At 41.5% G+C, this 72,089-nt stretch overlaps 2 protein-coding genes and 1 non-coding gene across 3 annotated transcripts; 2 read left to right on the top strand and 1 right to left on the bottom strand.

The window, feature by feature from the left end:
- The first annotated feature begins 12,999 nt into the window (after window positions 1-12,999).
- Window positions 13,000-13,106, top strand: LOC131229958 (small nucleolar RNA R71). The gene has a single exon (XR_009163692.1). It is a non-coding gene; the product is annotated as a small nucleolar RNA R71 (small nucleolar RNA).
- A 14,303-nt stretch (window positions 13,107-27,409) lies between these two features.
- Window positions 27,410-30,610, bottom strand: LOC131229581 (putative pentatricopeptide repeat-containing protein At1g69350, mitochondrial). Its single transcript, XM_058225582.1, has one exon. The coding sequence runs from the start codon at window positions 30,607-30,609 to the stop codon at window positions 27,889-27,891; it is 2,721 nt and encodes a 906-aa protein (XP_058081565.1). The 5' UTR covers window position 30,610; the 3' UTR covers window positions 27,410-27,888.
- Window positions 30,611-31,677: 1,067 nt separating this feature from the next.
- On the top strand, window positions 31,678-37,399 carry LOC131228977 (probable mitochondrial saccharopine dehydrogenase-like oxidoreductase At5g39410). The gene is made up of 2 exons (XM_058224825.1): window positions 31,678-32,502; window positions 36,578-37,399. Exons 1-2 carry the CDS (start codon window positions 31,828-31,830, stop codon window positions 37,268-37,270), a joined length of 1,368 nt encoding a protein of 455 aa, XP_058080808.1. The 5' UTR covers window positions 31,678-31,827; the 3' UTR covers window positions 37,271-37,399.
- The last annotated feature ends 34,690 nt before the right edge of the window (window positions 37,400-72,089 follow it).

The following is a 72,089-nucleotide window of genomic DNA, read 5'->3' as shown; positions in this document are numbered from 1 at the left end:
AGAATGGGGTATTACGGAGTCTATCGACACCGGATTCTGCGATTGAAAATTTTGTGAGCCCGATTTTTGAGTTTGGGGCGTGACAACCTATCCTTCAAAATTTTAGTTAGGAAAATATTTTTGGTTAGGGCGGAACAACTTACTATTCCATTGCGCAAGCCATGTATGCGTCCATTAGTGACATGTCCCTTGAAAATCTTACTTTTACAATTAATTTTAGAGAAGGGACAGTCACGATTGATCGCCATTTGATTTCAGCTTTGACTGAAATAGTTATCAATGATGATGGCATTCCCATTGCCAATCTCACCGACGGATTAACTCATATTAAGCAACGGGAGATCACTCGTAGACTATGTCACTTTGACGCTGAATAAAAATTTGATAATGCTCTCCGTGTTAACTAAATGATTCCCAAATATCGCATCCTTCATCGAATTTTCATGTCCAATGTGTATCTAAGATTCGGGAATAAGTCTGAACTTACTCACTTCATGACGCATGTCATTCACTTTGTTATTACTGGTGTTCCAATATCTCTTCCTTAACGTGTTATCAGATCATTCAATTCCGAATTCATTTTGGTCATGGTTCGATTCTGTTCGCATATCTCACGACTTTCCTTACTCTTCATTGCAATGTCATCATACCTTCAACCAAGGCACCGAAATCACAATTAACTTTTAATAATGCAAATTTGAAGAAAATGAATTTGAAATTTCTTCCAGGCCAGCGAGATGATGATGAGGAAGAAGCGCATGCACTAGAAGACACGTCGATGGCCGATATATTTACCGAGCTAAATGAGACTGATGATTCAGCTGATCTAGATTTTTAACCTTCTCAAGTTGATAAATGACTGAAATCCTTAGAGGAAAAGGTTGTTGAGTTGAAGGTTTCTCAAGACAATCTAGTAGAAAATCAAAAATCTTCAATGAAATACATGCGAAAGTACTTTCATCGCATCGCCAAAGGATTGCACCAGATTGATCCTTCTATACCTCCGCCCTCTTCCTCTAGATCGGACTAGTTTTATTTAAGTTTTTATGATTGGTCTGTAAAACTTAATATTTTGTGTGTTTGCTTGATGACTTTCTCGTATCCTCTACTACTCACTTTTGAATGCTTATTTCCTTAAACTTGACATTTACATATGCTTAGTTCCTAAACAATTCACATCTTGATGTCTTCTTCTATATGGTTATTTTAATGTCTTATTTCTTTGATTGTAATCTATGCTTTCCCTTGTCAAATTTTGACAAAAAGGGGGAGAAGGTTACTTGTAGAATGAAGAATGATGCATGAATGCATACATATATGCTTGATATGAATGATACATTATTATATGGGAATGCTTGGAATGGTAGATTGTATGTCATAATATAGAGGAAGCTCAAATTGAGGGGGAGTAGAAAATTTTTCCCTAGTTCATCAAAGCTGCAACAAACCTTCTACAACAACATATGGTCAAGAATACAAGACTGTATTCTAATTGTTGTAATAAGTGTTTTGTCACGAAATTGACAAAGGGGAAGATTGTAAGTGCTATAGTGAATAAAGCACACCTTGTTTGTCAAATTTCGTTTAGACAAAATAGCTTATGAAGTGGCCTTCTAATGTGGATCAAGAAGGAAAGTTCAAGACTCTACTAAAGTTCAAATCAAGTAGAAGATCAAGATGGAAAGTTCAAGACTCTACTAAAGTTTAAGTCAAGTAGAAGAACAAGTTCCATGAAGTTCAAGCACCCAATTTACTAGAAAAGTTCAGTCATTTTAGGTATAATAAATGCTAAAAAGACCTTAGGATTTTTATACTTATAGTTGGCTAAGGTTCGACTAGTCTAAGTTATGGCTTAACTAGTATAAGAAATTTTCGACTAGTCCAAGTTCCAATTGAAGTAAAAAAGAATTTCTGTTATACCTTTGACCAGTCATGAAAGCTACTCGACCAGTCGAAGGTGGGCCTTCGACCAGTGGAGGGTTGCGCTACTCGAAGTCCAGCAACTGAATCAATTCAGATTTCCTGCACCCTTGACCAGTCGAAGACCTTGCTCGACCAGTCAAACAAGGCCCTCAACCAGTCGAGCAGGGCCTTTGACCAGTCGAAAATCTGTTTTATCTTATCGCGCTCAAAATTTGAAAATTTGTTGAAACGGAATCCAATCCTTAGACTAGTCGAAGACTGTCTTAGACGAATCGAAGCAACAGTTTCTTTGCCTATAAATTGTGGCCTTTTCTTAATCTGAAAATACAATTCAAGTCTATCAAATCCTTCTTCAAGAGAGAGAGAAGTCTCTGTTATGCTCAAGCTATTGCACAGTATTTATTAAATATTTTTAAGAGATTTTTGTTTAATTCCTTGATCTCTTATGCTGTCAATCTTATTTTATAAAGAGAGTAAAAACTCTTCTTTTTGAGATCTTATAGGAATTCAAACAAGTAGCCTTTGGTTTGAATTTATTTAAAATTAATCTAGAACCTTGAACCCTTGTTTATATGACTGAACATTGAACGATCTACATTAAAGAGAAATGGCTCTATGGCTACATCGACAGATACGTCTTCAAAGGTGAAGATAAGTATATTTTTCTTTTATTGAGATAGCTAAAAAATCTCATTTGTTAGTTTTCGTGAGATAACCAGAAAATCTCAGTGAGCATTTTTTCTTGTGATAGCCCTTTAAAATCACAATTGTATCAGGTTTTAAGGTGTTCCTGTGAAAACCTTATTTATAGTGAAAGCCAATATCATGTAGATAGTGATTTTTGGGAGTGGAGTAGGTGTGGCTATTTGAGAACAATTGTTGACACACCGAACCACTATAATTCTTGGTATTATGGTGAATGCCTTTTATGTTTATGTGGTAAATGGTTGTAATATTTTTAAGCTAAAGCGGTGAATGCTTGTAATAAGTTTAGCTTTTATTGACTCTTGCTTGGTTTGGGATTTCGATTCTTACAAGTTTCGTGAAATAAGGTTGTTCAGCCTAAACTTATTTGGGTGAAGGTTATCCTACGAACCAGTTAGAATCAACGTTTCAATAGTAATGCAATTGATATCTCTGATTTATTTATTATTTCTGCACTTTATTTTTTTTATTTGGCATAGTCCTATTCATCCCCCCCCCCCCTCTAAGACTGGTTAAGCTCTCCTTTTTCACCGGGATAGTCCTGGAGGCTCCTGACCAGACATGCATACAATATGCCTTGAGATTTGGATTTCAAGCATTAAACAACACGACAAAATGTGAGGCATTGTTGGCCAGGCTCAGGCTGGGAGCAGCCATGAGAGTCTAATATTTGGAGATTTGCAACGGCTCACAGCTCGTCGTCAACCAGATAGCTAGCGAATACCAAGCCAAAAAGAACGAATGAAAGCCTATCTAAAGATAGCCCGAGAGTTGATCAATAAATTCCTGAAGTACAACATCAGCTTGATCCCTAGGGTAGAGAACTTTAAAGCAGACATGCTGGCGAAACTAGCCTCGGTAGCCGAGGATGACATCCCGAAACCGATCTCGATCGAGTTTTTAACCGAACCGAGCATCCACGAACCCAACGTAAGTGCGGTTCTCACGATAGACTCGGAGCCAACCTAGATGGACCCAATAATTGATTACCTCAAAGAGGGAAAGTTGCCCGAAAGTCGTCCATCGGCACGTAGGCTTCGAGCAAGAGCGACTTGCTATACCATGATCGGAGATACTCTATACAAAAAGGGATTCTTGCTCCCATATCTCATATGCCTCCGATCTAATGAAGCAGAATATGTTCTAAATGAAGTCCATGAAGGTATTTGTGGTAACCACTCCGGCAGGCAAGCCCTCGTCCACAAGGTCATCTAATAGGGATACTTCTGGTCGACCATCCAATCGAACGTGCAGCAGCACGCTCGAAAATGCGATAAATGCCAGCGGTTCGCTACGATACCTCGACAGCCTCCCGAGCAACTGACTCCTATGACCAACCCATGGTTATTCACCTAATGGGGGGATCCACATTATTGGCCCCTTACCAACCGGCAAAGGGCAAACTAAATCGCGATCGTCGCAGTCAACTATTTCACCAAGTGGGCCGAGGCTGAGCCCCTGGCTAAGATCACCGAGCAGAAAATTACAGATTTCATCTAGAAGAACATCATATGCTGATACGGAATCCCTAACATTATCATCTCGAATAACAAAAAATAGTTCGACAGCAAGCAATTCCGAGGTATGTACGAGAATCTCGGGATTTAGAATGTCTACTCATCACCCAAGCACCCTCAGGCCAAGGGACAAGTCAAAACGGTCAACAAGATCATCAAGAATCACCTCCGGATGAAACTCGAGAAGGCCAAAGGAGCCTGGGTAGAAGAGCTTCACAATGTCCTCTAGGCATATCGAACTACTGCCCGAACGGCCACAGGAGAGACCCCTTTTCTCCCTGGCCTTCAACGGAGAGGCCATTATTCACTCCCCAAGTGCAAGGTTGTGATGTAGTAATAAACTCGGTGAGACCGAGGTCGAATCCCAAGAGACTGATACTTGTATGTTACCTGAAACTAGGTAGAAATAGAACTAGCCTAAGATGAAATCTAAATCGAACGGAATTTAGAGAATAATTGTGAAATAATTATGTAAAACTTAAGAGAAATCAGAGATAAGAAACTAGGGATTCAGAGGATCCACTTGTAGAGATCAGGGAGATCTTATGCCTGCTTCAAGAATCATGGAAATTAAACTGAACTTCCTCTGATATAATTTTAAAGAGATGAAAGGTATATGAATTAGAACGGATTCCATCACCAAACCATGCCCAGGAGACAAAGAAAACAACAGAATTAAACAAATTACCAACCAATCAACATGCTATGAAGGTTAGGAAGGGTACCGTCATCCTACCATGCCCAGGAGACGATGGTGAACAACAGGGCTTCCTGACATCATAAACATAAAAGGAAAGGGACATGCTCAAAGCTATCGCAGACCCATTTAATTTCAGTCACAACATACCATTAAAAACTAAAAACATTCTCGATAATCAAACCATTATCAAATTCAGTTCGTAAATTAAAACTAAATTAAAGACATAAAGTAGAGTCTCCCATCTCACTACAAGCTTCACCTCTTAGCCCTAGCTAAGAGGTTTAACCTATAAACATAATTAGGCTAATCTCTTAAACAAAATAAAATAAACAAAAGAAGAAAAAAAACAAAAGAGAACAACTTTACTCTCTGTCTCTCTCTCCTCTGTGCTCCACGTCCAGTCCCCAAGCTCTCCAGATTGAATCCCCCTAAACTCTCTCTTTTCTTCCCTTTTATAACTTGCTGGGGGCGTTGGAGAGGCCTAGCTGGAGTCAGTGATGTTCATATGTGGCTTTTACGTAGCCAGTTATGCAACCAAGAACGCAGGTCGCAGAATCTTTGAAAACTGACTGGCGTCGGCTTGGAAATGTGATGGCTGACGGCTCCAGATTTCTGGTTTGACTTCATGAACAGGATCAGGACCCCCCTCTGCATCTTCCGATCGGATCGGATCATCGATCCGATCATCTCCTTGATCGCACAGTGGCCCACTACGGCCGATTTTTGCAGACGCAGAGCCTGCGCACGGTCCTTGCGCTGCGAAGATCGATGGGCCCATGGTCTGCATCAGCGGTGAGATCCAGTCTGTCCATTGGATGTGGCATGAAAAACCATTCAGATATGGATGGTTTTGGATTGGGTTTAGTGTGGCCCATTTGATTTATCTTTTGGTAAAGCTTCTGCAATCCATTCTGTGTTTTACAACATTCCATGTCTTTACACGTGCATTAGGCTGAAAGACGAGCTTGGAGAGAGTCTTTGCCACTCCACAAAGCAATTGGATGGTTTGGATCAAGCCCTTGACGCACAGTTGTGGCCCACAAAACCCAACCGTAAGGCTCTGTTGTGAAACAGAGTCGATGCACGTCGACTCTGTTACTTGCGTCGGTCCACTTATTGAATCCAAATGGAAAATCCACTTCGTCCATTGGTTTCAGGACGAAAAACCATCCGGGAATGAGTGTTTTTGGAGTGAAATCGGTGTAGCCCACGAGATCTTCTACTCCGCCATTCATTCTGCGTTTAACAGTTGGGAACGTGCGAACGCTTTCATGGGGCCAAAATTCCACCTTGGAGAGTTTCGTGGGCACCTCCCAGGACGAATGAATGGTTAGGATTGATGAAATGTGAGCTGGGTGGGCCCCACTACACAAAACGGACGGACAGCGTCCGTTCGCTGTCTTGGTGCACTTGGTGCAGGAGACTGATTGGGTCAGCCTGGTTTTGACCAGGTTGCCCGATCGGTGCACGTCTAGTGCATGTGTGCTATGCACATGCATCATGTAAAGTGGGGCCCTCCTTGATGTATATGAGAAATCCACACCATCCATCTTGTTCCCCATCTCATTTTAACCGTGGGGACCTAAGTTGAAGCGTATCCGGACAGCAGGTGGGTCTCAAATCCCTGTTTTGTGGGCTGATCTATCCATTGGGTCACTTCCACAGGGATCGAACAATTGAAATTTTACATGTACGGTTAATTTATGGTCCTCGAGCCATGTATAAAGTTTCGAGCCGAATGGATGGTGCGAACCCCGTGATCTTGCATTCTAAATAATTTTTGGGCCACTTGAGCTTCAGTTTCCCGATTTTCTTGGATCTTTGGCATGTAATTTCAACGATCTTGGTCCCATGGAGTCCGTCCCTTGCCTTTGGTGTCATCAGAGCGTTAAATCCATAATTTAAGCACCCTTTTTCAGTCCATGCTCGTAAATACACTCTGCATCATAAACACGATTAAATCGAGCCATTGAACGGTATCATGCTTGTAAATCCAGACAATAATTGGGTCTGATATGCAATATTTGACCCTCAACACAACCCCCAACCAGCATTTTGCTAGTCTCGAGCAAAGTATGCGAAAGATAAGTAAAAAAAATACAGGATAATTTCTATGTACTCGAGTGATATTTTGAAAAGCGATTCAGATACAAGAAATCTAAGATTTATGAATGTTGGGCATTATTTTCTCCTGAACTCAAGCCCACAGTAATTTCACATTCAACTTAAATTAGTAATCCATCAATTTCACATTCAACATTAGGATCCCTGAGTATATAGTCTAGTCTCGACTTATCAACATTAAGATTCAATTCATTATTTCATGATATCATTAGTAACCATAAGAGTATTCAGGATACCCAAAACCTAAACTAAAATGTGCCTCATAGATCATTCTTTTTCTTTCTTTTAGCCTTTAATTTTTCTATTAAAAGGAGCACCAAGGAGGGGAATCAAATCCTCACCTATAGGGAGCAAACCTATAGTGAAGACTGTACACCCAACTTTTTTCACAAATCATCCATGGGGGATTGAATCTACACCTATAGGGAGCAAACCTATGGTGTAGACCATTCGCCCAATCCTTTCAATTTCTCAGGTTGGTTCCTTTCAAGCTTAGTGATCACCAAGTTAATCCTTTAATATCGAACTGAACCCTTAATGTGCAAGCAAGATGTGTTTTGTGGAATTATGACTCAATCAATGTTTACAACTACTAATTCTGGATTAACAATTCAAACTTGACTGTGAAATCAATAGATAACTGAATTTAAGAGTCATAAATTACCAACATCACATATCTTGTAATTCTAAGTCAAAGATGATCATCAAAATCACTTCGAATTCACAAAAAACTCTAGAAAAATTAAAAAAATTTCACAAATTTTTGCTCAAGACCAAGAAAACACTGATTAGGTTATCTAATCTCCCACCCCCAACCTAAAATCAACATTGTCCTAAATGTAAAAGAAATGAGCATGCAATGCACATGGGGCAACAAAAGTAAAGTGATGGGAAGATAGTACCTGGATAATGAATCAAGAGAAATACTTTCCAAAGATATCTAGGTAAGAGCGGGTCAACACAAGAGAAAAACCAATAAGAATAAAATCCTACCTATACCACTTTCACAGGTGCTCTCGATTGCATTTAGCATATGCAACAAGCCTTTAAACCCCTAGGTTGCCCCTAGTGGATGAGTTGTAGTCTCGTGAGGGTTTGTAGTAATGTTACCCACAAACATTAGAACTAACTACCTAAAATAAAATAAAATAAAAGGCTGGGTTGCCTCCTAGGAGCGCTAAGTTTACTGTCTTCAGCCAGACAAATAAAGCAAACTAGCCTAGTCCTATGAAAGCGATAAACCTACCTATACCTCCATCAGACTAGAGATCAATCCTGGTAAATAGGAACAGTCAGAGGCATGGACATGTCCTCTGAATCAAATTTCTCGACAAATGGTTTTAATCAATGTCCATTTACTTTAAACTCTTTGCCATTGTCGGGATCTCTTATCTCAACAGCCCCATGTGGATAAGCAGTAACAACAATGTAAGGGCCGGTCCAACGAGATTGAAGCTTACCCGGAAAGAGATGAAGTCGAGAGTCATACAAAAGGACTTTTTGACCTGGCGTGAATGATTTCCGTAGAATATGTTGATCATGAAATGCCTTCATCCTATCCTTGTAAATTCTCGAGTTCTCGTACGCATCGTTCCGGATTTCTTCAAGTTCATTTAATTGAAGTTTACGTAGCGAGCCAGCGTTGTCCAGATTGAAATTTAGATTTTTAATCGCCCAGTACGCTTTATGTTCCAACTCTACAGGCAAGTGACAAGCTTTCCCATAGACAAGTCTAAAGGGAGACGTTTCAATTGGGGTTTTAAAAGCAGTACGGTATGCCCATAAGGCATCGGTCAATCGGATTGACCAATCCTTACGATCAGGGTTAACCGTTTTCTCTAGGATATGTTTGATCTCCCTATTGAAAATCTCAGCTTGTCCACTTGTCTATGGATGGTATAGGGTGCTCACCTTATGAGAGATACCGTATTTCTTCATTAAGCTCTCGAATGGTCTATTACAAAAGTGTGAGCCCCCATCACTAATGATGGCTCGAGGTGTCCCGAACCGCGAAAGGATGTTCTCTTTTAAGAATTTAATGACCGTGCGATGGTCATTATTTCGGCACAAAATTGCTTCAACCCATTTAGTGACATAATCTACGGCGAGCAAAATATACAAATTTCCAAATGATTGGGGGAATGGTCCCATGAAATCGATGCCCCATCAGTCAAATGCTTCTATGATAAGGATGGGATTCAAAGGCATCAATTTCGATGGGACAATGCTCTCAATTTTTGACAACGCTCACAAGTCTTGCAAAACTCATGAGTGTCCCTGAACATAGTGGGCCAATAAAAGCCACACTGTAAAATCTTGGCCGTGGTCTTTTTAGCAGAAAAGTGACCACCACAGGCCTGTGAATGACAGAAGGAGATGACACTCTGATACTCGTCATCTGGCACACATCTTCTTAGAATTTAGTCTGGACAATATTTGAATAAATATGGATCGTCCCAGAAAAAGTTGTGCACCTTGGTAAAGAATTTCTTCTTATTTTGTGCAGTCCAATGCGTCGGTATGGAACCTGTGGCAAGATAATTGGCAACATCAGCGAACCAAGGCGAATGGGAGACTCTGAACAGTTGTTCATCAGGGAACATGTCATTGATATGGGTCACCTCAGGGGAATCAGAGGTATTAAGGCGAGACAGATGATCGGCCACTACGTTCTCTACTCCCTTTTTATCTTTAATTTTCAAATCAAATTCTTGGAGTAGAAGGATCCATCGTATCAAACGGGGCTTAGAATCATTCTTAAAAAGAAGATACTTAAGTGTCGCATGATCTGTGTAGATAATGATCTTGGATCCGATCAGGTTGGACCTAAATTTATTCAAAGGAAACACTACGGATAGGAGTTCCTTTTCTGTAGTCGAGTAGTTCACTTGGGCAGAATTTAAAGTTCTACTTACGTAATGAATGACATAGGGCCTCTTATCTTTTCTCTGGCCTAAAATCGCTCCAAGAGCATAATCAGAAGCGTCGCACATAAGCTCAAAAGGAAGGATTCAATCGGGTGGCTACATGATAGGTGCAGTGGTTAACATGCCCTTAAGCTTGGTGAAAGCTTCCTAGCATTGCTCAGTTCACTCGTATGGTGCATCCTTTTGCAGCAGATTACATAAGGGACGAGAGAGGAGACTAAAGTCCTTTATGAATCATCTGTAAAACCCTGCGTGTCCTAAGAAGGATCACACATCTCTAATGTTCTTAGGTGGAGGTAGGTTAGAGATAAGATCGATTTTTGCCTTATCTACCTCGATTCCCTTGGACGAGATGATATGCCCAAGGACAATTTCCTTCTGAACCATGAAATGACACTTCTCCCAATTAAGTACCAAATTCTTTTCTTCACATCTTCTCAGCACACATTTAAGCCTCTCTAAGCATTTGCTGAAAGATGAACCGAAAACAGAGAAATCGTCCATGAAGACCTCTAGATATTTCCCCACCATATCGGAAAAGATACTCATCATACATCGCTGAAAGGTGGCAGGGGCATTACATAATCCGAATGACATCCTTCTGTAGGCAAAGGTGCCATAGAGACATGTAAATGTAGTCTTTTCCTGGTCCTCAAGGGCGATTTCGATCTGATTGTATCCCGAATAGCCGTCAAGGAAGCAATAGTAGGAATGACCAGCTAGCCTTTCCAAGATTTGATCGATGAAGGGCAAAGGAAAGTGGTCCTTCCTTGTGACGGTATTCAGCTTCCTGTAGTCAATGCACATTCTCCACCCAGTAGTAACTCTGGTCGGCACGAGTTCATTGTTGGCATTGGCTACAATGGTGATCCCATACTTCTTAGGAACCACCTGAGTTGGACTCACCCATTGACTATCGGATATGGGGTATATGATACCCACATCCAATAGTTTAAGAACCTCGACCTTAACCACTTCCTTCATGTTTGGATTTAGTCTATGTTGTGATTGCCGAGCGGTTTTCGCATTATCCTCAAGATATATGCGGTGAATACAAATCGATAGGTCGATTCCCTTAAGGTCCGCTATCGTCCATCCAAGAGCTCCCTTATGCTTAAGGAGAGTACTTATGAGCATACTCTCCTGCTCTTTCTCCAGGTGGGCAGAGATCACCACTGGATATGTCTCATCTTGACCTAAATAGACATATTTCAAATCAGAAGGCAAAGGTTTTAGGTCAAGCTTTGGTGGCTTGAGGTTAGACGGTAGAGGCACTACATTGGTTTGGGGCAACTCTTCAAATTGTGGCCTCCACCGGTTAACTTCAAGTACCGGCGCAGTATCAAGCATGACACACGTCTCCCTAATCATGTCATCATCAAAATCATGGGAGTGGGCTAGGCACGTCTCTAGAGGATCAGAGGATAAGGCAAGAGGCGTTCTATCTTCCACAAAAGAATCAATCATGTTAATGTTGTGAAAATCGTCATCATCCTCTGAATTGCTGCCGTTATTGAAAAAGATGTTTGACTCCAATGTCAAATTTTCGAAAGACATAGTCATGACACCATTCCTGCAATTGATAATCGCATTTGAAGTGGCCAGGAATGGGCGACCAAGAATGACGAGAATTTGAGTGCTCATGTTATTGATGGGTTCGGTATCCAGGATGATAAAATCTACAGGGTAGTAAAATCTATCGAGCTGGACTAACATATCCTCGATTATCCCTCTTGGTACATGAATAGTGCGATCAGCAAGTTGTAATGTGGTTAGGGTGGGTTTTAATTCACTCAATCCTAACTGTTTGTATACCGAGTAAGGAATCAAATTAACGCTTGCTCCTAAGTCAAGAGGTGCGTGATCAATTCGATAGTTCCCGATTACACATGATATGGTTAGGCTACCGGGATCTTTGAATTTCGACGGCACGTCTTGCTTCAGGATGGCACTCACTTTCTCAGTCAATAAAATTTTCTATTGAATACTTTGCCATCTTTTGGTTGTGCATAGGTCTTTCAGGATTTTGGCATATGAAGGTATCTATTTTATGACATCAAGTAGAGGAATGTTGACTTTTACTTGTTTCAACACTTCTAGAATATCCTGCGAGTTAGAGAGATGTTTTGGTGCGACCAACCGTTGGGGAAATGGAGCAACTGGCTTTTCTAGAAGTTCCGGTTCTAATTTTTGTGGGTCATCACTAGATCCATCATTGTTGTCCTCTTCTGGTTCTTAAGGCTTTTCGGGCCTAACCGGAAGGGTTTTATCAATGATCTTCCCATTCCTAAGAGTGGTGATGGATTTAGCATGCTCCATTTGATTTGAAGAGCTAGGGTCACTTATTTCATATTGCGGTTTGGGATTGGGGAGAGGTTGAGCAGGAAGCATCCCCTTTTCTCCACTTGTTAATTGTGACTCTATCCTTTGAATAGATGACGCAAGCGTTCCTAATGTCACGTAGATATCATGAAGCACTTATGCCGAATTCTGATTAAGTAGCTCTTGTTCTCGAATATGTTTTTGAACCGAATCCTCTTTAGGTCTCTCTTGTTGTTGTTGTGAAGTTTGATTAAACAAACCTTGAGGGGTAGCAGTTTGTCCATTCCTCTAACTAAAATTTAGATGATTTCTCCAACCAGGATTATACGTATTAGAGGTCGGTCCATTGAAAGGTCTTTGATAGTTATTTACGGCATTGGATTGTTCATTCACCACCTCTCGAAAAGCAGGTATTGTAGGACAATTTTCAGTTGTATGAATGTTGCAATCACAGATGTCACAAACACTTTCATTAACCTTATCCTACTTTTCTTTCATGGCCTCAAATTTTCTTATGAGCGTAGTCACTTTATACTTGAGATCATCCTCTTCTTTCAAAAGATACAATCCACCTTTCTCCTTAGATTGAATCGGCTTAGACGCGGTGTTTGACTTTGGGTAATAGTCCCATGATTGTGTTTTTTCAGCAAGACTATCGAGGTAATCCCATACCTCATCAACATTTTTATTAATGAATTCTCCATTACACATTGTCTCGACCATTTGGCACATGGAAGAAGTCAGTCCATCGTAGAAAAAATTTGTAATGCGCCACATTTCAAAGCCGTGTTGTGGGCACGAACTGACCAAATCCTTGAACCTTTCCCAACATTGGAAGAATGTTTCATCTTCCTTTTGGGCAAAGTTCATGATTGCTTTTCTGAGGGTAATCGTTTTATGATGTGGGAAATTTTTCTTTATGGATTCTCTCTGCATGTCATTCCATGTGCCAATGGATCTAGGACGCAATGAATGTAACCACGTCTTAGCCTTCTCTTTCAAGGAGAATGGGAAGAGTTTCAGCCTAATTGTATCCTCAGATACATTAGGAAAGTATAAGGTGGCTATAATCTCATTGAAATCTTTCAGATGTAGATACAGTTCTTCAGATTCAAGCCCATGGAACTTAAGAAGGAGTTGGATAACCCCTGGCTTGATATCCATATATCCTGTATTCTCAGGAAAAATCATGCATGAGGGCGTACTCACCCCCGCCGGTCGTAAATAATCTCGTAAAGTACGAGGTGGGGGTGCTTGATACACCTCATTCTCATCATGTACTTCCTCAACCCTAGGTTGGGGTAGTGTGTGAGGTTGATTTATAGCCATAACCTCAATTAACTCAGAGGAATTCGAGCGGTGTTTAGTCCTGTGATGGACAGTCAGCCCCTCAACTAATCCTCCTTCAGTCAAGAGACGTCGAGTGTTATCACGGGCCCACTTGGGCATGAAACATTCGCAACCCTTGATTTGAATTTTAAACCTAGTCCAAAGAAAGGAAATAAGAATCTAAAAAGAAAGAGAGGGTTTGAGAGAAGTTACCAAATTGGGTCCCTAAGTTAAAAACCTGCAAAACAAACAAAACAAATTAGTTTCTAAAAATAGAAAGTCTAAGATTATAAAATTCCTAATTAGAGGTAAACTAATTTCTAAAGAAAAAGAAGAAATTCCTAGAAAACAAATTTAGAAAGTCTCAAACTAGAAAGTAAGTTAATAAAAGAGATATGAAAAATAGAAAGTAGAAATTAGAACGATCTTACCAAATTAGAAGTTTCTATCTTAAAAGCCTATAAAACAGCAAGGTTAGTCTCAAAATAGAAAGTCCATAAATAGGAAAATTCTAGAAATAAAATAGGAAACAAGGTTAGGATTCTAAAAGAATTAGAATTAGAAATTTGCTAAAAAGGGAAGCAAATCCTAATCTAGAAATAGAAAGGAAGAATTTAAGAAGGAAATTACCAATTTAGAAACTATCTCAGAAACTTACAAAATATGAAAACAGGTTAGTTTTTAGAAATCAACAGAAAATAATCTAACCTAAAATTAGAGAAATCCTAATCTTAAACTAATCCTAAAACTAGTTAATTTCGAAAAACGCAACCGTCAGTCCCCGACAATGGCGCCAAAAACTTGTTCACTCCCCAAGTGCAGGGTTGTGATGTAGTAATAAACTCGGTGAGACAGAGGTCGAATCCCAAGAGACTGATACTTGTACGTTACCTGAAACTAGGTAGAAATAGAACTAGCCTAAGATGAAATCTAAATCGAATGGAATTTAGGAAATAATTGTGAAATAATTATGTAAAACTTAAGAGAAATCAGAGATAAGAAACTAAGGATTCAGAGGATCCACTTGTAGAGATCAGGGAGATTCTATGCTCGCTTCAAGAATCATGGAAATTAAACTGAACTTCCTCTGATATAATTTTAAAGAGATGAAAGGTATATGAATTAGAACAGATTCCATCACCAAACCATGCCCAGGAGACAAAGCAAACAACAGAATTAAACAAATTACCAACCAATCAACATGCTATGAAGGTTAGGAAAGGTACTGTCATCCTACCATGCCCAGGACACGATGGTGAACAACAAGGCTTCCTGACATCATAAACATAAAAGGAAAGGGACATGCTCAAAGCTATCGCAGACCCATTGTAATTTCAGTCATAACAGACCATTAAAAACTAAAAACATTCCCGATAATCAAACCATTATCAAATTCAGTTCGTAAATTAAAACTAAATTAAAGACATAAAGTAGAGTCTCCCATCTCACTACAAGCTTCACCTCTTAGCCCTAGCTAAGAGGTTTAGCCTATAAACATAATTAGGCTAATCTCTTAAACAAAATAAAATAAACAAAAGAAGAAAAAAATAAAAGAGAACAACTCTACTCTCTGTCTCTCTCTCCTCTATGCTCCACGTCCAGTCCCCAAGCTCTCCAGATTGAATCCCCCTAAACTCTATCTTTTCTTCCCTTTTATAACTTGTTGGGGGCGTTGGAGAGGCCTGGCTAGAGTTGGTGATGTTCATATGTGGCTTTTACGCAGCCAATTACGCAGCTAAGAACGCAGATCGCAGAATCTTTGGAAACTGACTGGCGTCGGCTTGGAAATGTGATGGCTGACGGCTCTAGATTTCTGGTTTGACTTCATGAACAGGATCAGGACCCCCCTCTACATCTTTTGGTCGGATCGGATCATCGATCCGATCATCTCCTTGATCGCACAGTGGCCCACTGCGGCCGATTTTTGCGGACACAGAACCTGCGCATGGTCCTTTCGCTGTGAAGATCGGTGGGCCCATGGTCTGCATCAGCAGTGAGATCCAGTCCGTTCATTGGATGGGCATGAAAAACCATTCAGATATGGATGGTTTTGGATTGGGTTTGGTGTGGCCCATTTGATTTATCTTTTGATAAAGCTCTGCCCTCCATTCTGTGTTTTACAACATTCCACATCTTTACACGTGCATTGGGCTGAAAGACGAGCTTGGAGAGAGTCTTTGCCACTCCACAAAGCAATTGGATGGTTTGGATCAAGCCCTTGATGCACAGTTGTGGCCCACAAAACCCAACCGCAAGGCTCTGTTGCGAAACAGAGTCGACACACGTCGACTCTGTTACTTGCGTTGGTCCACTTATTGAATTCAAATGGAAAATCCACTCCGTCCATTGGTTTCAGGACGAAAAACCATCCGGGAATGAGTGTTTTTGGAGTAAAATCGGTGTAGCCCACGAGATATTCTACTCCGCCGTTCATTCTGCGTTTAACGGCTGGGAACGTGCGAACGCTTTCATGGGGCCAAAATTCCACCTTGGAGAGTTTCGTAGGTACCTCCCAGGATGAATGAACGGTTAAGATTGATGAAATGTGAGCTGGGTGGGCCCCACTACACAAAACGGATGGACAGCGTTCGTTCGCTGTCTTAGTGCAGGAGACGGATCGGGTCAGCCTGGTTTTGACCGGGCTGCCCGATCGGTGCACGTCTAGTGCATGTGTGCTATGCACATGCATCATGTAAAGTGGGGCCCTCCTTGATGTATATGAGAAATCCACACCATCCATCTTGTTCCCCATCTCATTTTAACCGTGGGGACCTAAGTTGAAGCGTATCCGGACAGCAGGTGGGTCCCAAATCGCTGTTTTGTGGGCTGATCTATCCATTGGGTGACTTCCACAAGGATCGAACGATTGAAATTTTACATGTACGGTTAATTTATGGTCCTCAGGCCATGTATAAAGTTTCGAGCCGAATGGATGGTGGGAACCCCGTGATCTTGCATTCTGAATGATTTTCAGGCCACTTGAGCTTCAGTTTCCCGATTTTCTCGGATCTCTGGCGTGTAATTCCAACGATCTTGGTCCCCTGGAGTCCGTCCCTTGCCTTTAGTGTCATCAGAGCGTTAAATCCATGGTTTAAACACCCTTTTTCAGTCCATGCTCGTAAATACACTCTGCATCACAAACACGATTAAATCGGGCCATTGAACGGTATCATGCTTGTAAATCCAGGCAATAATTGGGTCTGATATGCAATATTTGACCCTCAACAGCCATTATCCCAGTCAAGATCGAGCTACCGACTACTCAAACCTGCTCCTACGATGAATAACAGAATAGTGAACAAATGACACTAGATCTCCACCTCATCAAAGAAAGAAGGGAATAAGCTCGGATTAAGGTCACGATCCGGCAACAGCAGGTTACCTGTTTCTACAACTCCATGGTAAAGACAAGAAGGTTCTGAGCTGGAGACCTACTCATCTGCGGAACCTTCCATAATACCAAGGAGCTTGGCTCAGGAACCTTGGGACCAAATTGAGAAGGACCCTACGTAGTAATGAGCACAAGCCGATCAGGATCATATTGAATTTTAGACTTGGAAGGACAATTCTTACCACATCCATAGAATGCCGAGCATCTCAAGATCTACTATGCATAAGGGTCAACCTGGCCCTAGCCCCCAAAATCTACTTATTTGTTATGTTTAGTCTACAATGTTGAAAGTATTGCAATAAAAATCCCAAAGCCGGGACGAGTTTTGCTTTCTACTTCCATGTCCACAAATGGTCCATCTACTAAAAATCTACTAAGGGCTTCCCGCAATATAGGGGAAGAACAATCCCCACTAATGGGCCGACCCTTTAAGGAGGTCAGGCTATGAACTATCATCGCTACTTGAGCCAAACAACTTGCAGTAAAAACGATACTCTGAAAATACAAAAGTAACAGAACTACAGAAAGGCTCGACCAAGAATCATAGATTTCTAAGGTTAAAACAACTAAGGGTTCAACCTCGACACAAGATGCCAACGTGCCCAAGATCTACTAATCTACTCAAAACGACTAACCCAATAAACTAAAAAGTGCCTTTTCATTAAAATAACTTGGTGGAGTACATTACAAAAAATTGAAAACTACAAAAAGGGAGAAAGGAAGAATCTTCAGCTCCCAGCTGGAGCAGAATCTTCAAAAGGGTCGACCTTGAAAGACGACAAGTCGAGCTCGGGATATGCCTCCTTGATCTCTTCCAGGCACTTATCATACCCAACGATGTAAAGAGCATCCCTCTCTTCCTCCCACTCTTTCGAGGCCTTCAACTCCTCCACCCTTGCCTCCTTAGCCCTCAGGAGATCCGCCTCCACTTCCTTCGCCTTCGCCTTAATGGCATACTTCAGTTTGAAGTTCTCATATTTCCACCGAGATGCCTTCTCCCAAGCTTCATGAAGAAGTGCCTTCGCTCCCTCCAGCTCGACTTTCGACTCCTCAGCTCCAACGAGCAAAGCAGCATTCTCAGAACGAAGCTGCTCGAACTCGATGCTCTTCTATAAGAGGGCTGCTTCCATCTCCCTACACTCTGTCTTGAGGTGAAGAATGTCATGATGAGCACTCACGAGGGAAGGGGCAAATTGAAAATAAGCCCACGATTAAAAAATAGAAGCACTGCTTAAAACAATGGAATCAACCACCCTAAAAAGAGGACAACTTACCCTGTAGAAGAGTGCAACCATATGTCCCCTGGCGGTCTTTAGAGACATTTTCATCGCCTAGGCAAACTCGACGTCGGGCACATGCTGAACGATCTAGGGCATGAGGCTCTCCGTCGAAGTGACGACCGACTTCCAGGAGGGCTGAGCTCCACCACCTGGGAGCTCAGCCGAGCTAGTCAATTGAGACGGAGGTGGAGCCTCGCAGCTGGAGGCCGCCTGCACCTTAGGAGGCTGAACCTCGGCTGTGGAAGCTTCCCCCACACTAGCCTCTACCCCTCCACAGACCTCGCCCTACTCTTGAGGAGTGACAACAGTAGCGGAGACAGGCTCATTAGCTGTCTTCTTCTTCGAGGCATGCCTCGACTTCTTCTAGGCTAGCTGGATCACAGATGGAGCCTTTCGCTTGTTCCGACTCTGCTCAAGCATCTCTATAGGATAAAAAACAAAGGTTAGCAAGCATATAAGCAAAGTGAAGACTTATAAATCGGAATCCCTAGAAGAATGTACCTGTTAAGGAGTTAAGACCTTATTTAAGCAACAGTTGAGGCGTTATCAAATTCTTCCAACTCCTCAACTCGCCATCTAACGACCTCGCCCCAGCAATCTGAGCTCGCTCCTCTCCACCCACCCCAGTAGGGTACTTCGGTAGAACTGCCAAAGATGACGACAATTAGAAACAAATAGAAGAAAGCAAACTAAGGAGCAGTAGTTCGGATATACCGACTTGGGGTGGTGAAGGAGGTCGGAACCCAAGAGCTCAGCCTAGACAACCCTAGTGTCTCCCATTCCCCCAACGCCCAAAACCACTTATCCTTCCAGTTCTTGCTCGAGTTTGAGATGCCCGTGACTATAACTTTGCCAGTCTTCTTCTATGCAGCGAAGTAATACCATCCATCATGGAAATGGTTCGACTTCACTTGGCACAAATGAAGGAATTCATTCATTGTCAACTCAGGATGATCAAGCTCAGACCAGAGAATGAATGTCCCCACCGAAGCTCTCCACGTGATGGGGATTAGCTGCCTAGGAGCTAACCCCAAGTACACGAGGACTCGCCTCACTATCCTTTGAAGAGGGAGCCTCAACCCACATTAAAGGGCAATCTGGTAGATGGCCACCTCGCCCTCCGAAGGTATAATTAGAAGCTCGCTTGGTGCGGGGGCTCGAAGTATCACGGAGTCGAGAACGTGATACCTCAACCTGAGCCACATCAGGTCAGCCTCCATCATCAAAGACCTTACGAGCCCTTTCTCCTTTCCCTCTGACGAGGACTCGCTATCCTCTTTGTCCATTGGAGCAGCCCCCTCCACGTCATTCGGTTGTTCAACCGAGGACCCCTCCGCCATTCGCAACTCATGGGATGCGCGAAAGTCCCCATCGCTCATCATCATCAACGACGATGGTGGATTCAACATAAGGCGAATGGTTTCTGCCCCACCATCACAATTGAGGGTCCCCTCCCTCATATTCGAAGTTTTTGGCATAACTGTAGGTCCAAATCGCACCGAAAAACTAAAAGAAGAAAAAAGAAAGAGAAGGGAGGGGAGTAAGGAAGTAGAAGTGAGGCTCACCAAAGGAAGCGGCTCGCCTGAGGCTGAGAGGATGCCTGAAGGTTGCCTGCCAAAAATCACCCGACACTAAGGAAGAAGAAGCATGTGAGAAGAGAAAGGGGCAAATAACCCCGCCCGACATTAGGGCACCCCCTTTTATAGAGGAGCCACCTGTACAAGCATTTATTGTTCGCAATCAATGCGTAACCGAAACGGCTCCTCGGCTCTCTTGTCTCGACACGTGGTGCGCTCCCACTCACCGCATAGTCCCACGATTGAGGACAGGCCACGCGTCATTGTCTCAATCACCAAGTACCGAAAAGGTACCCAGACAGCCCATGTGACCTCGAGTGGTCGCACGCCACCTCGAGGGTGTCATGCTATGATTACGGATATGCCTCGATATTCATCCCTGCTGCCTTACTCAACATTAATAACAGGATGACTCAACACTTCCATTAACAACAATCCGACCTGACAGGGTCTGACTTACTTCTCAAGCCTCTTTCGCAGACTTGGAAGTAGGGGGACTTACTATTATAGGGAAAACATGCCGACCAATGATGAAAGGTCAGGTTGGAACCTTGCAAACTTCCCCAGGTCGGACACAACAGCGGGTTTGATCCCATGCTCAGAACCCGAGGTAGAAGTAAGATCGAGCTTGGCATCTCGTCACCAAATCGGAACACCTACCAACCTGCCCAAACACATGAAGGAGCACTACCTTCGTCGATTCTAAGATCCCCAGAGTTCATCAGTAACATCCCATCCCGCTGCTCCACTAAGGAGAAAGGTCGGCTTAGCCCAGATCGGTATGACGTAGGTCAACACAACCCAAGTTGGTGTGGTTTAGGTCAGCATAGCTCAAAGCGGCATGCCACTCCCAGGCCATGTCGACCAAGTCCACCTTGACCTCCCATTGCATATCTCCACTAGTCTAAGATAATTAGATCTCACTCAAGGGAGATCCGTCTGAGGTGTTCTCCAAGGATCTTGAAGGATATCCACAACAAGCTCAAACCCCCGAGATCTTCGCCAAGGATCTTGGAAGATTCTCCTACTAATCTAGGATCTGAATCCACCTTCAATACGCACCTACTAAATAGGGAGATTCCGTCTACACCATCGTCTCTCTTAAAGCTATAAATAAGGTACCTCTAATAGTGAAAGGTACGCACTATCTTTAGCCCTAAACCTTCAATACTCGACTAGACCCAGATCATGTTCTTGACTTAGGCATCGGAGGGTCCCTTGCTCTAGCCAGGTCCTTCCTTGTCCGTTCCTTGTGCAGATAAATAGGTCCAAAAAGAGGCTAACCAGATTTCTGCATCAACACTATGTAAATAAAGCTTGCCCAAAAGACAACTTCCCCCTCCTAAGGATCGACTAGCTAGTAGATGGCAATGTCGGGCATACACCCTTTAGCTTTATGGATGCATATTCAGGGTACAACCAGATTTCCATGCATAAATATGACAAGCGAAAAACTGATTTCATCACTGATAGATGACAATATTGTTACTGACTGATGTCGTTTGCGTTGGTAAATGTTAGAGCGACGTATTAACACTTGGTGATCAAAATATTCACTAAACATATTGGGAACACGTTGGAAGTTTATGTGGATGATATGCCCGTTAAGAGCTCCATGACAGAAGACCACATAGCAGACCTAAAGGAGATGTTCGGGATTTTAAGGAAATATCGAATGAAACTAAATCTGAACAAATGCACATTTGGTGTCAACTCAGAAAATTTTCTAGGTTTCATGGTCCACCAAAGGATGAAAGACTGCGAACATGCATTCCTATAGCTTAAGACTTAAATGGGGTCTCCCCCATTACTCTCAAAGTCGGAACCCGGGGAAGAGCTGCTACTGTTTCTGGCTGTATCGCTAATGACAGTTAGCTCGGCCTTCATCCGAGAAGAACGTGTCCAACAACCTGTCTACTACATGAGAAAAGCCATAGTTGATGTAGAAATGCGCTATCTAAAAATAGAAAAGTTAGCTTTGGCATTGGTCATATCATCCTGACGTCTCCGACCTTACTTCCAAGCTCATACCATCGCGATCCCGACCAATCAATCACTCCATCAAATATTGTAAAAGCCTGAGGTGTCGGGACGACTCACCTAGTGGGCAATTGAACTTGGCAAATTCGACATTGTGTACCGACCAAGAGTGATGATAAAATAATAGGTCATTCCTGACTTTATTGCAGAATTCACTCACCCTGCACCCCAGCAATAGATAGAAGAAACAAAGCAAGACGTAGTATCGCAGACGTGGACCCTCCATGTGAACTAATTGTCGAATTCTCAAGGGAGTGGAGCAGGGTTGATCCTGACCTCACCCGACTAGGTAAAGGTCAAGTATGCCTTGTGATTTGGCTTCCGCGCCTCTAACAATGAGACTTTGTATGAAGCATTCCTCGCGGGCTTGAGATTAGCCAAGGTGATGAAAGCCAGAATATTAAAAATCTATAACGATTACCAACTAGTGGTAAACCAAGTCACCATAGAGTATTAGACCGGATGAGAGAAAAAGAATGCTTATCATACTAGAGCCCGAGAATTGCTTAAGGGATTCGACAAGTACGGAATCATACAAGTCCTTAGATAAGAGAGCTCTAACGCCGACTCTCTGGCTAAGTTGGCCTTGGCCATTGACGCCGACCTCGCTAGGACTGTCTCGATCGAATTCCTGTTTGAGCGAAGTTTCCATCAACTCGATAAAAAAGCTCTCTCGATTGACCATTCGTCGGGCTGGATGGACCTAATCATGCGCTACCTACAACAGGGTGAGTTACTAGAGGACAAATTGGAGGCTCAAAAGATTATGTATCGATCTACTTAGTACACAATACTAGGAGGTGTCCTGTATAAAAAATGAATTCTCACTGCCATACCTAAGATGTCTATGGCCGGACGAAGCTAAATATGTGTTGAGGGAAATCCACAAAGGTATTGTGGAAATCACTCAGGTGGAAGAGCCCTAGCCCATAAACTAGTCTAATAAGGATATTATTGGCCCACAATGTATGAAGGCATTAAGCAATTCACAAGAAAATGCGATAAGTACTAGTGCTTCGCAGTAATACCATGACAACCACCCAAGCAAATAACCCCGATGAGTAGGCCTTGACCTTTTGCACAGTGGAGGGTTGACATTGAAAGTGCCCTTGTTTGTCAATGTATGTGAATGGTAAGTCTGTCTGTCAAGTGAGCCCCAGAGTGAAGACCACAAGTTTAAGACTTATCAAGATGAAGAAAGACGAATGTACTTAAAAAGGTAAACTAAGCCTCATCTACCCAAACAAACCCTAATCAGGTATATGTCCCCAATATAAAAACCTAAAATCTTACCCACAATTGCTTTTGGATATCCTTTGGTAAGCTTGGTTTTTGCACTTTGAATATTAAAGGAAATATGAACTATACAAGTAAAATCAATGTCTTGATGATTGCATCGATATGCAATCGAGGACAATTTCGATGGCATCAAACATGGTCAATTGCATCAAAACTAAGCCCAAATAGTCCAGCAACAAACTAAACATATGCTAGGTATTGTCGATTACATCGAATGAAGTTCGATTAAATCGACCTTGGGCTTATTCCCTTCATTTTTAAAATACTCCAAGTATTCCTTGATGTAATTGAACCTCTTTCGATAGCATCAAGAGTAAGTTATCAATGGCATCGAAGCTCATTCAATTACATCGATATAAGGACCAGTTTGTCTCGCAAGCTTTCTACAAAAATCTAATATTTTCGATTGCATCGAAGACAGCTCGATAATATCGAAATTCAAATTTTGATGTAATCGAATGTCTGATCAATTGTATCGAAAAGCGAACAAAACTATCCACCAACCAAAGTGTATTTTCAAAGGAATCTCGATGGCATCAAAACATCCCTCGATGACATCAAAGTGCACGTCGATGACATCGAAGGTTGCTTGATGAGATCGGACAGAATTTGTCCTACACCCAACTGAATATCTTCGTGCAGGAGATCGATGTAATCGGAGAAGGTTTGATAACATCGAAATTCAAATTTTGATGGAATTGAAGACCCTTCGATGGCATTGACAATGTTAGATTTCTGCCCATTTTTTACCGTTGGGATTTGTCTTTATATACAGCTTGTGTTGCTTCTTGGACTTTAGAGCTTAGATTGAAGAGAGTTTTGAGAGAGTAAATACCATAGTTAATACCCTCATCCTCATACTCTCTTTCCCATAGGAGTTCATCATTCAATCCATTGCTCAGCATTCAGTGATATATTCAATAGCTTGGATTGAACCATGAACTCTAGCATTCATTGATCTTCCAACATCACTCTTTATTATCAAATCATTGTGTTGGGATCATTGAATGTAAGGCTCATGGGAATCTTCTCTAGGTATTTATTTCATATCATTCAGTAGAGAAGTTCAAACCAAACCCTAAACCTCACAACCTCGCATCGTTGATTGAAACATCTACAAGTGGTTGCGGTTGACGGGAGCTTAAGGCTCCTCACTAACAAAGAAGACCATCTTCAGATTGTGCTAAAACGGGGCTCACTCACTTATTTGTAAGTATACAAAGTCCGCTGAGTTTGAAGCCCTTTTCTTGTGTAGGATTTGGATTCAAAGTTTGAGTTGACAAACTCGTTGAGACCTTTCGTAGGTCTCCGATGGGAGAATAAATTATGTGTCCTCGTGTAGGACTTGATGCCTTGTGTAGGTTCCTAGTTATGTCGTTGTGTAGGACCCATTGCCTTGTGTAGGCTCCTAGTCGTGTCCTTGTGTAGGACCTATTGCCTTGTGTAGGCATAGCATGTTTGCCTTATGTAGGCATTGCTTTGTGTAGGCTCCTAAGGTTGTCTTGTATAGACTCCTTAGTTAACCTTGGGTAGGTTGTAAAAGTTTATGGTTAACCTGATTTAAAACCATTGATAGTGAAATCCGGCACACTCTAGGGTAGAGTGTGTCAGCTAGGAGTGGAGTACGCACGTAGCCAAACCATCATACATGACTGTCTTTGGGATTGCGATTTGTGCATCTATTTAATTGTGCTTGTATGGTGAATGCTTAATCATATGATGCATGATTAAATGAATGTCTAAGCATTGATAGGAATCACATCCCACACACTCACCTGCACTATCTCTATAGGCTAATTGCTTTACATACAAATCACATGTAGCCTATGTGAATGGACCCTTTATTGGCTTGGAAGCCTTAGAGTTACTTTGCCTTACTTAGCTTGATTGATAAATTAATTTAAGGGATTGTATGTTGTAATAAGTAAATATTTTTGAAAAGTCCTATTCACTCCCCTCTAGGATAGTTGGACATATTTCCATACTTCAATAATAGCGGTCATACGACAATTTTAGACATCATTGGGCCCCTGCTAATGGGTAAGGGACATACCAAGTTCACCATCTACATAGTCAACTACTTCACCAAGTAAGTTGAAGCTGAGCCTTTAGCTTGGATCACCGAACAGAAAACAACCAACTTTGTCTAGAAAAACATTGTTTGTAGGTTAGACATGCCCTACATCATTGTTACCGATAATGGTATGAAGTTCGACAATGCTAGGCTCTGAGGATTGTGCGAAAAGCTAAGTATTCGCAACACTTTTGCCTCACATTGATACCCCCAAGCCAACGGCCAAGTAGAGGTAGTTAATAAGATCATAAAAAGTCACCTCAAAACCAAGCTCGAAAGGTTCAAAGGAGCTTGGGTGGAGGAATTGCCACATGTTTTGTACGCATATTAGATCAATGCTCGCTCAACCACCGAGGAAACCCCCTTTTTTCTAGCCTTTAGTGTGAAGGTAGTAGTCCCAAGGAAATTGGAATCCCTTCAGGGAGAACCAAGCTATTCAATACAGGGGAAAACAATGTGCAAATGCTGTTGAATCTCAACTTACTTGAAGAACTCAGGGAGAGAGCACAAGTAATAGTCGTCGCCTATCAGTAGAGAGTTGCTCGATATTACAACTCAAGGGTTAAAGTGCAAAGATTTAATGTAGGAGATCTGGTACTCCGAGAGATCCTTCAGGGTACTAAGGAGCCCCAGGAGCCCTAAGATCGAGCTAGGAAGGGCCCTACAGGGTCACCGGTATAGTCTGGCCAGGAACATATTGGTTGGAGGACATGCTGGGATGAGCCTTGCCCCATTCATGCATGCTGGCACCTAAAACTCTATTATTATTAGGAGTTGATCCGAGGAATTCTACAGGGATACCTTAGTGTATCAAGCCGACAATGCACGACAATGCACCTGAAGTACCTGCTACTTGTAACCCCCCTTTATGAATGAAAGGAAGATGTTTTTTTTTTTTTTTCAACCATTGATCTACTGTCCCTAGTGACTAGCACAACAAATGAAGATATACACTACATATCCCAAACATGGGATAAAAAAAAGAAAGATTTGAGCAAAAATTCTTTATTATTAACAGAGAAAATATTACAAGGCTGTTATCTACAAGGGAAATATTAAAATACAAAAGTCAAGGAAGACTAAGTATGCAGGGCTCCTCGGCCTCAAGAGCAATAGCTTCGGGGACTTCAGTAGTAACCTTAGCTACAGAGGCCGCATCTTCATCCAGATAACCCAAGTCGAGCTCAAGGTTTGGCGTTGAACCTCCTCCCATCAATTTTGGAAGATGCTGAACGTTTCCTCCAACTCTGTCATATGCCCCTTGGAGGCCTTGTAAGCCTCCACAACATTCACTTCTCTCGTGGGCATATCGACTTTGACCCCTGTTGTCCTGGCCTCGGCTTCTCTGGAGCGACTCCGCCTCCTCATCTCAAACTTCCACCTCAGCTAGGCGGGCATCTGCCTCGTTGGCCCGTTCCCCCAACTCAATGATTCTAGCTAATAGTTTGACTTTTTCACACTGTTCAGCGGCCAACCAAGAAGTGCTGGCCCACGATCCTAAAAGGATACCCTCAAGGCCTCCTTAAGGACTTCGGCCTCTGTGCGAAGTGCCACCTAAGCCTCTGCGACCGACGCTAGCTTTGAAACCTTAGCTTGCAGCTCGGCTCTAGCAACTCCAAGCTTATTGTTTGTGTTATCAACTTGGTCCTTCATATCGAGTGAGAATTGGTGAATAGCAAGGGCCTCGAGTGCACCCTGTAAAAATAAAGAGGATAAGTTAGGAAAACATGCATGAAAAATGAGAAGGTCTGGGTCTCGCTACCACAACCAAAGACTCACCTTAATATGCAAGGTTGTCATGGCCGAGAGGAGGAGGTCGGGGCGCAAAGACAACATTGACAGGGCTGTTAGTGATCCTCCCAATGGAGAGATCGACCTCAAGCTGAGCTCCTCCAAAGACAGGGGCTCAGGTGTAAAGAGCCATTCCCCAAGCTGAGTAGGTTGACTGACATCAGGGCGGAGCGAGGATCTCGGAGAATATCCCGCCTCAAATCAAGAGATCAGATCCGACATAGCCAAAGATCATGACGACTGAGATGAGCTCGACGATAAATTTAAAGGATGATCCATATCAAAGATAAGATCTCGGTGTATCCTCATGAAATTCTAAAAGATATGCAGTCCCAACACAATTCTATAAACCCTTTAAATACTCCTACTGCGAATAAAGGGGGTAAGTAACAAAAACCTTAGCTCGAGTCTGGCTTAAATATTTTAGTTTACCTACCTGACTTAGGCATCATAGGTTCTCCAACCATAATGGACACTCTCGCTATCCTCTATACATTTTCAGTGCAGGTATACTCGACAGGTCTAGTTCTACAGGTGACTACACTGGTCCATCCAGTTTCAAGAACAGCCAATGTTATGTTTCTTGATGAATACAACGTAGTCTTCATATAACTGGGATGACTCTAGAAGCCCTTGGAGGATACTTACTAAAGATCAAAGACACTGTTTCTAGGAATGCTACTACAGTAAGTATATTTACACACTCAGATACCATGTTTCCACAGTTAACGTTAGCCTTACTCACAAGCTCCAACTGCAAGTTCAAGACCATGTATTGCTGCTGAACACCTGTTTGGCTACACAACAGCATGCAATGTCCTGTGAATATGCACATCGGGAGATGAATGTAACTCAACTCATCTTTATAAATCATCTGTCAGTGTATTTGTCACCAATAATCTCCACAAGAGCAAATTCCATTCTTGAAATGATGGAAACGATTCAAATCTCGCATGATAATTTCCCTGTTTGTGATCTTGGACACAAATTTTGTGAAAGAATGGCAGTCGCAACAAACACGAAGGTTCTTCGAGATGCGTAGTGTTGTCCCTGGACTGGTGTTGATGATCCCAAATGCAATTGCTAGCCTCTCACTGTGACTTCCAACGTTGTTTTCCTTCATTCCTTCGTCTTTAGAGTTCTTAGGGTCTGAACTGAGCAGCACAGAACCTCTATCTGATATATAACCTTGTCCATGGGCCAACCTTTCAAGATCTTCCAAAATACTATAAATTTCCTTTGTCTGCAGATGGGAAGTATCTCCCACGCAGAACCTGTAAATCCTTCTCTTCATTTCGATTGTGCTGTATCCAGGTACCTTTCTCAAACCCATATCTTTCATTTTCACCTTCACATTTCCATAGGCATCCCACCTCCCTCCTTCAGCATAGATGTTTGACAGCAGTGTGTAATATCCAGAGTTACCTGGTTCCAGAGCTAAAATCTTCCTTCCAACGTCATCAATCATATCCATCTTGCGATGAATACGACATCCACCGAGAAATGCCCCCCAAATGCTAGCATTTGGTGTTACAGGCATTGATTTAATGAAACTGTATGCACTGTCGAGATGACCAGCACGACTTAAAAGGTCGACCATACAGGCGCAATGCTCCAACTCAGGCTCAATACCAAAGTCCTGCGCCATTGAATCAAAGTAGAACTGCCCTGCTTCCACAGCCCCAACATGACTGCATGCAGATAACATGTTCATGAAAGTTACATTGTTTGGTCTTATCCCACAACCGATCATTTGAGAGAAAAGCGAAATGGCAACATCGACGTAGCCATGTATTCCATAGCCAGCGATCATGACACTCCATGAAACCACATTCCTTTTTGTCATGTTATCAAAGACCATCCGAGCCATCTGTAAATCTCCGCACTTTGCGTACATGTCAGTGAGAGCTGTATCAACATAAGTATCCTTCTCCAAACCATAGGTTATGAGCTTGTGATGCACCCATCTTCCCTTTTCTAAATAACCCAAATGGGAACATGCTTGAATTGCACTGACGAAGGTCACTGTATCCATTTCGAGACCTTTAGAGTGCATTTGATCAAAGAGAACAATTGCTTCCACTGAATTTCCATTCTGAGCGAGCCCACCCATCATCGAATTCCATGTTACCACACATTTTCCTTCCATCTTATCAAAGATCCCATAAGCTATATCCACAAACCCACATTTGCAGTACATATCTATGAGAGAGTTTTGAACATATTCATTATGCTGAAAGCCTGTTTTGGCAATATGACCGTGGATTTGACACCCTAGCTGGGAAATTCCAAGGTGTCTGCAGGCTGAGAGTGAACTCGCCAGTGTGAATGAGTCAGGAAACAATCCTTCAATCCGCATTTGAACAAAGAGTTCCAAAGCCTTCTCTGACAACCCATTCCGAGCATAGACTGTAATGAGGGAATTCCATGAGACCACAGTTTTCTGTTTTATGGTCTCAAACACTCCTTCACAATATCCAAGCTTCCTGCAACAGGCATACATGTCTATTAGCGCCACACCCATGAGATTGAAATCGGGGTCTATACCTGTTCGTATCATGAAACCGTGCACCGACCTTCCCTCCCTTAGGCATCCCAACTGACCACATGACAGCAGAACACTTACCATGGTTATTGAATTCCCTTTCACCCCAGACTCCTGCATCTGAAGATAGATGCCTAATGCTTCTTGGAAGAGGGACATCTGATTGTAGCACGAAATAATCGCAGTCCATGAAATGACACTCATCTGAGATGCCTTCTGGAAAATCTTCTCCACACGATCCAATCTGCCAAAGTTACAATAAATAGCTACAAGTGAATTCTTCAGCGACCCATCCATCTCAATATCCCTGCTCACGCTATACCCATGAACCGATTCGGCTAGTCTTAGAAATCCCAAATCAGCACAAGCTTGGGTTACACTCAACAACATCACATAATCGGGTTCGACATTTCTCAAGTTCACCATTTCACGGAATAACTCCAGCCCTTCATAAGCTTGACCATTCCGGACAAAGGTTGAAATCATCGAGCTCCATGAAACGACATCTCTCACTGACATGCAGTCGAACACCTGGCGAGCAAGGTCTAAGCTTCCCATCTCTCCATACATATGAAGCAATGCTGCCTCGACAACAGCATCGGATTGGAAACCGCTCTTAATGATCCTCCCATGCAGTTTCTTCCCACAGATACCCATATCATGAAGACCCGAAGCAGCCTTGAGAAGAGATGGGAAGATAAAGCTACTGCGGTGAAGTTGGTGAGACAGCATTTCATGATAGAGTGAAATGGCTTCTGTGAAGAAGAGATTCCAAACATAACTTTTGATCATCATGGCCCACATGAAGGGATCAGGTGTTGAGAAGGTATCGAAGACGGATCGAGAAGAATCGACAGCGCCCATCTTAGCATAGGATTCTATGAGTTTGGTGGCAGCCAATGGATCATGAGTGCAACGACCAGTGACTAAGAGATAGGCATGGAGCTGGAGGAGGGTTCTTGAAGTGGAAGAGCAGCATCTGAAGAGTGGCATGTACAAAGTCATTGTACCATCTGTCATCTGAAGAGAAGCATTTGAAGAAGTGTTAAGAGTGAGGAAATGCATAAATGTATTTCTCTTTTTAAAAATTTCAAACTTTCAGCTGACGTCATCGTCTATGACGCAGACCAATAATAACACGTATGCCACGTGAATTGCCTGTGCCTTCAACAAGCGCTGCGTGCAAAAGTTTTGGCACCAGTTGATATTTGTTTGTTCCTCGCATCCGGGATGTGTGACCTTATCAGGACATCCGGGGATGCTAGGAAGGTTTTAATGGTAAATATTTAATAACCACTGTTTTGTGTACTGTAATCCACTTATATTTGCATCTGCTTCATTTTTGGAAACGGATTGCATGAAAGACCTCCCTCGTGTGTTGAGGTTATTAAATTATGTTGAAAATCAATGGTTTTTTTAAAATAAAAATTAAAAATTTTAAAATTTTCAAAATTTCGGAATTTTCCCCAGTTCAGCCGGGTGAAACATTTGATTTGTGAATTTTTTTTTTTTTTTTTTTTTTTTTAAAATTTTATATTTTCGGTGTATCCAAAATAATATTTTCAACAAATTATATGGACCCTAACATGATGTATATAATATATCCACACTGTCCGTTCATTTTACGAGATCATTTGAGGACATGGCTCCAAAAAGAGTCAGATCTTAACCTCAGGTAGACCACACTGTAGAAAGAATTGGGGATTGAACGTTTTACATTGAAAGTTTTTTAGGGCCACAAAAGTTTTGGATCAATCCTGTATTTGTTTTATCCATTCATCCACGTTTGTGTAACCTTATGAACAGGTTGGATGACAAATAAACTTTATGGTGGGCCCTAGGAAGGTTTCAATGGTGGAAATCAGTGTCCCTACTGCTTTCTATGGTGTGGTCTACTTGAGTATTGGATATGTCTCATTTTTTGCCTCATGACATACAATAAAATATCCAAATGCATTGACAGTGCGGATATAACAAAAACTTGGTGAGGTCAACACGGTACCAACGGCACACTGCGCAATCCGCTTCCTTCGTTTCTGCCCAACATCCTTAAAATAAGCAGATGGACGTGGATATAGAATGAGTACATCGAGGTGGACACTATGGCCAGGGTCTCACCCACATGGCTCGTTCCCGTAAGCCGCGCTCACCTTCAACACAGATGATCCGCACTCGTTTTTGCCGCCCAACGGTTCAAGCACAAAAATCCTCCAAAACCTATTCCTCTTCCTTTGCCTTCCTCCTCCCTCTCATCCCAACCCATTTCCATTGACACCCAAGAAGATGGAAATACCAGTAGCGGAAGAAAAAGCCTTTGACGTTGTAATCCTGGGCGGCTCTGGCTTCACAGGAAAATACGTAGTCAGAGAAGCCCTGAAATTCCTCAACAACACAACAACATCATCTCCCCTCAAATCCCTCGCTCTTGCTGGCCGCAATCCCTCCAAGCTCTCCCAAACCCTCAAATGGGCCTCTTATCCTGCGCACCCTCCTCCCCTCCCCATCCTCCACGCGGACGTCTCCGACCCTCCCTCCCTCCTCTCCCTCTGCCGCCGCACCAAGCTCCTTCTCAATTGCGTCGGCCCCTTCCGCCTCTACGGCCACCCCGTCGTATCCGCCTGCATCGAGGCAGGCACCGACTACCTCGATGTCTGTGGCGAGCCTGAGTTCATGGAGAAGATGGAGGCGATCTACCATGGGAGGGCTACTGAGGCTGGTTCCTTGGTTGTCTCGGCTTGCGGATTCGACTCCGTCCCTGCCGAGATGGGGTTCATCTTCAATTCGAGGCAGTGGGCCCCGCCCACAGCGCCAAATCGGGTTGAGGCATACTTGAGCTTGGAATCTGAGAGGAGGATTGTTGGGAACTTTGGGACGTTCGAGTCGGCAGTTCTTGGGGTGGCAAATGCGGGGCAGCTGCAGGAGCTGAGGCAGTCCAGACCCAGAAGAGCTAGGCCTGTGGTAAGAGTAGATTTTATTTTAGGGTACGTTTGGTTGCACCAAATGGTGCTGCCAAACGCTCCCTTTGCATATTTTTCTTAATTTTGTTTCCATTTATATTGGAGCTGTTATTTGCATCCATCCTGATTGATTTATGGATGCGCATTTTCCATATCGGGAATTGAAATTGTACACTATCACTACACCAAAATCCCTATTTAGAACCGTCACAAATTTTAGAAAACAGAAAATTAGGAACGGTTCAAAATGGATAATGGGTAATAACAGTTTCTTTTTATTTTGTCATACTATTTTGCTTCTTGTTGTTAATGTATGTATGTATCTGGCGATTTGTGTAAATGTAGTGTTTGTATTGGGTTCCTTTTTTTTTTTTTTAAATTAATTTTTTTTTTTTCACACATGCACACACACTCCACACACTCACGCCATAGTGGGATTTCACCACCTATGGATACTCGAACCCTTAACCAGGTGTTGAAACTCCTGAGAGTCTACCACCGGAGCAAGAGTAAGGATCCGTTTGTATTGGGTTCTTGATTTGGATTCTCTTTTTTGAGGGTTTTACATGGATGACGATGAATTTGACAGATTTTTGTGGTTTACTTATTCTAGGACTCTATTTTTTGTTGCCTTTTTTTTGCTTGGCCTGATTTCTAGTTTTCTTCATATTGATGGCTATTTCGTCACATTGATTTAGTGGGGTTTCTCAAATCCACATTGTGTATAATCCACCCATCTACACACTGGCAGGCGTGCTAAGATGGTACATGTGCATGGGATCCAAGCCTGCTATCTGGTGGGAGTCATACCATTCTAGATTCCTTGGCCCTGAGGCCACTCCACTCGTCAGCTGTGCCACAGTATGCTAACCAACTGGACGGCTGTAACAATATTCTTTTTATCTGTCCATTTGTTTTGTACAGTATGGCCTGTAACTGGCCATTTTTTCGGTCCAAGGGATCTACAGAGTGATGACCGCATTTTGAACAGATGAGACCATGGCATGTCTGCCGGCATATTGATGGGCTGGCTACACATGCATATGGGATTATGGAACTTCTTGATTTAGTCATTTTTGTTCCTGTCATTGGGTTGTTTATTTGCAGAAGAAAGTTCACATTGGAGCTTTTTAGTGATTGGGAGAAAAAAATTTTGCAAAGAAAAATAGATTACAAATGATTTGTTTTTCCATGTTTAGTCATGTGGATGTTGATGAAATTGATTATTTTGTGGAATTTTGTTCTCTAGTATAACAGTTTTATGTTTGAATTTTCTTTTCTACATTAGACTGCTTTTGATTTCTCTTTATTCAATTTACGGGAAATAATATCATGAGGCTCACTTCACATGTAATGTTGTACCCACCATGCATGTAGCAACTGTACATGGTGATTGGGACCATTGATCTGCTGGGCCACGGATGGGCCATAGTCCAAAACTTGCAGCAATTGGACAATTGTGACCATAGATTGTTGTAAGTTTTCCTTCTTGAATGTGCGCCATTGCTCATTTTCTGCTCAATTTTGAATGAACTGCCCTTTTGCGAGTGTTCAGATCGTTACAATTGTTTTCGACACTGGATTTATCTTGGCCCTTAGCTGATCTATTGTTTCTATTGCAAAAATCATGTATGGAGGTTTTTCAATTTCTGGAAATCGATTTTTTGTTTTGGTGGGGAACTGCATGAATTTGTCCTTTGTGAATAAGGAACATTGTAGTAGAAATTTTCCATCTAGAGCCATGGATGTAAAGATTATATCATATTTCTTTCAAGATGGGTGTATGGTGGGTATCTTTTCTGTGGAAGGAGTTTCATGATCATGTTGTTGCTTTTCATTTAAAAAAAATGATATTGTCTTTGTATTGGGCAATCTCTGCTCCTTTATGTCTTCTTTTTTGTTTTTCTAAGTAACATTATTTGCAAAAAAAAAGAAAAAGATATAGTTTATTTTAGTTGTGCCAAAAAATATATATGCTATTTACTTTTTTCTTTGAATTGTTGTTTTTGTTCTCAAGGTTCTCTGTTTATTGTGTAATGCTCTCTTTTCATTTGTCATTAAATTCCCAAGGTAAAGGAAAGTTACTCTCTCAAGTACTGTAGATAATCTATGTTATGGTGCAAAAGGAGATTAAAAGACTAAGCACAAATAAAGAAGGATGAAAGACACAAAAATAGTTATAATTTGGGACATATGAGTCTAGATTCTCTCTCTTGTCCCTAGTCACAGAACTAAGGCATAAGGAATCCTTGGGGTACTTTTAGTCTAGTTTGCGTCAGAGAGTAGTCAGATGTGGGTTAGGTTAGTAGCAAGGTTAACAACAACAACTAAATGATAACAACCGTTATGATGGGAATGGACAGACAATTAATGATGTATTGCGCAGCAAAAAAAGGTTGTTAAATAACAACCATTTTTTAAAAAGAAAAGTTATGGCTTTTATTTGCACAAGCTATTTTCTAAATACAATGGTGTTACTCTATGGATTATAATGCTTAAAAAAGAAAACAGTTTATTTTCCTATGGGCAAGACCTTTTCTAGTTTTCGACTGGCTCTATTAGATTTAACTTCTTTTTTTTTTTTTTCTTTTAAAAGTTAACTCTATTAGATTTCAATATGACTTGATAAAAAGTAGATTGGTCGCAGCTCAGTGAGACTTGACAAAACTTGAGTTGGCTAACCAAGACCGTTCAATATTTGTTTGTTTATTTAGTTGACTTGAACTGACCTGACAAACCTTCTAGTTGAATCTAGTTTTTGAACCTTTTTTTTTTTTTGGGGGGGGGGGGGGTGTTGTTCTGGACCCGCTGTTATGATAGGGTAACAGGTAACACTAACCCGCTGTTATGGGGTGTCATATCACCATTTTTAAACCTTACTCTTGAAATCCTGTTTCGCATTAGTGTTATTGCTAGCCATGGTTGGTAAATCACCCTAGCAAACATAAATTACCACTCCGACCATACTATGATCTTAGTGCACAATTGAAAGAACAAACCCATGTAAAGTCTCAAGGTTTGAGAAACCTTGTCGCGTGGTACAATACGTCACAATGGCCCTCCACATGACTGTACTGAGAGACTTGTTTTTTAATATACATTTTGAAACTAAAAGATGCACAAAGGGATGGAACTGTGGATTGAACCCTGGATAACCATGCACTCTCTAATCAATGATCGCCGCTATCTGTGACGGCAGGCGACAGAGGAAGAGGAAGAAGAAGGTGGTGGTCGCTGTCGGCAGTGGTGGGCTAGCAGTAGCATCCGTTGCAGCAGCACCGACTGGTTCTGTCGGCTCTATGCGCAGCAGCAATGGAAGCGGAGAAGAAGAAGAAGAACAATGAGATGGGTTCAGGCGGTGATAGGTTTTTGGGTGGTGATGGGTCAGCGAGGATGGGTTTAGAAGGTGGGTTTCGGCGGGGATGGGTTCGGGCAGTGGGTGTCAGTGGGGATGAGTAGCGGTGGGGATGATTCAGGGTTGTGGTGGCTGCGGTGAAGATGATTCAGGGCTGAGGGGAAGAGGGGTTTTGAACCTAATTGGAAGAGGAGGCGTGCTGCATACGACAGGCCTAGGGGAAAAAAGAAGAAGGCAATTGCCGGAAAACGGCACATGCTGGAAAATGACAAGAGAGGTGGAGATTGGAGCTAGGCTTCCCTTCTTTGATACCATGTAAACAAACACAATTAGAGACAAAATCAGGATTAGGGCTTTTCCCCTCTCCTTTCTCTATTTATATTAATAAAATAATCTGATACGGTAGTCCGCAGATCCACCTAAAAATATCCGATACGGTAGTCTGCAGGACCACCCAAAAATACAATTCTCAATTCTCTCTCTCTCTCTCAAATGTCATTGAGATGTATTGATTTGAAACTTCAAGTATGGTTGATTTTTCCCTTGGTGCTTTCCATATTTTTAAGTTATTTATTGGTTTTTACAGATATTCGGTAAAGCTAATGCATGGAAGAAGAAATTTATTAGTTTTCTTACAATTTTATTATCTGCTTGTATATTTAGAGCATTGTTTGCAGTATCTTCTCAATGAACTATCAGTAGACATCCCACTTGTTTGCAGATTCCTGGCCCTCCTCCTTCCAAAGGAGCAATGATAGAACACCAGGAGTCAATTGGTCTTTGGGCAGTGAAGCTACCTTCTGCAGATGCCACTGTTGTTCGAAGAACGCTTGCATCTTTAACTGAGAACCCACATGGCCTTCCTGGCTCTAATGAGAGTGACGAACACATCGAGAAGAGGAGGAATTTCTGGGCAACAGTGAAACCAGCCCATTTTGGCGTGAAGATCGGCTCCAAATCTTTGCTGGGTATCTTGGGATGGATTGTTATTGGAATTTCCCTTGGTCTCCTTGGAACAACTGCATTTGGGAGGTCACTTCTCTTAAAATACCCTGAAATTTTCACCCTTGGGGGATTTCAAAAGACAGGCCCAACAGAAGAAGAGGTGAGGAGTGCTACCTTCAAGATGTGGTTCGTAGGACACGGTTACAGTGATGGCAGTCTCACATCGAGGGGAAGTGGAAAACCCAATAGAGAAATAATCACCAGAATCTCAGGGCCTGAAATTGGATATGTAACCACTCCGATAATTCTAGTTCAATGTGCTCTAATTCTGTTGGGCCAACGCCATAACTTACCAAAAGGAGGTGTTTTCCCACCAGGGATTGTTTTTGGTCCGACCGATCTCCAGGAAAAGCTCCAAAAGAATGGAATGTCATTTGAAGTTATCTCAACAAAAACTCTCCCTGCCTGATTGATGGGGGTTGAATTTCGAGTGGTACGTGGCTTTCAATCTTCATGAAATGTTTGAGTTCTTAGATTAAAGCACCTTTAAAATCTGACAGTTTAACACAGCTTAATAATAAATGTAGTTTTTTCCTCCTTTTCTTTTGTGATCCATAACAACCATTGCATAAGGGCAAGTTCACTAACAATTTCCAAGTGGTGTAACTCAAACTGGACCATCCAGGTAATGAGGAAACATTGTGGATGGAGCTATGCCCAAAAATCACACTGATGGAATGATCCTAACCATCAAATCATGGATATCAAATGGACAGTTAAAATAAAATTGCTAGTGGTTGAAATTCAACCACCAGGATCAAATACTTGGATGGTATTGTCAGGGAGATTTTCAAGCTCCATCAATGATGGTGACTAGTTTCTGGACACCTCAGATTTCTGAACATAAGTGCCACCTATATGGTAGATGTGTCACCAAAAATGACACAAACTATCACTATATTGTAGCCCTTCAAATTGAGGTGCTCGCTTTCACAGAATGGTTCAAAATAAAGTTCCAGTGCCTGTTATGGTGGACGTGATAATGGCAATATTCAATCTGTGTCTTTCTGTCTTGATAAAATGCCTGAGTAGTCACTGGTATTAAAATTGGAGGATGATTTTAAATACAATGGCATTACGTGGAGTATAAAATACTTTCTAAGAAATGGCCATTATTTATTAAAAGAACGGCTGCTATTTCATTAGGGGAATTACAAATAAATTAAAGGCGGTTGAAGTGGACTGTGACACATGGAGTCCTATGCCTGTTTCACTTTTGGTTTTTTACTTATCGTGCCATCTTCATTGATACTTTTAGTCGGTATACTTGGTTTTATCCTTTGAAGCATCAATCAGACTTGACTATATATATATATATATTCATTGCATGGTTGAAAATTATCTTATTGTCACATTCAAAATTTTCAATGTACGGTGCTAGTGAGTTTTCTTTTTCTGCATTTCCATCTCATCAATTTGTTCACGGGATTCTTCGTTATATCTCATATACCCATATTCTTCAGTAAAATGGAATCTCCAAGTGCAAATATCCACGTATGACAGGAATGGTTTGACACTTGTTTTTCACAGTAATGTCCCATCTTTCCCACTTTTCTCACTAAGAGCCCGATTGGACAGCACCAAATAAGTTTACCTTTTATACTTACAGCAGTGGATAAGTAACTTATTTCAGGTAAGTTTGGTTTGTGATTAGTTATAAGGAACTTTTTTACTCAAAATTACTTAATCAGTTCATTTAATTTTTTTAGCTTTTCTACTTTTCATCGGTTGCTGAAGAGAGGCATCAGGAGAGACGAAAGAGAGGAGAAGCATATAAGTAGAAAGTAAGATAAGCTACTTGTGGAATAAGTAGCTTATCTTAGGTGACTTATGATCCAAACGCCCCCTAATTGTCTTCTTACACTTTTAATAATGAATGTACCTAAAACTTTTTTTTTTTTTGTCAACGTGCTAATTGTTCCTGTTTTAAGGTCTCTGGATGCCTCTGTATACCCAGTTTCACCTTTGCCAAGAGTCAAAATTAACATAACTATACTCTGTGTTTTTCTCAAGCAAAAGGGTTACTGTAGTTTTCATCAGCAAACTGGGCAAGTATTCTCTCACATCATGTACTCTTTGACGAGTACCGTTTTCCTTATGCTGATGGTCACTCTACTTTTCCATCTTAGGAGCTACAAGTTCAGTTACCTTGTTTTTCTCGGGTCTCTAGCTTGATTATCTCATCTTCCTCTACCTGGGGAAAAATCTCCTTTTGCTTGTCCCTAATCGACAAAGATTCTTCACCTCATCTTACTCTTCTCCAAGCCATCCTCAGGCATATCATCATCTCTGCCCAAGATTAGTCTCTCTTTCCTTTCCGCCCCTTCACTTTCTCATGCTCATCATGTCTTCTTACCTCCCGTCAAGTTGAGTTCGAACATAATTCATACATTGTTGCCTCGAAGTCTTCTTATTGGATAAATCTATGATGGACAAGATATCTGCTTTTTGTGTCAACAGGACCTAAAATCATATCCCCTGAATCCCAACGATCGTTTGGGTTTATAAAATTGAATGTCAAAGTTTGTATTGTGGCCAAAGGCTATAATCAATGTCAAAGCTTGTATTGTGGCCGAAGGCTATAGTCAACAGTATGTTGATTTAAATGGATCTTATACTCTTGTTATAAATTTTGCAACTGTCCAAGCTGTTCTACCGTTTTTGTCTCTCAAGAATGGTCTATTTCATTTATCACAAAGGTTACCAATATTTTCATGCACAAATTGGGCGAGCGTGCATCTCATTTCTTGTTGTATGTCACGAGAATTGCTTTCTTATGTTGATGTTCACTCCACTCTTCCATATCAAGAGAAGCTACGAGTCCATTCTTTTGTTTTTGTCTACTTCTAACTCTAATTCTCTTCTTTCTCCAACTCAGGAAGAATATGCTTTTGCTTCCTCCCTAATCGTTGTAGATTCTTTTTTGCACCATTCATTTTCTCCGTCCTGTCAGCATTAAAACTACACTTCCTCACCTTCCATCTTCAATTTATCCCATGACTCTTACTTGTGTGCTCATCATGAACAATCCTCTTTTCTTTGTGTTTGTACGATACCCCATTACCTAGCTCATTTTGAGGCTTGTGGTTACTTTCAATGTTCCAGTTTACTTTGATTCAAGTTTTATAGTTTGAATGTTGAACAATTCATTGATTTTGGTTTGAATAAAACTTTGGTTTTAGTTTACCGACTCCGGGCACTTTGGAGGCTTATGAAGGCTTAAATTATTTGCCTATCTATTTTGAGGGATTGATATGTATAATTCATGGATTTACTGTAGACTACGAGTATTGATATAGAAATCCAATTAACCCTCACTGGACCTCCGAGTACCTGCACACGAAGAAGACAAAGGGGACCCTGGCTATAGTGGGGGGCCCCTCCGATGCCTAAATCAGAAAGTAATCTGGGTCCAATAGTCTTGAGGGTTTTCTGGTGCGTACTTTTAACTATAGATGGGGCCTTTATTTATAGCCTTAGACGGAAAGCTCCCTTACTTGGCAGGCAGCTGTCATCCGAGATCTTCGGCGCAAGTCTTGGAACAACCTTAGTGATAAGATCAACTTGTCAGAAGGGGGGGGGGGGGGAGGAGACTAGATGCCGCGCTCAACCAGATAATGCCGACCCTAAAGTCGAAGGTTCGAGTCCGTCTCGAGGTGGATATCAATTGGGTCACAATTGAGGTCGACCTCGATACATACTTGATTGATGCAGCCATTCATCGGTTGGTCCGAGCTTGTCAGGAGGTCAGATCTCTTCAGATGATGATCAAAATGTTAGGTCGTCCCTAGGGCTCAAACCTGGATGCTAGAGTTGAACTGCTCCTTTAAGGGCATTGTAGTTTATCTCACGCGGGTGACCCTTGGTTGGTCCCTTTTTACCCATAGCAGTAGCCCCCCTGCTTCCAGACATGTGCCACAAGTTCAGGAAGTATGGCGGTGAAGGACCGACCTGCAGTGCCTCTTACCTGGGAAGTCGAGTCGAATCCTTATCATTGTAGGAAATAAGACGAGACAGCAGACACGGAAGTCGAAGTAAACACGTTATGATCGTAGTGGCGCAGTCGAGGAGGTGTGCGCTAGCATGACGCCGTTTTGGCTTTCAACTAATAATGTGCAAACATGTGGAGCGGCTTCAGAGATCAGGTCGGGAGCGCAAATGAGGAGCCACCACGTGGAAAGTAGCGTGCGCTACGACATCCCTTCGGCTGAGGCCTTAAATGCGAATAATAACTGCCCGCAACCGAGGATCTCTATAAAAGGGATGGAAACCCTAGTAGCCCGTCTATTTGCTTCCTTTCACTGTTGTCACTCATTCAGGCTTCCTGGACTAGGTGATTTCTTGTAAGTCTGAACTTTTCACTCCGACCAGCTTTCGATCTTCCTCTTTCCTTATTTATCTTCTTTTCCTTTGTTCCTTAATTTGATATGTCCGATATTTCGGACGAACGGCCCAAACCTAACACTTTCTAGGGAGATTTCAATCTAGAAAGCATAGATTCCAGACTTGGGGCACGCTCTAATCCTCCAATCTCCAATTTTGCAAAATCGTAGTCGGACAATGTAGTCTGCTTCAGCGGAGAGAGTGGTTGCTCAGACCTCGGCTGAGTAACCAGTTGATGTTGGTCCCGCCGGTTGACGTTGAGGGAGATCGACCTGGTTTGAATCAGATCTGAGTACCGAATCTCGGACTTAGTGGGGCTTCGAGCTCCCGAGCCTGGCAAAGTTCGCGGTGACCCTTATGAGGGCGAGGTGGCCATCTATTTGGTCGCCTTGCAATGCGGTCTGTGCCTCCCCCTTCACTGGATCATGCAAGAGGTCACCTCTCGCTTGAGGCTGGCCTCGGGCCAGATTATTCTTAACGCATGGAGAGCTCTGCTGGGGATCTTCATCCTCTGGTTCCAACTCGGAAACGAAGAGCCGACAGTCGAGGAGTTCATGTATTTATACCAGCCTAAGGGTAACCCGAAGCATCTGAGCTAGTATTATTTTTCGGCGTGGGTAGACAAGGGCCAAGCTCTTATCACTAGTAACTCAACTTCCAACAAAAACTGGAAGAATAAATGATTCTGTGTGTCCGAAGAATGGAGGCACCAGCTGCTGAACTGGCTCGGCTGCGAGCTCAAGTTCCCACCAAATTTGCCACTCCAGGTTGGGTATCGTTAAGCTATCGGACTTTAAAAAATTTCCTTACATTTGTTTTAGCATCATTTTACCTATAATAGTAGCTCCCCTTACTTCCGAGCTCTATACTCTATGAGCTTGAGAAGTAACTTTTGAACTAATGTATGAGAAGGTCAGGTCATTTCATGTATCTTCCTCGATTTTGTTGCCTTTATGTGTGGGCGGTCGAGCATAATGACTTAGTAGATACAATAGTCGAGCACGTATGCTTCTAGTCGCGCATGGTAAAATCAATAGGTCGACCACATAGTAGTAGATGTTTTAGTAGGCCGAGCATTAAGGACTTTCTTCCCTTAAATTGAGAGAAGTCCTTTTGGTCGATTTTACGACTCATATAGTCAAAATTCAAAAGAATTTCTCTTCCCCTGACCTAGGGAAGTTCTTTCATTGTAGAATAGTAGAGGAGAATGGTAACAGTATCATGAGTACCCTTTTCCATTTGAGGAGGGAGGTCGCTCTAATTGATCAGAATGCCCCGAGCACCTTTTTCCCTTTGAGAATGGAGGTCGCTCTTAGTCGGTTGTTGTAGAGCTAGTAAGAGGGACTTTCTTCCCTTCAATTAAGGGAAGTCCCAGTAGTTCGGATAGTCAGTACATTTAAAAGAAATTCCCTTCTCCTAACCGGGAGAAGTTCTTTTATTGTAGAAATTGTCGAATAGTAGAAAGCACGATGGTAGATTAAACAGTAGAAATAAAGGGGGGAACCTTCTTCCCTTTACGTGAGGGAGGTTTCTCATAGTCGAACACGAGTAGCTTCTATCGTGGTGATCAGTCAAGCACAATCATTTCACCCGTCGGTGTTCCTCATGGATAGTAGATCTTTAGATGATCGGCGTTCCATAGGTGAGGTAAGAGTTTACCCTCTATGTCTTTTAGTTGATACGTCCCTCGGTACTTGAGGTCGAGGCCGACCTCTAAGGTTGAGGTCGGCTGATGAGCCTTATTATCGAGCTTGGTTGATTAGTTTAGCTCGGTTATTAGGTTTTCTTACTCAGCCCAGCTTCCTCCTGCTCCAACTTGGTGTTCAAGGAAGTGTACCGATGAAGCGACTTTTCGGATGTCGGTTGGTATGCCGCCTCTGTTTTGGTTGTCATCCTTTTTTCTTTTGGCGTTAGCATCGGTGGGCTCCCCGTTTTCCATTTGCTTCCTATCCTTAGCCGAGTTGTTTCCTCCTCAAGTAGCTCTTCGTGAACTAAAAAACTCTTTGGCATTGAAATATTTTTTAGTTTGGTTAAGTAGGTCGGTGAGGGTATTCGTGAGATTCTTACCAATAGAGAAGAGGAACTTTCCTTGTTTAAGGTCGGCCACCATAGTGGTCAGAGCTATCTGGTCAAAATAATCGTCGACCTGGACAGCTTCAACGTTGAAACGGATGATGTAGTCCCTTAACAGCTCGTCCTCCCTTTAAGTGATCATAAGGAGGTAGGTTGATGGCTTTCTCCTGTCTTTACCACCAATGAACTAAATGATGAAAGTCTTGCAAAGTTGAGTGAAGAAGTTGATGGACTTTGGCTTCAATTGCATGTACCATTTTTGTGCAATCCCTGACAAAGTCAGGGAGAATGCTCGGCACATAACGGAACTGGTTGCACCTTGCAGTTCCATCCACGCCCTGAGGATTCTAGATACTTGGACGTATCAGCGGTTTTAGAGTAGGGAATCATCTGTGACATCCAGAACCTCAGCAGAAGCGGAGATGCTATAATGTCATTGGTGAAAGGTGGCTCTGTCTCTTCCAACATAGCCTCGACCGAGGTCGGGACTCGGGCGCAATAAGCTTGTTGTATGTCTCCAATTTGTCCTTGGATCTCCCAAAGCTCAGCCTCCCAAGAGCCCTCATTCACGGTTATCGCCTCGGGAGCTTTTCCACGCCTCTTCTTCTCCAACCTGTGGCGCAAGTCGGAGTCGGCGAGCATGACAGTTCCTGAGGTGTGGGTGTGAACGCTGGGAAATCGGCGCCCACGCTAGTTTGCTGATTTTTATGGTTGGGGTGATTGGGCTGACTTGGATTGTTGATATGATAGTCTTGGAGTTGCTACTAGCCACTTAATTCAAAATCCCGCAGTCGGTTAGAACCTGCAGAATGTGTAAAGCCAGAGAATCCGAGAACTCTCTTGCTTTAAATTAACTCCTGATCTGTGATTCAGGATTCTGAGTAACGGACCTCAGTTACAAAGAGGGGAGGTATTAAGCATCCTCTTTGTCCATATGAATGTATGGTCTCTACTTCATGTGATAAAATAGCCTTAAGGGATATGATGACAAGATCAAAATGGGACTAGGCAGATTTGGATTTCTGATGTGGTAAGGTCCGGGATTCCGGCAAGCCGCAGATCATACATCCAAAGAATGTCTAGGGGAGTTTTTGAAACAAATATGATGATGTTAAAATATCATTAAAAGGGGACTAGGCTACCATGAGTTTCTGATGTGATAGGATCCGGTGTTTGGCAAGTCACAAAACATACATTCAATGACAACTTAGAGAAGTAGGGGGGTTGAGAAGGGAAATAATGATGTAATTAATGCTAGTGATAATAGTGTGATCTTTGGCTTGCACTTGAAGTAGCTAGATGTGAGATGCACTATGGTAGGAAGTGATTGACCCAAGTAGGAGTATAAGAGCTGAGGGTGGCTTGGCGGAGGCTAGGGGAGGCTAAATATGGGGCTTGAGAACTCAAATGCTTACTCTCACTCACTCTCTTGCTTTCTCTCACTCTTACTCCTCTCTTGATTTTGGTGTGTTATGTTGGTGGTGTTTCTTGGGTGTGTGAAATGAAGAGATGTGAAGGCTATTTATAGCTTTTTGGGATGACATTTTGGTAATATTAGGATTTATGGAGGGTAAATGCTGACTTGACAGCTTGTGATTGGTTAAGAGAAGGGTAATGCCACATGATATGCTTTTATAGGCTCTTAGGTTTGGTACGATGGTAAATAGGGTAAATGTTGGGGGTAAGTTTATAGAAGAGTTGACTTTTAAAGGGGGAACAACCGTGTGCTCAGAGGGCACATTTGTCGAGAGATGGCGGTAATCCGATTACCGCAGGCGGTAGTCAGATTAGCGCCCATGGTAGCCAGACTACCGCTCGGGTACGGTTGTTTCCATGGTTTGGGCCAGTGGGCTTATTTCAGGCCCTGAGAGCGGCCTGAAGCCTATTTTTGGATTTTTGGCTCAAAATGGCTCGAAATTGGCTCGGAAATGGCTGGCGATGGCTCGAGAAATGGGTCGATTTTGGGCACGCTCTGGCATTGGATGATGGCTCGGTTTATGGTAATGTAATGGCTCAGGTTCGGTTAGGGTTTGGATTAGGTTTGGAAAATTGTTGCGGTTGAGGTTTAGGTTTAGTTCCTAAGGGTCATCCATACCTTATCAAGTTGCTAGCCTGAGTGGAATGTCTACAGATGCCCTTCTTTGGCAAAGGTTGTGAGTAACTGAATGCCAAAGCAAGTGGACACCCCACCCCTCTAGTCAGATAGATCTATTGTCTGCGATTGTATCATTGTCATGTTTACTGTCTGGAAAAGAGATAACTTGCACATATCATGAGGGTTTAAGAAAAACATTGTGATTGTCCCTGTGCTTTCTGCGGCATTACGGACCATGAATCACAACCCTTTGTCATCGGATTAGTAATAGCATCGGAGAGTAAGTCTGAAAAGTAGGGCTCCAGTGCTTCGTGGCTTTATGGGGATTCCCATACTGTTTGGATGTGTGATGTTCCTTTGCTACATGATCACTTTAAGAGTACTTGTTCCATTTGATCGTCAAAGTAGTTAGCTACCCTGTGCGTTTTGCGGCCTTACGGGGAACTCACTACGCCAACTTGGACTCGATCATACTTTTCAAGCATCCCGGACTAGGTATATGCGGGTGACCTGTTTTCCATGCAGTCTTCTGATTTTGATACGTTAGTTACAATCGATCTTTTTCATTATTTTGAAATGATCACTCTGACCAGAGTTAGATCGTGCTTATCATCACTTGCATTAAACTTCATCGTTGCACGATCATCTTGACAATGAGATCCAGGCCAACCGTGCTTGTATCGCATACGGATTTGACAACTCCTGAGAAAACCGAAAGTGGTCGAATCTTATTTTGTTGTTTGCACTGGATGCCACTAAGAGGTATAGAAGACCTCCTAGTATCTTGGATACCAAGCGCCATGTTTTTTTTTTTTTTTTTTGAAATTTTTGTTTTGAAAACTATCTCGAATGAGGAGCTGCACTCCTTGGGGATTTTATTGCAAATTTTGAAGATTTTTCCGAGGCCCTTTGAAAAGATCTGTCCGATCTCACGGGAGGGCGTCGTCATTCGGTTTTTATTGTGATCAATTTTTATTTTTTATTTTTAGAATAAGTCCAGATGGTTCAGTTGCCTCCACTAGTGGTTTCGTGGGACTGTTTGACTAATCTGGCTTTTATTGGAAGATCAATTTATCAAAAGACGTGTTTTTGCAATTTTTGAAAAATGATCTGATCCGTCATTTCGCATTCTATCCCTTGCGGTCAAGATTGAATTCACTGGGGATGCTTTTTTTTTTTTTTTTGTAATCCTTTTTTTTTTAAGGGATGAGATTATATAAAAAAAAATGAAAATTTTTATGCCATATATGTCTGTGTGTGCTTGTGTTTGAACTTGTGCCTGGATGGTGGAATTAAAATATTGAACTTGGCCCACGTCGAATCCGGTATTCTGAGTTGTTTACTAGGGATCCTGTTCCCTGAGAGTAATGCATACTAGGATCATGCCCCTTAGATTTAGGTAGAGTCTGACAGAATTCTGATACAGGACTTATCTTTTCCTTGTGCTTTTTCACTTTGCTTGTTGCTTTGGCTTTTTTTGTTCCTGCACTTTTTTGTTTTTGTTTTTCTTTTCTAGTCATTTTTGCCCGTAGCGCCTTTTTAGGTTTTCGCCACAACTGGCTTTCCCGTCTTTTTGCCCGTGGCACCCTTTCGAATTTTCATCACGTCCTGGGTTTTTACTCTTGCCTGCCCCTTGGCAGCTATGCTCTTTTTACCCTTGGTGCCTTTTAAGGTTTTCACTAAGTCCACTACATGCCTGTTGTTTTTACTCGAGGCGCCCTTTCGGGTTTTCACCTTGCCTGTTTCACTTAGACATGATATTTTTCTTTTGATTTATCTTTTTCTTCTACAGAGGCGGGAGGCTAGATTCCATTCATTGTCGGTCGACTGGTGAGCTGCCTGACTTTATCTTCAATTACGATCGTGAAGCTTCTGACATTGAGGTAAACTATCCTGAGGGGAAACGAGCTGGTGACTTGTGTTCTCACTCATTGAGTTCGACTCTTTTTTTTTGTTTTTCTTCTTCTTCTTTTTTTTGGACCGCGCGCTTTTATTCGTCCATTTTTTTTAACCCTTTATTTTTTGAACACTTTATTGAAGGGAATGAATGATGATAGAATGTACCTCAGGATGTTATCCTCTTGACTTTATCTTTATGATTGTAGTATTGACATAATCAGGTAGGATTACTCGTGATGGATCTTCACATTACGGCGTTGATGGGCTCTGGAAGATCTTTGCCCCTAACAATGGTGAGATGAAGGACACCTCCCAGAAGAACTTCGCGAACGATCAACAGATCATTGAAGAATGGCTTGAACTTCCCCTTGGATCGAGTAGCCGCAATGATAAGATATGCGTTATTATTATGTTGCTAACCTTTCTTTTCAGACCCGCTTGTCATTGGTCCTAGCGATCGTTGTACACTTTATGTCTACGAGATGTAGTTGGTTGCATTGAGCTCACGACCATTCATTTTCCTTGACTTCTTTCTTCATTTGTATCGATGATGTGAGATGTTGTCGCTACCCACTTTGTCTGCCACGGGAATGCACTCATGACCATTGGATGCCTTTGGGTTCATTCTCTTGATGATGTCCACACCCCATAATGAAAAAGGGCTAAGGTGTTGACAGGTTATAAAGATTTAAAGCATGCACATGGATCCGTTATATAAGCTTTAAATACTTGAAGCACTTCCCAACATGCCGCAATAGCTTATCTCCATCGTTCATCAGTAGCAGCTTAGTCACAAGTTCTTCTTGAACATTGCATGTTCATTTATACGCAAGTTGTGGAGTCCATTATGGACTTCAGACATGATCTTGACAACTTTGATGGGCTTGACTTCAGGCTTCATAGTAGATGGTGTATGACTAATTCTTCATTCAATCTGGGTAAGGCTTCATAAGAGAACGCGAGGCTGGATAGCTCTGGCCTTAAGAATTCCGTCATACTCTGTTTGTACTCAAGAAGCGAGGATTTCTTGATGTGTACTATTCTATGGAGCTCAAGGGATTCGAAGTTTACAATTTCAAAATCGTCTATAACGACATTGGCCTTCATTTCGAACCTTTTGAGGGAATCCTCTAGCTCAAGAGTGAGATCATCATTTTCCACATCCTGGGCTTCATTCAAACTCATGAGTTTGAAGTCTAGCTCTAGATCGAAATCATATGAGTCGATTTCAAACTCAAGTGTTTTGACAAACACACCTGGCACATTACTGCTTCTGATTTTTGAAAGATTTTCTATTGTTTTTTGTGTTTAAGAAATTTCTATTGTTTTTGGATTTTGGCGAATATATGATTTTTTGGCATTTTAATTTTACTATGCCAAATTAATTTTAAATACTGCGGAATAGTACTATACCGAATTAATTTTAAATACTGCGGAATATGAAACAAAGAATAGATAACACTCTACACCAATCACAGAATAGGAATAGAATTTAATACTGCAGAATATGAAACAAAGAATAGATAACACTCTACACCAATTACAAAATAGGAATAGAAAGCAACCTAAAATAGAGAAATAAAAACAAAAATTGTTCTAAGGACAACCTTACACCAAAAATCAAAGTTTATGGTAGGACAACCTTATTTCTAGAACAAATAGAGAAACTGAAGCTCAACGTAATAAAGAGATAACAAAAATATAATGCTGAAATGTAAATCTAAATTGTTACAACATTCCCCACTGTGCTTGAAATGTAAAATTTACAACATTCACATCCACACAAACATTCCACAATTCTGAATGATAAAAGATAGAAAATATAAATCACACATCCACAACACAAAGAATTATAATGGTTTGTCTGTGTGTTCATCAACTGTTAAACAACAGCTACACAGAATGCTACTCCACTCCTAATATCCTCACACAGGGGATATTAGCGTTCACTATCAAATAGGTTTTCATAAGTTCACCCAAAACCTTCACAATTGTGTCTTTTTCAAAGGGCTTACACAATTCAAAAACCCTCACTTCTGAGTTTTCTGGCTCTCATCAGATAACCAACAACTTTGAGATTTTTTCTGGCTTAACCTTAAATAAAACCAAATAATATAAATTACACAAATTGTAAAATACCTGATTTTCTCCTTCGTTGCAGCAGCTCAGAAGAACCAAGTCGGAGTAGAGATTTGAATGTCAAAGTTCAATGTCCAATACTCACTTTATAATGGTTCTAGGTTCTAATAGATTTTAAATTAAAACAAAAGGGCTAGCTCTAATTGATTTTGATTCCAGAAAAAGGAAAACAACAATTCCTCTTTTCAGATTAGATTGGAATGCAAGAAACAAAATCAATTAACAAAGCTAAAGAAAGAGAATATTAAATATGCACACTTAGCTTAAATGGAGTACCGACTTATCTCTCAGAAGACCGAATTAAATTAACTTGAATTGCTTTATTTATTTTGAGATTCCTGCTCTATTTATAGGTCTAAGGACCTCTACGACTGGTCGTAGAACCAACAGATATTTGAAAATTCGGGCGCGATAAGTTTTTGGCAGTTTCACGACTGGTCATAGGATCCCTTTGACTGGTCGTAGGTGGCCGAATTTTAACGCTGTTCTTTGAGTCATAGGTCTACGACTGGTTGAAGATGCAGTCGACACTGTTCCTACGACTGGTCGAACAGTCCCCAGGACTAGTCGAAGCCTAACAGAAAATTTTCGATTTTTGTAACAAACTTACGACTGATCCAGGAAATGTTTAGACAGGTCGAAGTAGTGCTAGGACTAGTCGAATAAAATCCAGGACTAGTCTTAGAACAGACTAAACTTACTTATATCAAACATATGAATTATGTATCCAAAATGGCTTACTCTAAAGGTCAACCTAAAGTCAGTCATACCTCAATAGTGAAGTAAGGACATTGAAACTTTAGAGACAAGTGACCTTTGAAAGTAATGGAGCTTGAAGTCTTAATGTCGTTTAAACTTGAGAGCTTTTTGAGATCTTAAGATTGAACTTGAAAGCTTTTTGAGATTATTGACTTGTGAACAGTGCTTGTCAACCTAAGTTGATCTTGAGTAGAGCATTGTTCTTCACAGATGCAAGCTTCATAACAGTGTCTTTGGCACCACAAATTTGACAACACAAAGGGCTTAAACTATGACACTTACAATCTCCTCCTTTGTCAAATTAGTAACAAAACACACTTTCAAGATATGTTACATAACACAGAATAACTGATTAAAGAATCATGCACCAGTTGTTATATCTGATTAAAGAATCATGCACCAGTTGTTATCAACCGGCATCCTGCAGACTTGTAAATCAATATTCAGTCCACCTCTGCACACCTTTGCACATACTCCCCCTTGAGTAACATACTCATAAAACACCATACAATATAATCTCCCTCCTCATGACAACATCCATATCCATATACATATCCATAACATATCCATACTCCCCCTTTTTGTCACAATATGATAAAGGAAGCACAAAATAGATGGCTGAGGAGAAATAATCAATGAGAAATATGGGAGGTAACTAGTCAAGATATGAGAATATAGCATAAGCAACACACATAATTCATAGACTGAGCTAAGTTAAAGAGAGTGACAAACTCAAAAACTAGTTAGGAGTAATAAAGTTCTTACAGACCAGTAAACTTAAAAATACTAATCTGACCCAGATGAAGGAGCAGGAATGGAAGGATCAAGTTGATGCATGCCTTTGTTCAAGTGCCTAAGATATTTGCACATATATTTGAACTGTAAATCATGGGCAATAGACATGTTTTCCATCTTAATATTTAAATTCTCAACTTTATCTTCCAATGCACTTAGACGTGCATCAAATGAAAAAGGCTCATAATCTGGATCATTTGTAGAATCGGACTCAAGTTCTTCAAAAATATCATCCATTTTAATATCATCAGGAGGAAGATCACCAGCTTCTTCCTCATGTTCAGCTTCAGCACTGCCAACACCATCACCTTGGCCAGGAAGGAAATCCAGCTTCATCTTATTGATATTGGAATTGTTAAATATTAGATGATAGATAGGGGCCTCTCCAACTGGCATGTCGACCGACATATGTGTAGCCAATACAGTTATCAAATTTCCAAACGGAATGTCACTGTGACCAGGATAGAGTCGAAATTGAATGATGAAATGACAAATCAAGGATGGTAAACAAATGTTAACACCACTGACAACAAAATGAAGAATACGAACCATGAAGGACGTCAATTCAGATTTATTACCCGACCGAGGATACAAATTAGACACAAAGATTTTGTGAAGAACTCTGTATTTGGGTAACAAATACCTTGAGGGAAGCGCATTCCCTTTATGTGTCCATTGTACATCCAAATTGCATAAGTCCTTAGTCAGCATACGTTTTTCAGCAACAGAGGATTTATCAGATAAAGTATGGATGAGAATACCCTCATCATTCACTGGAATATCCATAAGGGCTGAAATCAAATGACGATCAACTTTAAATGGCCATTCTCTTGTGGAGATAGAAAAAGTTAAATTTTCTAGTGAGAAAGCACATATGCATGCAAACATGGATTGGGCAATGGACCGGTATGCTGGCCCACCCCAAAGCAATAAGTTATTCCAACCTATAGATTGGAGCATAGGAAAAATATCAAAAGGAGCAACATGATTAATATCTACTGGATGCTCAACAATAACATTACGTAATCTTATGTCCCGAACATAAGATGGATCGTCCTCAGGAGCCCTAAGATAATGCTTAGTGATAGGGGCTGATCTGGAAGAAGAAGACGGACCACGAGATGTTGATTTTCTTCCTTTAGAAACCATATGCAACAAAGATTTCAAAAATATAAAGAGTTGCAAAAGATTAAGAAAATGGTTTTCTCAAATCAGATTTTTCAAAAGAAAAACTTCAAATCTCAACTAAATTCGAAATCGACAACTCCAAGAGAGAAATAGAAGCAATCTAGACACAAATCTACAAGCAAAATGCAAATGGATCATTAACCTTGAAGATTTTGGAAGATGGGTTCGACTAGTCATGTGTCGGCTCGTTGGAGAGTGAAGTTGAAATGAAGAAGAAGATGATTTCTCCCAAATTTTAAGTGAATCCACGCGATTCACAACTGGTCGTGGATATACACGACCGGTCGTAGGACGACTGGTTGTGGATACTCATGACTGGTCGAGTACAGGCCAAAAAAATCTGATTTTTGCATATTTTTCAAGATTTGAAAACTAAACTAGCAAATATATACAATATGATACAAATAGGCATAATTAATTATTTTAAAATGCACATGCCAAGATCAAATTTCATTTTGTTAAACCTGCTTTTGTCGAGAGGTTTAGTGAAAATATCAGCACGTTGATTCTCGGTAGGGATATATTCCAAAGATATAACCTTTTCTTCAACTAATTCCCAAATATAATGAAATCTAATATCAATGTGCTTAGTACAAGAATGTTGAATTAGATTTTTTGAAATATTTATGACACTGGAATTATCACAATATAATAACATAGAATCCTGTTTAATTCCATAATCACTTAGCATCCGTTTCATCCAAACAAACTGTGTACACGCATTACCAGCTGCGATATATTCAGCTTCAGCTATTGAAAGTAATATAGAACTTTGTTTCTTGCTAAACCAAGAAACTAAATAGTTTTCGATATAAAAACAACCACCACTGGTTGATTTTCGATCATCAAGATTACCAGCCCAGTCAGCATCCGAGTACCCAGCTAATTGAACACTAGTCTCATGAGGATACTAGAGACCGAGATTAACAGTACTTGCGACATATCATATAATTCGCTTGACAGCAGTCAAGTGCGACTCTTTAGGTTCAGACTGATATCTAGCGCAAATACCAACACTTAGAGCGATATCGGGTCTACTAGCAGTTAAATATAATAGACTACCAATCATACTCCAATATAGTTTCGGATCCACATTTTTACCTGCAGAATCTTTTGAGAGTTTCAAGGTTGTACTCATAGGAGTATCAAAGTTCTTACCATTCTCAAATCCAAATCTCTTAATCAAGTTCATAGCATATTTAGATTGAGAAATGAACATTCCATCAAGTTTTTGTTTTACTTGTAACTCGAGAAAATAATTCAATTCCCCAACCAAGCTCATTTCAAACTGAGATTTCATCAAATCTGCAAACTCAATAGTCATGTCAGTACAGGTAAATCCATAAATGATATCATCAATATAGATTTGTACTAATAAGATGTGATCCTTATGTTTTTTAATAAACAGAGTTTTATCAATACATCCCATTTGAAAATTATGGCTTAATAGAAACTTTGTTAGTTTCTCGTACCATGCCCTAGGAGCTTGTTTTAAACCGTAAAGTGCCTTTTTAAGACGATACACATGATCAACATTTTTGGGGTCTTCAAAACCCATTGGTTGTTCAAGATAAACTTCCTTATGCAGATCGCCATTTAAAAATGCACTTTTCACATCCATTTGGTAAATCTTAAATTTTCTAAAACACGCAATGGATATAAAGAGTCTAATTGATTTAAGACGTGCTACTGGTGTAAAGGTTTCATCATAGTCAATATCTTCAATTTGAGTGTAACCTTGTACCACTATCTAGCCTTATTTCTAATTATATTACCAAGTTTGTCAGACTTATTTTTGAAAATCCATTTGGTTCCAATGATGTGTTTATCTTTAGGTCTAGGTACGAGATGTCAAACATCATTTCTCACAAACTGGTTAAGTTCTTCTTGCATCGCAACAATCTAGTTTTCATCAGCAAGAGCTTCTTTTACGTTAGATGGTTCTATCTAGGATGTAAAACATACGTAATTGCATATATCCTCAAGTTGTCTATGGGTATGAACACCAGTGAGAGGGTTTCCAAGAATCTGTGTGGTTGGATGATCTTTAACAGTCCTCAGTTCAGAATCAGTCTGATTAGATGAAGTATCGGATTTATCAATTACTAGTATTTCATCATTATCTGAATTTGAGACTAGTATGTTTAAGTGATCATCAATGACCACATTGATGGACTCTTGAATTACACCGGTCCTTTTGTTCAGAACCTACAAGCTTGACTGTTTAAAAAGTATCCTAAAAAGATCCCTCCATCACTGTTCGTATCAAACTTTCCCAGATGTTCACGATCTCATAAAATATAACACTTGTTGCCAAAAACTCGAAAGTATTTGACAGTAAGCTTTTTATCGAACCACATTTCGTAAGCCGTTTTATTATTACATTTACTAGTGTAAACCCGGTTAATAATATAACAAGCTGTATTGACTGCTTCAGCCCAAATATTCTTAAAGAGCTTCATACTATTCAACATGACATTAGCCATTTCTTGAAGCAGTCTATTTTTCCTTTCAACTTTACCATTTTGTTGTGGAGTTTTGGGTGCTGAAAATTCATGTAATATTCCCTGATTGCTAAAGAACTTCTCAAAACTGCTATTCTCAAATTCAGATCCATGATCACTACGAATCTTACTGACTTGAGAACATTTTTCAGTTTGAATCCTTTTGAGAACCTTTTTTACTTCTTCAAGGGTTTCTGATTTGTCCTAAAGAAGACAACCCATGTATATCTGGTAAAGTCATCTACTATTACCAAAATATATCTTTTGCTACCACGACTTTCCGTCCTGGTAGGTCCTATTAGATCCATATGGAGAAGCTCGAGTGGTCTTGATGTGGTATTGAAATTCACCTTTTTGTGTGAGTTCCTTATTTGTTTGCCAATCTGGCATTCACCACATATTTTATCTAATTTTTATAGTTTGGGTAGACCTCTTATAAGTTCTCATTTGCTCAATCTATGTAAATTTCGGTAGTGTACATGTCCAAGACGTTTGTGCCACAAATCAGTCTCATCTGTTTGGACCATGTAACAAGATTGATTAGATGAGCTGGATTCGCTAACAATATAGCAGTTTTCAGACGTTTTACGTCCAATTAGTATTACTAAACCCTTGTTGTTTAGAATCTCACAGCTTTGATTAGAAAACCGTACACTATGGTTCACAAATCTGAGATATGCTTAGAAGATTATGTTTCAGTCCTTCAACATACAGCACATTCTTAATCAAAGGAAGGTTATAGAGTTGAACCGTACCTTGGCCCATAATCTTGCAGTTGCTACCATCTTCAAATGTGACTAAACCGTCTGTCATGTCTTTGAGATCGGTGAATAAAGTCTTGTCGCCTGTCATATGCCTGGAGCATCTACTATCTAGGTACCACTTAGAATGGCTTGTTACTTTGAACGCGGTGTGGGCAACCAAGCAAGCGACCTTTGGAACCCATTTCATAACCATTTTGGGTTTATGAGGATAGCAGGTCTTCTTTCGATTATAAGAGTTATAAGTATGACCTAGCGAGTTAGACTTTAGAAGCTCCTTAAGTAGATCAACTATCTTTTCTGCCAAAGGACTTTGGCTTTGCTTTTTATAGTTGATATGTCTTTCAAGTTTTTGAAAAGATTTATAGTTTTTAGAAAACATTTGATCTTTCCCTTTTGAGTTTAAGATCTCTCCCTTTACAAATGTGGGAGAAGTATTCTTCGGTTTAAGAGGAACACTCTTGTCATATCCTAGACCGGATCGCTCGCCACATTTTCTCGATCCAGATAAGAGTTTTTCTAATTTAGGATCACCTTGGGCATATTTCCAGGTTTCCTTTAAACTCAAGAGAGAAGAGACTTCATGTTTTAGTTGTTCGTTTTCAGATTTAAGATTTTCAAACTGGGAGGTTTTAAAATCTAAATCGCATTTTGTCTTTTCAAAACAGTCTGAAATATGAGACTTTTCTAAAACAAGAGATTCATAAATTTCTTTGAGTTTAGAAAATTTCTCTTTTTGAAGTTTCAATTTCACAGCAATTTTACAACTTTCCTTGTATAGGGCATTGTAAGCATCTTAAAGATCATCTTCATTTTCATATTCACTATTCAGATTTTCTTCATTAGTCGAGTCATCATTATCTGAAAAAGTGAATTTGGCTAGAGTCATAAGGGCCTTAACATTACACCCTGACTCAATTTCAGAATCTTCTGATTCAGAAGAGACTTCAGAATCAGAGGACTCATCCCAAGTAGCCATCATACTTTTCTTTTTTGACTTGCCCTTATTAGGACATTTGTTAGCCAAATGCCCATACTCATGGCAGTTGTAACATTGACTGTCTTTTAAAGATTTTCTAGTTTTAGGTTTAGGTTTCTTTTTATCAAATGCTTTTTGAAAATCAACCCTCTTTTTACTTTTAAAATTTTTATAAAATCTCTTTGCCAAAAGAGCCATATCATCCTCAGAGTTTTCTAAATCAGAGTTTAAATCATTTTCATGAAAACCATTTTTAGAAGTTTTTAAAGCAATAGATTTACCTTTTGGAGCTTTAAAAGTTAACTAATAAGTCTGTAATGAGCTAACTAATTCCTCAACCTTCATATTGTCTGTGTCACGAAGTTCCTAGATTGCGGTTACTTTAGAATTGAACCGTTTAGGAAGTGAGCGTAGTATTTTAGCACATATCTTGCTTTCAGGAATTTTATCGCCTAGACTCCACATAGAGTTTACAATGTCATTTAATCTAGTATAGAAGTCCATGAACATTTCATTTTCTTCCATACATATTTCCTCAAATTTAGTTGTGAGGATTTGTATCTTAGATTCCTTGACAATTGAAGTACTCTCATGTGTCATTTCCAATATATCCCAAGCATGTTTTGCAGAATCACAGGATATAATTCTTTTGAATTCATCCGGTGATAGTGCACAAGTAATTGCATTTAGTGCTTTAGCATTTGCACTATCAGTTTTCTGAAGTGTGGTCCAAGAGAAATACAATGTAATTTTCATAGATTTTGAACCATCAATCCCGGTTACTTCAGTGGTAAGAGGGGTCGATTCATTCACTATAGATAGCCACACACTTTCATCCATGGATTTGAGGAAAATCCTCATCCTGGCTTTCCAATAGGCATACTTGGAGCCAACAAAGGGTGGAGGCCTAGTGACTGATAGGCTATCAAAATTTGACACCATATATATAGCTTAGATCATTAGCTCAAGAATTAAATCCAAATAAAAAGCAATAAGAGCGAGCTATTAGGCGTTGATACCACTTGAAATGACCAAGTTATATGTCCTAGAGGAGGGGTGAATAGGACTATGCCAAATTAAATTTCAAAACTGCGAAATATGAAACAAAGAATAGATAGCATTATACACCAATCACAGAATAGGAATGGAAAGCAACCTAAAATAGAGAAATAGAAAAACTAAAGTTTATGGTAGGACAACCTTATTTCTAGAACAAATAGAGAAACTGAAGCCAACGTAATAAAGAGATAACAAAAATATAATGCTGAAATGTAAATCTAAATTATTACAACATTTCATACTGTGCTTGAAATGTAAAATTTACAACATTCACATCCACACAAACATTCCACAATTCTGAATGATAAAAGATAGGAAATATAAATCACACATCCACAATACAAAGAATTATAGTGGTTCGCCTGTGTGTTCATCAACTGTTAAACAACAGCCACACAGAATGCTGCTCCACTCCTAATATCCTCACACAGGGGATATTAGTGTTCACTATCAAATAGGTTTTCACAGGTTTACCCAGAACCTTCCCAATTGTGTCTTTTTCAAAGGGCTTACACAATTCAAAAACCCTCACTTCTGAGTTTTCTGGCTCTCCTCAGATAACCAACAAATTTGAGATTTTTCTGGCTTAACCTAAAATAAAACCAAACAATGTAAATTACACAAATTGTAAAATACCTGATTTTTTCCTTCATTGTAGTAGTCTAGAAGAACAAAGTCGGAGTAGAGATTTGAATGTCAAAGTTCAATGTCCAATACTCACTTTATAATGGTTCTAGGTTCTAATAGATTTTAAATTAAAACAAAAGGGCTAGCTCTAATTGATTTTGATTCCAGAAAAAGGAAAACAACAATTCCTCTTTTCAGATTAGATTGGAATGCAAGAAACAAAATCAATTAACAAAGCTAAAGAAAGAGAATATTAAATATGCACACTTAGCTTAAATGGAGCACCGACTTATCTCTCAGAAGACCGAATTAAATTAACTTGAATTGCTTTATTTATTCTGAGATTCGTACTCTATTTATAGGTGAACAAATCACGTCTTTGATTGGTCTAAGGACCTCTATGACTGGTCGTAGAACCAACATATTTTTAAAAATTCGGGCGCAATAAGATTTGACAGTTTCACGACTGGTCGTAGGTCTCCTTCGACTGGTCGTAGGATCCCTTCGACTGGTCGTAGGTGGCCAAATTTCAACGCTATTCTTTGAGTCGTAGGTCTACAACTGGTCAAAGATGCAGTCGACACTGTTCCTACGACTGGTCGAATAGTCCCCAGGACTAGTCGAAGCCTAAAAGAAAATTTTTGATTTTTGTAACAAACTTACGACTGATCCAGGAAATGTTTAGACAGGTTGAAGCAGTGCTAGGACTAGTCGAATAAAGTCCACGACTAGTCTTTGAACAGACCAAACTCACTTATATAAAACATATGAATTATGTATCCAAAATGGCCTACTCTAAAGGTCAACCTAAGGTCAGTCTTACCTCAATAGTGAAGTAAGGACGTTGAAACTTTAGAGACGAGTGACCTTTGAAAGTAATGGAGCTTGAAGTCTTGATGTCGTTTAAACTTGAGAGCTTTTTGAGATCTTGAGATTGAACTTGAAAGATTCTTGAGATTCTTGACTTGTGAAGAGTGCTTGTCAACCTAAGTTGATCTTGAGTAGAGCATTGTTCTTCACAGATGCAAACTTCATAACAATGTCTTTGGCATCACAAATTTGAAAACACAAAGGGCTATAAATTATGGCACTTTCAGGGCCCTCATCGTCGTACCCAAACGTCATGATGAATTCAGGATTGGGCTTTGAGTTAATGTTGGATGTCACTTTTCTCAGCTCATCCCTGATGCATTGTGACTCTTTGGATTCTTCCAGCTCGGGTGGAATTTAGACTGTGATCCAGTCAATTAGAGAAAATTCTTGCCCCTTGCCCAAGTCATTTTCAAATAACTCAATTAGGCTCATTTGATCCTCCATGGTGGATCTCGACCTGCCAACTGGATAGATGATCCCTTCTCTGATGGATTTGATTGATATAGGGCTGAAGGGATCATCCTCCTCTTACCAATTTTTCCCTCCTCTGGTACATCTGTGCTTTGGTATCTCACCCCTAGGAGGTAGATATTCCAGTCCTCTCATGCCTGCATCTCTTGATATTCGAGCTGGTGATAAAGATGTTGGCGCTCGACTGGAGGGAAGACATAATTTGATCCAATGAGACATGCAAAAGGAATGTAATTCACAGTCTCAAATTCAAGACTATGGTATGGAATGTCCTCACTAGAGAATTATAAGTCTATTACTGACATATCTAGCTCTTGATGAATGTTTGCTTTTATCAGAAAGATTTGTTCAGGATCATTCAAAATGGCCAGAATCTTGTCTCTGAAAATGCACTTGGCCTTTTGGTGAAGAATTGAAGAGAGAGCCTTGACTCTATGGATCTAAGATCGATTAGGGAGGAGATGAAATGAAGCTGCAATGTCGAAGACTTGAAAAGTGATGGCTAATGTTTTGGGACTAATCAGAATCTCGACCTTAATCTTTCCCTCGGCCTATTTCCCAGACGTGGGAACCACTCGTCCTAGACTCCTCTCTGGAAGGATTGAAGATTGAGTAGAGCTAAGCAAATCCCTTTGAGTAATAGAATGTCATTCCTGAAAAGTTACCGCATGATTGAAGCTGGACCCCGATTTTGTTAGGGCACGCGGTATGTTGATCGGGGAAGAGGCATTTCCTTGGAGCATGATAATTGGAGTAGGGGTCAGATAGGCAGATGGTGCCCCTTGCAAGATGGAAGATGTATGGACTGAACTGACTGGGTATGACTCATGTAGACTTGAGGCCATGAAGATTGGACTGGTTAAAGATGCCCCTTGCATATTTAAGGGCGCAGAGATTGGACTGGATGGGTGTGCCCCTTGCGAAATCAGGAGTATTGGTGTTGGGCTGACGATGATTGAATGGATGCATTGGACTGGATGACAAGGCGATTCTCCCTAAATGATATTGTTGGTAGGGGTTCCGGATGAGATGGGGCATACTTGATGTGGTGGCAGGGAATTCTGGAGAGTGTAGTTGGTGGTGGTAACAATAGGAGAGGTAACCATAATCGTTTGATTGTCAATTAGATCTTGGACCGCATGCTTCAGGGCGAAACAACAGTCTGTTGTGTGACCTCTTGATTAGTGGTATGCACAGTACTCATTCTCATTATAGTTTGGTGGCAAAGGGTTTAGTAGGGGCCTAGGCAATAACGGTGTAAGTATTTGCATTTGGACTAGCCTGGCTAGTATCTTGCTATAAGTTTGAGTTATTGGTGTAAGCTACCTAGGTTCCCGGGCCATCCCTATCTGCTGACCATGATTGGGGTATTGAGGAGTCTCCCTTTGCTGTTATCATTGACATTGTCCCTCTCGAAGGGGGAATTTAGTGTCTTGAGTAGAGGAGACAAGATTGTCTTCTTCTGTTGGATGGAGGTCAGGAAAACTTTCGTTACCATTCTCGTATTCGACATGCCTTCCTTCGATTATCCGTTGTATCGAGGCGGCTTGATGAGGTCACCATGTGGAGATCGTCCCAGCCCTTATTCCGGCTTCGACTTGTTCCCCGGCACGAATGAGTTGGGTAAAGTTGGCATATGGATACGAAACAAGGTATCTAGAGATACTCGGATTTGCCGAGTGAATGATCATGTAGATTTGCTCCTCGTCATCAATGGGTGTTTTCATTCTGGCGGCCATTGTCCGCCACTGTCCAACATAAGTTGATAATGACTCATAATTCCTTTGCCTTAAGGTAGCAAGTCTGCCCCTTTAGGCACTACATTAAGATTGTACATAAAACGATCAATGAAAGCTTGGGAAAGTTGTTCCCAAGTTATAATTCGATGGTAGTTTAATGATGTGTACCAATCTAACGCATCGCCTTTCAAGGATTTTTGAAACAGACGGATCAACGCTCCGTCATCACCTGCCATTGTATTAAGCTCTCCACAGAATACTCGTAAGTGATCCATAGAACACCCCGTACCATCATATCTTTTGAATTTTGGTACCTCAGAGTCTTGAGGTACCTTTGCATTAGGAAAGGGACAAAGATCGCTGAACTTGGTGGGTGGGAGATCCTCCCCTTGCTGCTTCTGTAACTTCCTTTGCATCTCTTGCAATTACTCGCGAAGATCTTCGATTTCGGAGGTATCAGATGAGGGGGGTTGTGCCCCTTAGAATTGACTGGATCTCCTATTAGGAAGAGGATGTTGGAATTGGATGGGATTCCTAGCTGTGGGAGGTTGATTTTGATAGCGGTTCTCATTAGTGAAAGGTTGATGGAAATGATTTTCGGCTGTGAAAAATTGGCCATGAAGGTGACTCCCATTTTAGGGAGGATGCTGAAAAGTTGAGATGATTGGGGCACTAGGTGATGATACTTGTATGGTTCGGGCAGCCTCTCTTTCAATACATTGGGCAAGAAGGTCTTGCAAAGCTTTGAAATTTTAGGCCATATCGGCCATGGATGCAGTGGTTGCTGTATTACTGGCCATGAGTTCAGGTCATCTGGGGGTGCCTTTCAGGCGTAATGGTTTCTTCCTTTTGGTTTGCCATGATAACTTTGGACCGGGTAAGCATGGGGTGAGCTGAAGCCTTGAATGGGTGCAAGCTAAAGATCGATGGTCATCTTTTTTTTTTTTTTAGCAAAGTATGAATACAAATGTTTATATGTAGAATATATCCTAAGATTGTATTACCACACTCTTTCGAGTCGGGTCTCAACTAGTGCGAGCTAGCAGAGTCCCCAATAGAGTCGCCATTCTATGAATGCTGGGAAATCTACGCCCACGCTGGTTTGACAATTTTTATGGTTGGGGTGATTGGGCTGACTTGGATTGTTGATACGATAGTCTCGAAGTCGCCACTAGCAACTTAATTCAAAATCCCGCAGTCGGCTAGAACTTGCAGAATGTGTAAAGCCAAAGAATCCGAGGACTCTCTTGCTTTAAATTGACTCCTGATCTGCGATTTGGAATTCTGAGTGAGGGACCTCGGTTACAAAGGGGGAAGGTATTAAGCACCCTATCTGTCCATATGAATGTATGGTCTCTACTTCGTGTGGTAAAATTGTCAGGCCCATATCCTAGTTCATACCATTCCGTAGACTCTTGCGATCTTCCCGGTCGGATTCCGTCAATTTGCGACTTGTAATCGGCATTTGCGCCCGACCCCAAGTCGTATCCCTTAGATCTGAGTCGGCTCGACTTGAGACTTATACCCTCGTGACCGCACCGTCGCAGTGGTTTCATCGCCGCATCTCGCGCGCCGATGCGATACCCAAGCCAGGAGTTGTAGGCCCGCGTTTATCTTGAAGAAACGCCACGCATTTGCAAATCCCAAGAAGAGAATCTCTCCAATCTATCAAATTAATCCCATCAATTAATTAAGTACAACACCCATATCTCTCTCACCCAAAAGTCAACATAACCATACCTCTCAAGTACACCCATCACACCCATCCCTCTCTCCTTACATCCCCTCTCTCTTATGCTCCACCCATTCTCCCAAGCACCAAGAGAGAGCCAACGTCTAAACTTTCCATGAGAAGAGCCAAGTGTGGCCCACTCCCTGCCACCCTATCTCCCATCTCCACCCTTCAATCTGCATCTTCCACCATCAAAGGGAAAGCCTAGGAGCTAAGGAGTCCATGGAACCTAGAAGAAGTGGAATCGGTGGGTGTTTTATAGAGTTAGATTGCAATTTTTGTGATGAACCAAGTGGGGCCTACCGAATGATGGTATGGATCCCATTTGGGACCCATCTTGTTGTATGCATTGTATATGGCCCACTTAGGGGAGCTCATAGTGGCAGAGCTCCCCCGTCTCACGTTCTCTCTCTCTCTCTCTATCTCTCTCTCTTCCATATTTTGCAGCCCACCATGATGAATGTATTTTATCCATGCCGTCCACCGAGTGGGCCCACCCGGCGGTCCGTTTGGACGGACCTGATTGAAGGAAAAACATAAATATCAGCCTGCTTCAAGGCTGGTGAGCCACGTTGATGTGGAACCTACCTGATGTATATGGCTTCCATACCGTCCATCCATCTTGCTGTCCAGATGGTGGAGCCCACTGTGATGTTTACATACCATCCTCACTGTCCAGTTGCGGGACAGTGGGACGCACCATGTTGTATCTGATTTATCCATGCTGTCCGTCCATTTTTTTGGACATGGGACCCACCCCACACGTGTGACACGTGTGGGCAGGTGGGGCCCACCTTGATTGCTTGTATATCCACACCGTTAGATCCCTGGATGGTGGGGTGGATCAGCTGGTGTATCTCACCCAACTATAAAGCTGCTGTAGTGACGTTATCAAGTTCTGTGGGCCACCATGCTGTATGTGTTTCTTCAGCCGTCCATCTGTTTGGATGTGGGGCCCACCCCACACGTGTGGCACGTGTGGGGATGGGACCCACCTTGGTGTATATATTCTATATCCACCGTCTGTCCAGTTTGTTGGATGGTGGACTCCACTTTGATATATGTGTTTATATACACACTGTCTATTTGAGGTGTGGCCCACCCCACCGTGTGACACGTGTGGCAGGTGGGACCCACCTTGATGTACCTGTTCTATATCCACACCCGTCCATCTAGACGGGTGGTGTGGGGTGCATCGAGATGTATGTGTCTATATTCACACCGTCCATTTGGACGGTGCTGATTGGAGCTCATGTGATGTATGTGTTTTATCCACCATCCATTGCTTGGACAGTGGGACCCACCCCCACGTGGGACGGCTAGTGTACCCCCCACCATCCATATAGCTGTTATATTGCGTCAGCAAGTTCTGTGGGGCCTCTACCTGATGTAAGTGTTGTATCCTCACCGTCCACGTGGACGGTGGGGCCTTGTATGCATTGATCCACATCGTCTATCAGGTGGACCACACCGTAAAACCAGTGAGGGATTGAACGTCTACAATTGAAACCCGTTTGGGGTCCCAGAAGTTTTGGATTAGTATGAAATTTGTTTTTTCACTTAATTCAGGTCCTTGTGACCGTATGAACAAATTGGATAGAAATAATGTGATGGTGGGCCCCAGCCCGGTGAATTGTTTAACATCAAGAATCATTATCTCCACTGTTATATGTGGAATGGTCCAGATGATCTTTCAATCATCATCTCCGCCGCTATTTAGGGTGTGGTTTAGATGATCTTCCGATATGATTCATTTTTGGGTAATGCTCTATAATGGTCTTAAAAAAAAGATGAATGGTGTAGATAGTCCCACTAGGTCGATGGGCCCACCTGATGTATATGAGGCCCATTGTTGCGTCTCATCTTGATGTATATGAGGCCCATTGTTGCGGTCTATGTGATGCAGCCCACTTGATGTATATGAGGCCTATGTGATGCGGCTCACTTGATGTATGAGAGGTCCATGGACGTGGCCCATTATGTTGTATTTGAGGTCCATGGACGTGGCCCATTATGTTGTATTTGAGGCCCATATGATGAAGCTCAATGTGATGTATGTGAGGCCCATTGTGATGTATTTGTGGTCTATTTGGTGAGGCCCATCTTGATATATTTATGGCCCATTTGATGAGGCCCGTTGTGATGTATTTTGGGCCCATTATGATGTATGTCAAGCCCTTATTTGAGGTCATGGCCTCACTATATGTTAGACTCTATGTGGGCCACTCCTTGAGAGCAGTGTTGGTTAAATGTCCACATTATGACCTTCTCTTAGGCCTTGTTAGAACTATTCTCATCATTCTTTAAGTAGGTTAACCCAAGTCTTTGGGCCCCATTGATGTTGCATGGTCCATCGTCGCCGTAGATGAATGGCTTCGTGGTATCGGATTTGGCATATCCACGACCAAGGGCCGATCTTTATATTATGGTTTAGATCGGCTGTTCATCTATGGACCCCGCCTTGCATATAGGCCGATTATCGAGGTAGATTATCGATGCCGATTATCAAGGTCGATTATCGAGGCCGATTATCGAGGCCAATTATCGATGCCAATTATCAGTGTCGGTTATCAATATCGATTATGAGTACGTGACAGCATAGCATCATGATAAATGTCCATACGCATCATCTGCATGTTTGTTATGAGATGTGATTGACCATTGCATATGCCATAGGGCAGGTTGTTTATGGGACTCCCTGATAGGTGGAGTCATCCCACATGAGTGCACGGTGTGCGTGGGATTTATGCATAATTGGACTGTGTGACTCATGTATCTTGCATTTTGTGGTATGACTACTGTACACCCTAGTGATATCAGGGCCGTAGCCTCCATAGACATATCGTAGATGGCCAGATGGGACACCGAAAATCTTTTTCTATATGGGGTGTCATAGATGTCCCTAGGTGAAAGTCCTTAAACCTCCGTGGCCAAGAGACGCTCCAACATCTAGGCCGAGTGGATATATGAGCGCCTGAGTGCAGAATACTAGTAGGTCGCGTCTCCTACTATGTCGTGGTCGATTAGAAGGGGGTGTGGCCTTATCCGCTTGAGTGAGGGGGCTATAAGCTAGGCTTAATTTGACCAACTCATAAATGAATCTGTTATCGACATGCCGGGTAGATATTGACTGACTACTGGTCAGGTGGATAGTGAGGTCTCTTCCACATGCATGGTTGCGCATCTAGTGGGCGACGGTCTGTGTAGAGTGTAATAGACCCCGGTGATGATCCCAGAGATGTACAGTACTGATATGTAGACTTATTGAGCAGGAGTTGCATACTCAACATTTTACTTATTCATTCACTATCCACTCAGGCTGGTGGTGCGCAACTAATTGTTATGTGTACCTTTGCAACGGCCAGGATTTCAGTTGGGGAGCGCACCAACCTGAGATCAGGGATTTACCACATTGAGTCTAGCTATTCAAATTTAGGAATGAGATTTGTTTAGATAGAAGTTCCTTATGATGGACCCCATAGCCTGTGATATTACGTACTATCATCCCGACTTCACACTCCAGCTTGGTCATTTCATTCGCACCGCATATTGCATTACATCCGCGCCATATGATATTTTGGGTTGTTATGCTTTTGCATTTATATGGCCCAGATGAAGTTGACGGTATTCGTAGACTCTTCAGGATTTGCATATTGCATTGTACTTTCAGTTTATGATAATTGGCTTATTATGTTTTGCATCGCATTGCCTAGATAAGGCTGATGGTATTTATGGACTTACCAGTATGTTTTCGCATTGCTTTGATATTGCATACTTGGCACTTACCTTACGCACACACTTACACCACCCTCTAAGCTTTCTATAAGCTTATGCACGATAGATGCGTGCAGGTGGCATTAGGTCACAACAGCATTAAGCTTGGAGCGTGTAGCTGTCTTTTGGAGCTTGATTTTCAATATATGTATTTCCCTTTCAGCACTGTATTCAACTGTTTATATTAGCGGATATGTGATGATGATGTTGCATTTATCATTTGGAAAAACTTGTGGTTATGCTTCATACGAGATAAATATACGTTGGAAAATCCTCCTTGTAGGATCCCAGGATCGGAATCTGGTGTACAGGCGCTGAGAGCCGAGAATGGGGTACTACAGAGGTTGTCGACACCGGATTCGGTGATCGAAAATTTTGTGAGCCTGGTTTTCGAGTTTGGGGCGTGACAAAAATAGTCTTAAAGGATAAGATGACAAGATCGAAATGGGACTAGGCAGACTTGGATTTCTGATGTGGTAAGGTCCGGGATTCCGGCAAGCCGCAGAGCATACGTCCAAAGAATGTCTAGAGGAGTTTTTGAAACAAATGTGATGATACTAAAATATCATTAAAAGGGGACTAGGCTACCATGAGTTTCTGATGTGATAGGATCCGGTGTTCGGCAGGTCACAAAGCATACATTCAATCTCAACTTAGACAAGCAGGGGGGTTGAGAAGAGAAATAATGATGCGATGAATGCCAGTGATAATAGTGTGATCTTTGGCTTGCACTTGAAGTAACTAGATGTGAGATGCACTATGGTAGGAAGTGATTGACCCAAGTAGGAGTATAAGAGCTGAGGGTGGCTTGGAGGAGTCTAGGGGGAGGCTAAATATGGGGCTTGAGAACTCAAATGCTCCCTCTCACTTTCACTCTCTTACTTTCTCTCACTCTTACTCCTCTCTTGATTTTGGTGTGTTATGTTGGTGATGTTTCTTAGGTGTGTGAAATGAAGAGAGGTGAAGGCTAGTTATAGCCTTTTGGGATGACATTTTGGTAATTATAGGGTTTATGGAGGGTAAATGCTGACATGACAGCTTGTGATTGGTTAAGGGAAGGGTAATGCCACATTGCATGCTTTTATAGGCTCTTGGGTTTGGTAGGATGGTAAATAGAGTGAATGTTAGGGATAAGTTTATAGAAGAGTTAACTTTTAGAGGGGGAACAACTGTGTGCTTAGAGGGCACATTTGTTGAGAGAGGACGGTAATCTGATTACCGCTGGCAGTAGTCAGACTATCGCCCGCGGTAGCCAGACTATTGCTCAGGTACGGTTATTCCCGTGGTTTGGCCCAATGGGCCTATTTTGGGCCCCGAGAGTGGCCTAAAGCCTATTTTTGGATTTATGGCTCAAAATGGCTCGAAATTGGCTTAGAAATGGCTGGCGATGGCTCGAGAAATGGGTCAATTTTGGGTACGCTCTAGCATTGGATGATGGCTCGATTTATGGTAATGTAATGGCTCAAGTTTGGTTAGGGTTTGGATCAGGTTTGGGAAATGGTTGTGGTTGAGGTTTAGGTTTAGTTCGTAAGAGTCATCCATGCCTTATCAAGTTGCTAGCCTGGGTTGGGTGTCTATAGTGGGAGGGCGCATGGCTCAACTACTCAGGATGTTGCTTGGTTTTCTGCAAGGTGACCGGTGCTTGAGGTGGCGTAGAGACCTTGGTGGCCGCCCTGCATCTATCCCCTGGTCGAGAGGTGGGTTTCGTCTCTCCAAGATCTGCATTATCTGGTTAATATTACCAATCAAGGCTTCGACTTGATGTTCCAGAGTGGCGAGCCGACCTCCGTAGTTACAGGGTCACTGCATAGGGCCTGCAGGCACAGAATGAACCTGGAGTTGCGAGGGTAGGTCTTCATGGTCGGCAGACTGCTCCACAGGTGGAGGAGCAGTTGCTACGATCGTTGTTAGTGCTCTTTTTTTTTTCCTTTCACCATTGTAGAACCTCAGTTAGATGGGAACGACTTTGACATCGTTCCCATAGACGGCGCTAAACTGTTGATGTAGAAATCTAGTTAACCCTCATTGGACCTCCAAGTACCTGCACAAGAAGAAGACAAAGAGACCTTAGATATAGCAGGGGACCCTCCGATGCCTAAGTCAGAAAGTAATCTGGGTCCAATAGTCTTGAGAGTTTTCTGGTGCGTACCTTTAACTTAGATGGGGCCTCTATTTATAGCCATGGGATGCCCTTCTTAGATGGAAAGCTCCCTTACTTGGCAAGCAGCTATCATCCGAGATCTTCGGCGCAGATCTTGGAACAACCTTAGTGATAAGATCAATAGGGCGGAATCCGAGGAGTGCAACACTAGATGGTCGTGTTCGACCAGATAATGCCGACCCTAAAGTCGAAGGTCCGAGGCCATCTTGAGGTGGATATCCGTTGGGTCACAATTGAGGTCGACCTCGATACGTACTTGACTGATGCAGCCGTTCATCGGTTGGTCCGGGCTTGTCAGTAGGTCGGACCTCTTCAGATGATAATCAAAATGCTAGGTCGTCCCTGGGCTCGAACCTAGATGCCAGAGTTGAACTGCTTCTCTTAGGGCATTGTAGTTTATCTCATGCGGGTGATCCTTGGTTGGTCCCTTTTTACCTATAACAATGGGCACGATATATACTTTACATTCCCTACTATTAATAACTTGGTGCTTCATGTGGAACTGAATTAATTGGAGTTCAAATTTGTTTTGGTTTGTGATTTTTGATTAATCGCTCTATTATTCGGCTAGATAGGATAGGACTTTGATTTCAGTTGTGTTATCTAATTTAATCTAGTAAATTAGGCATTAAGAATGGTTAGAAGTATATCTTTGGCACTCTAATGTTTTATTTTATTGATTTTCTTTCTACAATATCTAGATTTCCATCATTGTTTTACTTGAATTTAAAGTTTCATAGTTAGTTTTAGCTTTAGTTCTAGTTTTAAAGTGTTTTGAGAATGTACCAATATAAGTCCTTGAGGATTCGATCTCGATCTCACCGAGTTAAAACTACATCGTAGCCCTACACTTAGGGTTGCCATCCTTCTGAATCGATTAGTATTCATATAATTCAACTCATAAGCATGAATAGAAATGTGCACATATCACCATCGCAAACACAAGTATATATAGTGGTTCGGCTACTTGCTTACTCCACTCCCAGCGAACGCACTCTCCTCGAGTGTACCGGATTTCATCTCTAATCTTTATAAGCGTACACTCCCGTCAGAGGCTTCCACAGAGACTTACATACGTACACTCGCATTAGAGGCCTACACAAGGACTTAATCGAGTTTGATTCTCAAACTCTATATGCAATCCTACACAAGGAGAGAGTATATGGACTCTAAATTGAGAATCATGTCGGATTGAGCTTCGTTGATGCATTTTACTTGAGATGCATCTTCACTTCTTGAATCCACTTCTCTTGTGCTCTCCTAATATTTGAAGTCGATCTTCTTCCACTTCATTGAATCGGCTATTGGCAATGATCTTCTTATTGATATGACAAGGTAATGAATGGAAGATAGTTTGAATCTCCTACAACTATGAGATAGTGTAACACCCCATACTTTTGATACTTGGGTGTTATCGTGAAAACCTAACTTAGTAACACAAATCTAGCTTACTGGACATTCACCTTTATTCTAGCCTAAATCTGCCAGTTGGAAGTACTCTTCATTCATAGAATGAGTCATCCATTTATTTTTGAGGTGAACCGTCACATCATCAAAGACACCTATTATAAGATTTCAAGAACTTTAATAGACAAATCAAACCGTTCATTTTTAATACCGGCACTTAGATCATCTGATCCACCATCCATCAGGCCCATAACATCTCGTATAGTGATCCACCACTTGATCACACTAATCAGATAATCAAAGAGTTGAATCAAGTAATAAAGCCTACTTAGACAATTCTTAAGATTACTAGGACCATTGATAAATTATTGTGAATCAATCCAACCATTGATTTTATAGAGCGACCGTTGCAGTTGAGCGTATAACTGCAAAGAAGCACTTTCGCTCAAAATAACTCAATCGAATGGTTGGATGGAGATATGCACCATAGATTGTGATTTGAATGACTTAAGAATCCTGTGGAATCATTTAGATTAAAATCTAAAGCCAATCTGACTGACAGATTGTCGAAAATTGATAGAAATCATTAATTCAAACCTAAATCTTGCTTGGTGTGTTCCACCTGAGCTTTGGATCTGCCTCATCATCAGTCTGGAGTCTTGATGTGTTGAGGGGAAGTTGATGATTGGTGCAGATCTCGCAAGCAAGTCATGTGGACCTCACTTTTTGGTTGCGTGTCTACACAGCCCGTGCACAACCGTGATTCACCGAACCACTAGCCCGGTCAAATCGGGTTTGACCAGAGCTCGCTCGAAAAGGGAGATCTTTTCTTTCTTCGGTTTTCCCGCCGAACGAAATTTGAATGGACAATGTCCATTTCAATTTTTTGTGGTCCACCATCTTAACACCTTGATCCGATCTGAGCTGTCCATCTGGCTCGACATCAGATTTCGGATAAAAGCCTATATGTCACCCTAATGATCTTGTTCATGTGCACAAACACATGCACAATTCAAGCCATGTGTGAGTAATTTCAAACACGAAAATTAGTTGTGCTTTTCCAATTGGAGATAAGGCTGTATAAGAGCCAAGCTAGCTCGAAAAGCTCACTCAGCTTGAACGACAACTCAAGGCAAGCCAAACTTCATATGACCTAGCTCGTTTTGAAAACGAGCTAAGTTCAAACATAGTTGAGTTTGACTCGACTCAAACTCAGCTCGGCTCGAAGCTCGAGCTCGACTCGAATATATATATATATATATATATATATATAAAGTTAAAACTTAAACCCTACCTTATCCGTCCATCCTTTTCTCCTTCCTTACCCAACTTGCTACGCTCAAGCTCCTCTCTCTCACTCTCTCTTATACCCAAGCTCCACAATTTCTCTCTCTCTCTCTCTCTCTCAGCACCAATAACAATTTACCCCTATGGCTCTATCTAATATTATATATATTATTAATTAAATTTTGATTTTGGGGTTGGGTAGGGTGGTGGTTGGGTTGGGTGGCTGGGTTGAGTCGGGTGCGGGTTGGGTTGGGCTGCTAGGTTAAGTTAGGTGCGAGTTGAGTCCGGTTGGGAGCAGGTTCGACTCGACTCGAGGTAAGCTTGCATTGACTCGATCCACTAGCTCGCCTCAATCTCGACTTGAAAGGTTTGACAAACAAGCCAAGCTCCAATGGTAAACTTGAGGTTGAGCTTAAGCTCAAACTCGAGGAGAGCAAGAATGAGTCAACCAAGCTTGGCCCACCTCGACTTAACTCGGCTCGATGTATAACCCTAGCTGAAGAGATTCTTTCCTCCCCCTTGA

Source organism: Magnolia sinica, chromosome 16 (genome assembly GCF_029962835.1).
Source record: "Magnolia sinica isolate HGM2019 chromosome 16, MsV1, whole genome shotgun sequence".
Classification (NCBI taxonomy): Eukaryota; Viridiplantae; Streptophyta; class Magnoliopsida; order Magnoliales; family Magnoliaceae; genus Magnolia; species Magnolia sinica.
This window is presented reverse-complemented; position numbering and strand designations above follow the sequence as displayed.

Bases quoted from the DNA above. Each gene is read 5' to 3' on its own strand.
- LOC131229581 (XM_058225582.1), bottom strand. From the start codon at position 30,609: ATGCATTTCCTCACTCTTAACACTTCTTCAAATGCTTCTCTTCAGATG.
- LOC131228977 (XM_058224825.1), top strand. From the start codon at position 31,828: ATGGAAATACCAGTAGCGGAAGAAAAAGCCTTTGACGTTGTAATCCTG. The intron at 32,503-36,577 runs GTAAGAGTAGAT...ACTTGTTTGCAG, and splicing joins CCAGAAGAGCTAGGCCTGTG to ATTCCTGGCCCTCCTCCTTC.